General features: G+C 37.3%; 1 protein-coding gene across 2 annotated transcripts; it reads left to right on the top strand.

Moving 5' to 3' along the window:
• The first annotated feature begins 22,067 nt into the window (after positions 1-22,067).
• On the top strand, positions 22,068-55,400 carry LOC127098336 (protein CHROMATIN REMODELING 20). 2 transcript variants are annotated; one of them, XM_051036897.1, is made up of 25 exons: positions 22,068-22,212; positions 23,310-23,444; positions 23,592-23,654; positions 24,395-24,490; positions 24,571-24,663; positions 27,373-27,563; positions 27,637-27,877; positions 28,134-28,247; positions 31,115-31,198; positions 31,504-31,952; positions 32,429-32,519; positions 32,600-32,815; positions 33,345-33,464; positions 39,274-39,440; positions 45,508-45,649; positions 47,636-47,785; positions 47,869-47,924; positions 48,009-48,312; positions 49,385-49,520; positions 49,725-49,786; positions 50,414-50,640; positions 51,240-51,443; positions 52,433-52,511; positions 52,596-52,864; positions 54,788-55,400. In XM_051036897.1, exons 2-25 carry the CDS (start codon positions 23,322-23,324, stop codon positions 55,149-55,151), a joined length of 4,041 nt encoding a protein of 1,346 aa, XP_050892854.1. In that variant the 5' UTR covers positions 22,068-22,212; positions 23,310-23,321; the 3' UTR covers positions 55,152-55,400. The 2 variants fall into 2 exon arrangements, with proteins under 2 accessions (XP_050892854.1, XP_050892853.1); XM_051036896.1 differs by having other exon boundaries at positions 23,307-23,444.
• Positions 55,401-72,089: the final 16,689 nt, after the last annotated feature.

Raw genomic sequence — 72,089 nt, 5'->3', positions numbered from 1 at the left:
CATGGTAAAGGCATTCATTGGTACATGGTAAACACAACATGAACCAATTTAGGTCAAACATGCATCACATTATAAGTCTTCACAAAATAAACATTAAACTTGATTCAAAGTTCATGATAAGACCAAACTTAAGTGAAAACCCTAATCATGCATCAAGATGCTTTAAAAGATTCATCTAAACAAAACCCCAAGTTTCATCTGAATAATCAATCACTAATATTTTAAAACAAGGCCATCTAATCATGGTATAATGCTCAAAGTATGATCATGTTTAAGAAAACAAAATGCTACCAACATCAAACAAGACCTAAACAAATATACATTGGTCACACAAACATCTATGGTCACCTAGAACATGTAAACAATAAAAGAAAATCCATTAAAAGGCCTAGAAATAACATAAAATGCACTAGTTTTCTACCTAATAAAAATGGTCAAAATAAATATTATTTTTTGGGATTTTTTTATGGATTCATAAAATAGACATTCTTATGAACACATGGCAAAAAGATTGGGTCAAAAACTTCAAGGTATCATGAAGTTATGGATATTTGAAGTTATGGAGAAAAATGAATATTTAACAAGTGAGAAAAATAAGCATTACACTGGCCAAATTCGAACCCACGTCCTTAGGGTTCCATGCACTGTTTGGAAAAATTAAAAAAAAATTTGGGGCGATGGGGATTTGAACCCCAAAACTTTTGGTTGTAAGTGACTTAGGGCATGCCCTTATACCACTGGGGTGGCTATACATCCATTCATTATAACATAAGAAATTGTATATATTATAAAAACACGTATGATTTGACTTTTCTATGTCATGTCAACATCTTTTTCAACCTCTAACTTCTTATTTTCGTTTTTTTCTTTCATTATTTTTCAAATCTTCCATCAATCATATCTCTCTCATTTCTCAACCATTTTTCATGAATTAAAAATCAAAATTGCTTAGAGAAATGTAAGTAACACAATAGTACAATAAGTTTTAGCTAATACTCAAATATGAAGATGCACGAAGGCCAAAACTGTAACACCCCGATAAAATATGATAATTATTTAAATTAAGTTAATAGTATATTTATTAATTTAATTAAATAATTGGATTATTATTGGAATTATTATTATTGGAATAATATAAATTGGAATAATAAGTTGGAATATATATAAAGAGTTCCATTTGGTAAAAAGGGTTTTTCACGTGAAAACCAGAGAAGCGACAGAAAGTGAGAAAAGGGCAAAGAGGAAGAGCAGGAGAAGAAGGTTGAAGAAGGAAGAGCTTGAAGCTAAAGGATTGCCGGATTAACTCAGGTAAGGGGGGGGGGGGGGTTATCGTCGTTTGATGGGTATTATGGGTTAACATGTAATGGGTAGTGATAAACCATTGTTTTGACTCTGATTAGAATGATGTATGCTGAAATTTGTGAAATATTGGATGAACGAAATTTGGATTATAATTGAAGGAAATTCGTAGGAATTAGATGTAATAATGTTAGAATTTGTGAAATTGAATAGGGTATGATTTGTGTTAGATGATATGATCGAATACTGTGTAAAATTGGACTGTGGGAGGTTGGATCTGAAGAATCTCGTAGCAGAGAAAACCCATTGCAGATCTGAAATTTTGGTTCTGGTCATACGCGTATGGCACTAGGCAATACGCGTATGAGATGGCTTGGAAGGGAGAGGATTGGCGCTGATACGCGCCATACGCATGTTATTACGCGTATTCTGTGAGTGGTACGCGTATGGGGTGAGGCCATACGCGTATGGATGAGGAAGATGATGTTTTGAACGTGATTTGGTCTCTGTTGGTACGCGTATGGGGAAGTGGTACGCGTAGCATACGCGTATGAGACAGGTGATACACGTATGGGATTGGCTGAGAAATGGGCCATATGCGTATGGGACTAGGCAATACGCGTATGAGCAGAATTGTGATTTTCCTGAGCTGTTGTTGTGCAGTTTTGGTCGTTTCAGCTGAGTGATGTAATTTAGCTGATGTATGATATAGTAGGGATCATTTCCCGTTGTTTTGAGCAGTATAGGTATTAGTAGAGTGTGCTAATACGGTGATTTATTATTTAGCATGATATGATATGATTCTGTGATAAACATGCTGATGATGTATGATGGTATGCATAATGCTGTGAATGTATCTGTTATGTATGCAATTGTGAGTGGACTGTTTATGGCTTAGAGTGTGAGCATATGTCTATTTTGAATTGTTGTTGATGTTTGCATGCTAGGTAATTTAGCATGTATAGCATGGCCTTTATGGTGGTAGCTAATTCCCATGGTGAGGAATTAGTAAGTGAGTTGTTGTGGATTATTATTGATGTTTGCATGCTAGGTGATTTAGCGTGCATAGCATAGCCCTTGGGGTGGTAGCTAATTCCCATGGTGAGGAATTAGTGATGTGAGTCACTAGGTCTCAAATGAGTGGGACTAGTGAGCTTGGTAGCCGTATCTGGATTTGATCGGTGAGGTTGAACTATATGTTCACGAATAGTCGGTACCGCATGCATGGAGTCTCATTGCATAATGTATGTATGACGTATAATATGAATGGATGTATTCCAATATTATGCGTGCTATTTGTGATTGTGTTGAGTATGAGTTTGGAGTTGATATTGCCATTACTGATTATGTGATCTGATTAGGGTGATTGAATGTGTTAACTTACTTAACATTACATGATATTTTATAATGCTTATTATATCAATTGAGGAACTCACCCTTAAAACTATGTTTCAGGTAACGAGCAGTGATTGAGTAGAAGCTAGTCCTTGGAGTCTAGTGTAGTTCCGTAGTGGGTCATGCTCTGGTAGATGTAACATCGGGACGGAATGTTTTACTTGTTTTCATTGATGATTGTTCAACAAGTTTACATGTAATGTGTTACATGTTTTGCATTGTTGTTAGACTTTATCCGCTGCGAATTATGCAAATGTTTTATTTTAATTAAATAAATGAGCATGACAGGATATTTTGGAAAACGGTGTGAAGTGTCAAGTGTGACACCCTTAAATTGCATATCTACTCTGATTTATGTTTTGATGTTTAATTTAATTTTGGGGTATTTTAGAAGGGTGTTACATTAGTGATATCAGAGCATAGTCGGTCGAGTCGAGTCGTAATTATTCTGTTTCCCTGTACGTGATAGGTGTTGTGTAACCCTATCAGTACTTATTATTTTAGCTTGTTGGGTTTTCAGAATAAAGATGGCTGGAAGAGGTAGAGACGATGCTGCGATTGCTGAGGCTCTGGGTATGCTAGCTGGAGTACTTGGAGGGAATCCGAATGTTGTGGGACTAGGTGCTGCTCGTCAACTGAGTGAGTTCCAGAAGAACAATCCTCCAATGTTCAAGGGAGCATACGATCTAGATGGCGCTCAGAAGTGGTTGAAGGAAATCGAGAGGATCTTCCGAGTGACTGAGTGTGCCGATAACCAGAAGGTCAGGTTCGGTACGCATATGCTGTCAGAAGAAGCAGATGATTGGTGGGTTGCTACCCGCACTGAGTTGGAAGCTGCTGGGAGTGCTGAGATCACTTGGGCGGTGTTCAGAGAGAGATTCCTGAGGAAGTACTTTCCAGAGGATGTCAGAGGAAAGAAAGAGATAGAGTTCTTAGAATTGAAGCAGGGCAACCGGTCTGTTACTGAGTATGCTGCTAAGTTCACAGAGCTATAGAAGTATTACACTCCCTATAACGAGGCTACTGGGGAATTTTCAAAATGTGTGAAGTTTGAGAACGGGTTACGTCCCGAGATCAAGCAGGCTATTGGGTATCAGCGGATTAGAGTGTTTTCTGACCTGGTTGACTGTTGCAGGATCTTTGAACAGGATACCAAGGCCAGGGCGGAGAGCTATCAACAGAGGGTTGATAGGAAGGGCAAGAATCAGAATGATCGTGGGAAACCGTATGCAGCTGGCAAAGGTTTCCAGAGACAGAGTGGGATGAAGAGGCCTAGTGGGGGAGGCTCCAGTGCCCCTGCTAAGTGTTACAGATGTGGTCAGGCTGGACATCGTTTCCATGAGTGTACCAGTAATGAGAAGAAGTGTTTCAAATGTGGAAAAGGTGGTCACTTGGCTGCAGAGTGCCGGTTGAAAACTATGACTTGTTTCAACTGTGGAGAAGTGGGTCATATCAGTCCACAGTGTCCTAAGCCGAAGAAAGAGAACCAGTCGGGAGGCAAGGTTTTTGCTTTATCGGGTTCTGAGACTTCTGCAGATGATCGTTTGATCCGAGGTACGTGTTATATAAATGGCTTTCCTGTTGTAGCTATTATTGACACAGGTGCGACTCATTCCTTTATATCTTTGGATTGTGCTGTGAAACTTAGATTAGAGATATCTGAGATGCATGGAAGTATGGTGATTGATACTCCTGCGAAGGGTTCAGTGACTACTACTTCAGTTTGTTTAAATTGCCCTTTGAGTATTTTTGGTAGAGAATTTGGGATGGACCTTGTGTGTCTTCCACTAGTGCAGATTGATGTTATCCTGGGTATGAACTGGTTGGTGTTTAACCGAGTTTATATCAACTGTTTTGATAAGACTGTGATCTTTCCTGAAATTGAGGAAGGAAAGAGTTTGTTTCTATCAGCAAGGCAGGTGAATGAGGCAGTAGCAGATGGGGCAGAGTTGTTTATGCTGTTAGCGACTTTGGAGGCTAAAGATAAACTGGTGATTTGCGATCTAGCCGTGGTGTGTGATTTTCCTGATGTGTTTCCTGAAGAAGTGAATGAATTGCCGCCAGAGCGTGAAGTTGAGTTCTCGATTGATTTGGTACCTGGTACTAGGCCGATATCGATGGCTCCGTACCGTATGTCTGCTGTTGAGTTGACTGAATTGAAGAGTCAACTGGAAGATCTGTTGGATAAGAAATTTATTCGTCCGAGTGTGTCACCGTGGGGTGCACCAGTGTTATTGGTTAAGAAGAAAGAAGGTACTATGAGGTTGTGTGTGGACTACAGGCAACTGAATAAAGTGACGATCAAGAATCGGTATCCTTTGCCGAGGATTGATGATTTGCTGGATCAGTTGGTTGGTGCGAGTGTGTTCAGCAAAATAGATTTGAGATCGGGGTATCATCAGATACGTGTGAAAATTGAGGATATTCAGAAGACTGCTTTCAGAACAAGGTATGGACATTATGAGTATTTTGTAATGCCTTTTGGTGTGACTAATGCGCCTGGGGTATTTATGGAGTATATGAACAGGATTTTCCATCCGTACCTAGACGAGTTTGTTGTGGTGTTTATTGACGATATTTTGGTGTATTCAAAATCTGAAGAAGAGCATGCTGAACATTTGAGAGTGGTTTTAGGAGTTCTACGAGAAAAGGAGTTATTTGCTAAACTGTCCAAGTGTGAATTTTGGTTAGAAGAGGTTAGTTTTCTTGGTCATGTGGTTTCAAGAGGTGGCGTTGCTGTTGATCCTTCTAAGATAGAAGCGGTATCTAAGTGGGAAGCTCCGAAGTCAGTTTCTGAGATAAGGAGTTTTCTTGGACTTGCAGGTTATTATAGGAAGTTCATTGAGGGATTTTCTAAGTTGGCGTTACCGTTGACGATGTTGACTAGAAAGGGGCAAGCGTTTGTTTGGGACTCAAAATGTGAAGAAGGTTTCCAAGAGTTAAAGAGAAGGTTAACTACTGCTCCTATTCTGATATTACCAAGTCCGTCAGAACCATTTGAGGTTTACTGTGATGCTTCATTGTTGGGTTTGGGTGGTGTGTTAATGCAGAATAAGCAGGTTGTGGCTTATGGTTCGAGACAACTGAAGGTTCATGAGAGGAACTATCCGACACACGATTTAGAGTTGGCAGCTGTGGTATTTGTTCTGAAGTTATGGAGGCATTACTTGTACGGGTCAAGATTTGAGGTTTTCAGTGACCATAAAAGTTTAAAGTATTTGTTTGATCAGAAAGAGCTGAATATGAGACAGAGGAGATGGTTAGAGTTTCTGAAGGATTATGACTTTGGTTTGAATTACTATCCGGGTAAAGCAAACGTAGTGGCTGATGCATTGAGTCGGAAATCATTGCATATGTCTATGTTAATGGTTAAGGAATTGAATTTAATTGAGCAGTTTAGAGACTTGAGTTTGGTGTGTGAGAGTACTCACAATAGTGTTAAATTGGGAATGTTGAAGTTAACGAGTGGTATTCTGGACGAGATTAGAGAGGGCCAGAAATCCGATGTGTTTTTGGTTGATAAGTTGACTCTAGTGAATCAAGGTCAGGGTGGTGAATTCAGAGTTGATGAGAATGGTGTTTTGAAATTTGGTAATCGGGTGTGTATTCCGGATGTTACCGAACTTAAGAAGAGTATTCTTGAGGAAGGACATCGTAGTGGCCTGAGTATTCATCCTGGGGCTACGAAGATGTATCATGATTTGAAAAAGTTATTTTGGTGGCCGGGAATGAAAAGAGAAATTGCGAGTTTTGTCTATTCTTGTTTGACTTGTCAGAAGTCAAAGATTGAGCATCAGAAGCCGTCTGGGCTAATGCAACCGTTGGCTATTCCAGAGTGGAAGTGAGATAATATCAGTATAGATTTTGTTTCTGGTTTACCGAGGACAATTAAGAATTTTGAAGCTATTTGGGTGATTGTTGACAGATTGACAAAATTGGCTCATTTCATTCCGATCAGAATGGATTATCCGTTAGAGAGATTAGCTGAGTTGTATATTGAGAAAATTGTAAGTTTGCATGGTATTCTGTCGAGTATTGTTTCGGACAGAGATCCTAGATTTACATCGAAGTTCTGGGAAGGTTTGCAGAGGGCTTTGGGAACTAAGCTGAGATTGAGTTCTGCATATCATCCGCAGACTGATGGTCAGACTGAGAGGACGATACAGTCACTGGAGGATCTTTTGAGGGCTTGTGTTTTGGAAAAGGGAGGTGCTTGGGATTATTATTTACCTTTGATTGAGTTTACCTACAACAATAGTTTTCATTCGAGCATTGGTATGGCACCGTTTGAAGCTTTGTATGGTAGGAGATGTCGGACACCTTTATGTTGGTATGAGTCCGGTGAGAGTGCTGTGGTTGGACCGGAGATTGTTCAACAAACTACGGAAAAGATTAAGATGATTCAGGAGAAGATGAGGATTGCTCAGAGTCGTCAGAAGAGTTATCACGACAAGAGGAGGAAGTCACTTGAGTTTCAAGAGGGAGATCATGTGTTTCTTCGTGTTACTCCGATAACTGGGGTTGGTCGAGCTTTGAAGTCGAAGAAGCTGACACCTCGATTTATTGGTCCTTATCAGATTTTGGAGAGGATAGGGGAGGTAGCCTATCGTATCGCTTTACCGCCGTCACTTGCGAATTTGCATGAGGTTTTTCATGTGTCTCAGTTGAGGAGGTACATTCCTGATCCGTCGCATGTGGTCCAAGTAGATGATGTACAGGTGAGAGATAACCTGACTGTTGAAACATCACCTATGAGGATCGAGGATCGAGAGTTGAAGCAGCTGCGGGGTAAAGAGATTGTTTTGGTAAAGGTAGCTTGGGGAGGACCAGCAGGTGGCAACGTGACTTGGGAACTTGAGAGTCAGATGAAGGAGTCTTATCCTCAGTTATTCGCTTGAGGTATGATTTCGAGGACGAAAACTCTTTTAGTGGGGGAGAGTTGTAACACCCCGATAAAATATGATAATTATTTAAATTAAGTTAATAGTATATTTATTAATTTAATTAAATAATTGGATTATTATTGGAATTATTATTATTGGAATAATATAAATTGGAATAATAAGTTGGAATATATATAAAGAGTTCCATTTGGTAAAAAGGGTTTTTCACGTGAAAACCAGAGAAACGACAGAAAGTGAGAAAAGGGCAAAGAGGAAGAGCAGGAGAAAAAGGTTGAAGAAGGAAGAGCTTGAACCTAAAGGATTGCCGGATTAACTCAGGTAAGGGGGGGGGGGGGGGGGTTTATCGTCGTTTGATGGGTATTATGGGTTAACATGTAATGGGTAGTGATAAACCATTGTTTTGACTCTGATTAGAATGATGTATGCTGAAATTTGTGAAATATTGGATGAACGAAATTTGGATTATAATTGAAGGAAATTCGTAGGAATTAGATGTAATAATGTTAGAATTTGTGAAATTGAATAGGGTATGATTTGTGTTAGATGATATGATCGAATACTGTGTAAAATTGGACTGTGGGAGGTTGGATCTGAAGAATCTCGTAGCAGAGAAAACCCATTGCAGATCTGAAATTTTGGTTCTGGTCATACGTGTATGGCACTAGGCAATACGCGTATGAGATGGCTTGGAAGGGAGAGGATTGGCGCTGATACGCGCCATACGCATGTTATTACGCGTATTCTGTGAGTGGTACGCGTATGGGGTGAGGCCATGCGCGTATGGATGAGGAAGATGATGTTTTGAACGTGGTTTGGTCTCTGTTGGTACGCGTATGGGGAAGTGGTACGCGTAGCATACGCGTATGAGACAGGTGATACGCGTATGGGATTGGCTGAGAAATGGGCCATACGCGTATGGGACTAGGCAATACGCGTATGAGCAGAATTGTGATTTTCCTGAGCTGTTGTTGTGCAGTTTTGGTCGTTTCAGCTGAGTGATGTAATTTAGCTGATGTATGATATAGTAGGGATCATTTCCCGTTGTTTTGAGCAGTATAGGTATTAGTAGAGTGTGCTAATACGGTGATTTATTATTTAGCATGATATGATATGATTCTGTGATAAACATGCTGATGATGTATGATGGTATGCATAATGCTGTGAATGTATCTGTTATGTATGCAATTGTGAGTGGACTGTTTATGGCTTAGAGTGTGAGCATATGTCTATTTTGAATTGTTGTTGATGTTTGCATGCTAGGTAATTTAGCATGTATAACATGGCCTTTATGGTGGTAGCTAATTCCCATGGTGAGGAATTAGTGAGTGAGTTGTTGTGGATTATTGTTGATGTTTGCATGCTAGGTGATTTAGCGTGCATAGCATAGCCCTTGGGGTGGTAGCTAATTCCCATGGTGAGGAATTAGTGATGTGAGTCACTAGGTCTCAAATGAGTGGGACTAGTGAGCTTGGTAGCCGTATCTGGATTTGATCGGTGAGGTTGAACTATATGTTCACGAATAGTCGGTACCGCATGCATGGAGTCTCATTGCATAATGTATGTATGGCGTATAATATGAATGGATGTATTCCAATATTATGCGTGCTGTTTGTGATTGTGTTGAGTATGAGTTTGGAGTTGATATTGCCATTACTGATTATGTGATCTGATTAGGGTGATTGAATGTGTTAACTTACTTAACATTACATGATATTTTATAATGCTTATTATATCGATTGAGGAACTCACCCTTACAACTATGTTTCAGGTAACGAGCAGTGATTGAGTAGAAGCTAGTCCTTGGAGTCTAGTGTAGTTCCGTAGTGGGTCATGCTCTGGTAGATGTAACATCGGGACGGAATGTTTTACTTGTTTTCATTGATGATTGTTCAACAAGTTTACATGTAATGTGTTACATGTTTTGCATTGTTGTTAGACTTTATCCGCTGCGAATTATGCAAATGTTTTATTTTGATTAAATAAATGAGCATGACAGGATATTTTGGAAAACGGTGTGAAGTGTCAAGTGTGACACCCTTAAATTGCATATCTACTCTGATTTATGTTTTGATGTTTAATTTAATTTTGGGGTATTTTAGAAGGGTGTTACAAAAACCAGAACTGAAACTTTAGGTTTCATGCAACTTAAATTCATATAAACAACAAGATAAATGGCATGTGAGTTAATGATCAACCTTAACACAATAAATGCTACATACTTGCTTTAGAAATCAGATGAAAATGATGCATGTATAGTGAGTTTCGAAGTGCAAGAATATACCTATTGGAGCAAGGTCCAATGTCTCTTCAATACCATTTCCAACTACTGTTTGATGCTTCTCCTAATGCTTATGAACTCCCAGAAGGTGATTAGAACCCTTGGTTGGCAGAATGCACGAGCAAGATGAGAGAAATGGAGGTTAAGGTCAAAAGCTTGCAAAAATGAAGTTTTGCTTGGTGAGCTTGGTGTATGGATAACTGAGGCTTTATCCTCTATTTATAGTGATTCCTGAGGGTTCAAGAAGCTTCAGATATCATAAAATAATTGTGGCTTGTACTGGGTTGCTTGGTTGGTTGGTTCTTGTACAAAACACCAAGTGGGAATCATGGCAAAAGTATGGGGTGCATGAATTGTTTTGTTGAGATTTATCTGAAGAGTAGGAGTTGGCTTGAGGTTTAGAGTTGGTATGTCTTAGAACCAAAGCCATTTGGGAGCTCAACGGTATTGGGTTAAAGCCACTTTACCAAAATGGAAGTGTAACCTTTATGCCAAATTGGAATGATTTATTGTGTAATGGCTTGGTTGCTTGGATAATGGCTCAGAAGTGTGTGTGATCTTCTGATTAGAGTGAGATTTAGAAGTAAGATAGCCTGAAAAGTAAGATTATGTAGCTTTGGCTCAAGGTTGCATGATGAACTTGCCATGAAAATGACCCAAAATTCAGACTTGGAAAGCCAACTTCATCTCTTCGAAACTCCTAGCTCAAATATGATAATTTCATGCTCTTTGACTTTTTGGAAAGCTAAGACCATCCTATGCAACTTTCATGTTGGGAGTTTTCCTTGAATCAATATGGACCATGGTGAAAATGATGATCAAGTAAGTCACTTTTTGAAGGCAGATTTGGTTGAAATTTTTTTTAAGTGTTTCAATTTTATGGTACCAACTTCATGACTTCATGACTTCATAACTTGAAATCCTTGGATTTTTTGGGAATCAATCATCAAAGACAAAGTTGAAGTATGAAGTAAGACCTTTAATCTAATAATTGGATCAAAGAAAATGGTGGCTTGGATCACAATTTATGACCTTGGAAAGTTGGGTACTTGAACATGTATTCTTTTCATAACTTAGAAAAATTTACAAAACCAAATCTTGCCCTTTTTGCAAGTAACCTCCAATTTCTTGTTTTCTCTTTATCAAATGCATCCATAAACCATATTTTCATGATCCTTGAGTTGAGAAGTCCATGGTTGACCAAAAATGTCAAAAGTCAAACTCTGCCTTTGCCTTAGTTGACTTTGTATAAGATGAATCAAATTCTTACAATCTTTAATGAATGGGATCCCTTGGGAACATTGGATGATATGAATAAATCACTTATGGTGTATTTGAAGTCTTTGAACCATACTTTAAGCTTTGGGATCAAGCCTTGGCTAAAAAGTCAACCAGTTGACTTTGGGTCAAAACCCTAGTTGAGGGTATCAAATGAACTTTGGCCTTGATGAATTTGAGATGGAAGGATCTTGAACTTGATTCTTGTTGATGGAAGTAACTTGATCACTTCAGAAGGATGAGGAGTTTGAAATGTTGAAACTCCTGCCAAGTCTTGATTGATCAATCTTTGAAAGCTCTTGGTGCAAAACCCTAGCTTAAGACAAACAAAGTAGAAAATCTTTTTGTATTTTCAATAGGTTAGTAATGTGAAGATGCTAGATGTCATGAAAATGATACAAATGATGGTGGCATCTTAGGGTTTAAAATTAGGGTATGACACCTACGTTGGTAGGGCTTCAGTCATGTACAAATCAAGCCAAGATCTTAAGAAATGAGTGAGAATCAAAGAGTTGAAATTTGTTAAAATTCACCTTCGGGTAGCAGCTTTGAAGCTCGATCTTGATGCAATTCCACTTGGTTCTTCTTCCTCTTGCTTGCAAAAGATGATTGAGATAAAAAAGGTTGTGAAATCTTGGAGTTCTAGCTCATAAACAGAAGTTGAACTAGAAGCTCGATTTCAATGAGATCCTTAAGGCATTCTCTCAAGTGTGGCTATGGGATTGCTTGGCAGAGCTTGTGCAAGTTTTTTTTTCATTATGAGGCAATGCACTTCATTATATAGGCCATGGAATTGATTTTTGCACCATTTCAAATTTGAACCAAAAACAGTAAGTTCATGTACATGGGTGCATGGGCATGTGTTTAGGTCTAAATGATCATTGCAATCCAACCAAATTCATGCACAAATTCCATTTATGTCATAACATGGAGCCATGCAAAGTTGTTTAACAATTGGATTAAAAAGTTGCCAAATCAAGTCATGAGAAGAACCTATGCACAAGTCCCTCAAATCTTGTCCAAATGAAGTGATCTTGGTCTCTTTGGAAATCTACCATTATGAGGAACACCTTTTATGTTAGGACTTTTTCCATTTGATGTTTGGAACATGATAAATTCCGACGTTGAAGTTAGAAGAATCAAACATACTTGAAAATTTTCTAAGTTGAAAGTCAAATGACCCCTTTTTCCACCTTGAATAACTTTTTCTATGAGCTTCAAATGATTTTGGTTCCTTTTATAAAGTTGTAGCTCTTTAAATTATATTCAATTTGATTACAAATTTGATACCATTGGGAGCTTTCATGATGGAGTTATGGATTTTAGAAGTTGAGGAAAAATGATTGTTCAATGATGAGGACCAAAATGGACCTATAATGTTTCCTCATGGCACATGACCTTGCAAGTGTAATTTAACATTTATAAAAGAATAAAAGTTGAATAAGACATATTTAAATTGATCATGAAACTTGAATCATCTTCATATTGTAAAAATTGAGGAAGTTGTGGTTCTTGGAAGTTGACCTTCTATCTAGGGCACAGACAAAATGACTTATAGTCTTTCACCATACAAAATGTCTTTCCAAGCAAAATTTGCTCTTGAAGCCAACATGAAGGTTGTTTGTAATGTCACAAAGAGTATCGCTTATCTTAGAATCATTTTCATATGACAAAAATTGTAGGAGATAGGGTCTAGGAAACCCTAGATTTGACCAGTTGACTTTTATGGTCAACCTCCTTGAACCAACTTGCAAACTTGAAGTTCCTTTGATCTTTGGGGATCATGGAGGATAATATATGCTTATGATGGTGTACAATGAAGTATTCCATGATATCTTTGACCAAATGTTGAAAAAACCTGCTGAGGAAGGCACACAAGATACCCAGATGAATTAGGGCTTCCTTGACAAACAAGCTTCAAATTCTTGACGAATTCTTGATCAAAATGACAAATAAAGAACAAGTGGATCAATATATGATGCTTAAAACCAATGTGGACCTTTGCTTGTTTGATCCCCTACACTGAGGGTCTCAAACCCTAGTTGTGAGCGTGATGAGGCACAAGTGGATACACACACTACCTACAAAAGAAACAAAGCTATACTAGACATATTTTTGTATTTTTGGTTAGTAAACAAAGAAAATAAAGCATGATACAATCAAATATACTTGGTGTTCTCTTCCTATGCAAACCCAATGAATGAAAGGTGAGGAGGATACCAAGGTGTGATCCCAATACCAATGCAAAGCTATGAGATGTCATGAGGGACCTTAGGGGTCAAAATTGGGGTCTTATAGCTTCCCCTATTTAAGGTCATTCTATCCAGGGATGTGAAGGTTAAAATCTTTGTATCAACGTGGTAAAATGGACTTAAATAACAACAACAAGAAAGAAATTTTTGGTCCCTAAGTGACCTCATGATACATATGATATGAATGCTAAAATAATCTATGTGGGGGATATATGCCCCAAAGGAAAAGAATCCGGAGAAACTGAAAGTCCATAGGAGCACAATGCATTCCATAAGGAAAACTCACTGAGAGGACAAAGACTCTGGGGATAAAAAGTTATGCGTAGGCCAGACTACGACTTAAAAACTCCTGGAGATATAAGGGGATTTTCATGAAAATAAATCAATGGAAATACTCGAACTGGGGAAAAAGAATCTGCATGTATTGGAATAAAACCAACACAACAAGAACCATCCACTAGGGAAAGGCGTAAATCATAACGAAGCTGAAATACCCAAATGCTCAAAAGGAAATTCAATTTCACAAAGAAATATGAATCTATACTCAACTGAGGAAGAAAAACTTTAGCACATGAGTAAAAGAAATATATTATCTACCACCTGTTACTGGGTAGGAAGATAATACACTCGTGCAGAGGGACATCCGTTACCGGTTAAGGTAAGCATATCAAGGATGACTCCCCGAGGAAAATGAGAAATATCCATTACCGATTACTGGGTAAGAATAGCCTACTAGAAAAAATGAAGAAGTAGGATTTACAACTACCAATTACTGGGTAGAAGACCAAAGGAAGAATATCCGTTACGGGTTAAGGTAAACATATCAAGGATAGACTGTCGGGAAGAATCACCAACTACCTGTTACTGCGCAACTTAACAAAGGTGATCGACCGTAAAAACATAGGATTTATATCTACCAGTTACTGGGTAGAAGACCGAGGGAAAGAATATTCGTTACCGGTTAGGGTAAACATATCAAGGACAAACTACCAGAAAAGAATAGGATTTACAACTACCCGTTACTGGGCAGAAAACCAAAGGAAGAATATCCGTTACCGGTTAGGGTAAACATATAAAGGATAAACTACCAGAAGAGAAATAGGATTTACAACTACCGATTACTAGGAAGAAGACCAAAGGAAATAATATCTGTTACCGGTTAGGATAAACATATCAATGATAAACTACCAGAAAAGAATAGGATTTACAACTACCAGTTACTGGACAGAATACCGAAGGAAAAAATATCCGTTATCGGTTAGGGTAAACATATCAAGAATAAACTATAAAAAAATAGGATTTACAACTATCAGTTACTGGGTAGAATACCAAAGGAAGAATATATGTTACCAGTTAAGGTAAACATATTAAGGATAAACTACCAAAGAAGAAATATGATTTACAACTATCGCTTACTGGGTAGAAGACCAAACAAAGGAGAATATCTGTTACCGGTTAAGGTAAACATATCAAGGATAAACTTCAAAAAAAGAATAGGATTTACAACTACCGCTTACTGGGCAGAAGACCAAAGGAAAGTATATTGGTTACCAGTTAAGGTAAACATATCAAGGATAAATTACCAGAAAAGAATATGATTTACAACTACCGGATATTAGGTAGAAGACCAAAGGAAAGAATATTTGTTACCGGTTAAGGTAAACATATCAAGGATAAACTATCAGAAGAGAATAAGATTTATAACTACCGGTTACTAGGCAGAAGACCGAGGGAAAGAATATCTGTTATAGGTTAAGGTAAACATATAAAGGATAAACTCGCTGGGGAAACGAAAGTAAATTCGCCCGGGAAATCAAAGAAGTAAATTACCTTTTACCGGTTATTGGGTAAATTAACACAGATAAAATACTGAATATCAAGAAGAATATTACCAGTTACTGGGTAATAAACTCTCGGGGGACCAAAAGATCTATCTAGGTAAGAACTAGAAAGAAATTGTCAAACAAGACTCAACCCAATGAGGATATAACTCAAGAGGAGTGGTTCCATCCAGATAATGAACTAGGGAGGAAACAAAAATAACATCATCCACGAGAAAATAACTCAGTGGGGAAGAAGAAAGGATAGGTTCTTTCTACTTAAGGGGCTGACACTCAACATTGAAGGAGGACAAACACACTAAATCTGCATGGGTAAATGATATCACCAAAGCAGAGGATTAGAAAAAATTAGGTCAATGTGTAAAAAATGCACAATGAAATATATGATGCTATGCTTATGCATGCGTATGTATATGATCATGCTGACAAACGAGCACAGAGGATACAAACACTAAAGATCCAATCATCACAACTAAATACTCGACTAATCTCAATAAGAGGGGAACACCAATTGGAGAACCTGCTAGGGATGAAAATAAATCATCGAGGATATAAATCCTAACTTCATATATTCAATTCCTGGGAATAACACACAACCATGTACTCAAGGAAGACTAGGGATATAACAATCCAAATCAAATGCTTAACATTGGGTGGGAAAAGGCATGAAGGACATGCATCCGACCAAAAACTGCCAAAGACTCAGCGCTTAGAGGAAATGAAGAATATATGCATATCGGTAGCAATCATGGGGATCAAAATGTAGGAGAATGGCGATCCAAAATGCAGCGGAATTAAAAATTTCTCCTTTAATGATCCTTACGAATGGGCATGATCAATGATAGAATCGTTACCTCTTGTGACGATTGAAACCTTTGATGCAGATCTACGGAGCGATCACGAACGTTGAACAATGACAACGCCTCTACTCAGTCCACACGAACGGATTCCTTCAATCTCAGTGCTAGCTGCTACGAATGAAGGCTTTGAGTGAGAGAGAGAGAGAGAGAGAGAGAGAGAGAGAGAGAGAGAGAGAGAGAGAGAGAGAGAGAGAGAGAGAGAGAGAGAGAGAGAGAGAGAGAGAGAGAGAGAGAGAGAGAGAGAGAGAGAGAGAGAGAGAGAGAGAGAGAGAAACAAAATTTCAACTACAACAATGCTTCTACACAAGGGTTCTATTTATAGAACCACTTGTGTGGGCTGCAAGCTAAAAAGCCCACTCAAGTGTATATGGCCCATATCTTATAATATGCCAAAATCACTTAAGCGCGTGGTACCTTACCATATTTCGTATTCTACTTAAGTACATTGTACCTTACGATGTTCTATAATTCACTTAAGGGCACCGTACATTACAGTATTCCTTAATTACTCTATCTCTCATCAATCCGTCCTTTGTGTGTGACCCTATAGGTTCTCGCGACATTGACAATTATACTAAATCACGTATTTAACATAATAAATAGTGAGCGGTATCTAGCAACACATCACTGCTACCCAAGACACGAAAATGTCATGTGATCTGACAAATTCTTCTGTGATAATAATTATGTGTATAATTACCCTTTTTCCCTTATGTCTATATTGAACACAAGGCATAAACCGTGTCATCCTTGTCCAGTTCAATATTGGGCCCATAGACATTTATCCTGTTACGCAGGATGGGCAAATTCCATATAGGTCACTCATGTCCCTTAGCATGCTTCGTGGAGTACCCATCAACTATCTTTATGGTCATCCAATTACGGACAATGTTTGATCAACAATAAGGCACTTGAATCTACACCTAAGGTCCATAGTGATTTCAGGTCGAAGGGTGGTATACACCATTATCACCATGAGAATAACTTATGACACTTTGCATAACATTCTATATAGTATTCTCATAGCGGGTCAATCCAGTATAAATATTACTCTTAATATTCATACCTATGTTTAACACTTGATAACTCTTTATCCATGATCTATGAGATATGATCATCAGTCTATAAACATAATAGTCTTCATGCTTTAATGTTATCCCACTTCACAATAAAGCTTGACTACGGATACTTTAAGAATAGTGTCCTTATGTTTAATGTGATCTCATGATTAAGTCAAACCCGATACATTAAACGAACTAGCTATTCTAGGGACTTTATTAAACAAACATAATAAAGAAAAAGCTTTTTTTATTATTAATAAATAATTCGATACAAGTACCAAAAGTATTGGCCTCTAGGGCTTACACCAACACAAAATAGATCAAACTTCAAAACTCGACTCTCAGGAGAAGAGGAATAACTGCTAGGGCATAAGCAATGATTGACAAAGATCTTGCTTAAAGCTCAAACTCCTTGGGAGAGGAGAAAAATAAAGCTTGACAACTCCGCCGGGGAATGAAAGCACTGCTGAGGACATCAACCAACATGCTAAGGATAAGAGAGATTTATCGAGGATCCACATCTTCAAGCTGAGGGATAAATATATACTTCATTGCCACAAGTCAACACTGCGGGAAATATTAGGTCAACACCATATCAAATAGGAGATAACCCTACAGGGGACGACTACATCAAAATTGTTCAGAATCAGATAACGTCTGAATGGGGAGATCTTTCATCAGAAGATGAAACTCTGCGGGGAATCCACGTCACAACAAGAGGCAAAACTATGAGTGAGGAACCAAACAACTTATTGGGGATTCCATCAATTAATATCAATTATGTGGGGGATTCACTGGGGAATAAAATCCGTCAGGACAAATCATGCGCCACACAAGGATGCAAACAACAACATATTCCTCAAAAGGGAAAACAATAGTCACAAGACTCTTCTTGGAGATTGAGAAATAAACCAATTCCAAGGTACCAAAAATATTAACCGGACTGCAAAAACTCTCAACCGGAGAAACCATGCCATGGCTATGCAACAACCAAATAAAGGTGATGGGGATCCGAGAACCAAATAAAGGTTTCACTGGAGATCCAAGATTCAATCACAATACAATGCAAATCAAGGATGAAATTCATGAAGGCCCATAACTGGGGAAAGATGATGAACTACAAAGAGAACAACACATTAACTATGTTGGGGATGAAGAACGAACTATTTGGGGAGCAAACACCCCCAAACACTGCTTGGGGAAAACAACAATGCTTCACACGTCAAAACTTACCATTCCCATATTGCTGTTGACATTCCTTTTTGAATTCAACGTTTTTAAAGTAAATGTCTCATTATTTCAAAAAATTAGTTATTCATTGATTTATTTATTTCAAAAATCATCATCATAAAAATGTAATTTTATTAAACAAAAACAAATAAGAATATAATGGTAATCCGCAAATGACAAGACTCCATGGATCTTTACAAAGTTTGAAAAATGATAATTTACATGGAAAATGGCTACATTGAATACAATGACCACTACTCTCCCTACCAACTTTGAAATCCACTGTGTTTTTGTCATCGGTTGAGAATGATGAATCAGAACCAAATGACTGACAATGCTGCTTCAACGATCAGATCTAGCCGGATGCAATTACTTGCCATAATCCCTAATTTTTTCCTAGATTGCCATAAGGTGGGATACTTAATCTACCGAGATATTTTTCTGTTTTATGTCTCTAACTTTTGCCTGGACCGCCCTTTCGGGTTTTCAATCCACCGAGACGCTCATTTTTGCCTAAGTCGCACTTTCGAGTTTTCAACTTAGCGAGTTGTTCTTTTTTTTAGGCGAAGTATTTCTTGACTGCATCGACATTCACAGGACGAGTGAACTCTTCACCATCTATAGTTGTAAGAATCAATGCACCACCTGAGAAGACTTTCTTAACAACATATGAGTCTTCATAATTAGGAGTCCATTTTCCCTTAGAATCAGGTTTGAAATATAAGATCTTCTTGAGCACGAGGTCACCTTCTCGGAACATACTAGGCTTGACCTTCTTATCAAAAGCTTTCTTCATCCTCAGTTGATATATCTGACCATGACACATGTCAATCAATCTATTCTCTTGAATTAAATTGAGCTAATCAAATTTGGTCTGACACCATTCAACTTTGGTCAACTTAGCTTCCATCAACATACGCATTGATGGGATCTCAACCTCTATGGGGAGCACAACTTCCATGCCATAAACAAAAGGGAAAGGGGTTCCCCCTGTTGAAGTGCAGACTGATGTACGGTACCCATGCCAAGCAAATGTGAGCATCTCATGCCAATCTCTATACCTTAGGACCATCTTCTGGATAACCTTTTTGATGTTCTTATTCGCAACTTCAATAACCCCATTCATCTTAGGTCTGTAGGGAGAAGAATTATGATGTCCTATCTTGAAGTCTTTGTAGAGCTCTTCCACCATATTGTTATTCAAGTTCAACCATTATCAGTATTGATATTACTTGGCATATAATCGGATGCTTGATAAACCTTACAACGACTTGCTTGGTCATATTTATATACGATGTCGTTTCAACCCCCTTTGTGAAGTAATCAATTGCCACCAAAATGAAACGATGTCCGTTTGAAGCTTTGGGCTCAATCATGCCAATCATGTCAATTCCCCACATGGAGAAGGGTCATGGAGAGAAAATGGCATTCAAAAGTGTCAGAGGAAAATGAATCCTATCCGCATAGATTTGACACTTGTGACATTTCTCCACAAACTTGCAACAGTCAGATTCCATTGTCAGCCAATAGTAACCTCCTCTCAACATCTTCTTTGCCATAACATGTCCATTGGAATGAGTATCAAAGGAACCTTCACAGACTTCTGTCATCAATAAGTCTGCTTCGTGTCTATCCACGCATCTGAGCAAAATCATATAGAAGTTTCTCTTGTAAAGCACATCTCCATTCAGGTAGAAGTTGTTATCCAGTCTTCTAAAAGTCTTCTTATCTTTCAAAGATGCCCCAAGCGGGTAAATATGACCTTGGAGGAAACATTTAATATCATAGTACCATAGTTTATCATCATTGATTTCTTCAATAACAAATACATGAGTTGTCCTATCAAGGCGTATCACAGCCAAATTAGGAACTTCGTTCCAATACTTCATAATAATCATGGAAGCCAATGTTGCAAGAGCATCTGCCATCCGGTTTTCTTCTCGAGAGATATGATGAAACTCAACCTTTGTAAAGAAAGTTGATATTCTCCTCGCATAATCTCTATATGGCATCAAACCGGATTGATTCGTCTCTCATTCACCTTTGATCTGATTAACAACCAAAGCTGAATCTCCATAGACATCAAGATATTTGATTCCGAGATCAATTGCTTCTTCAAGTCCCATAATGCAAGCTTCATACTCAGCCATATTATTCGTATATTTGAAAGTCAATCTAGCTATAAACGGAAAATGAGTGCCTTGAGAAGTAATAATCACTGCCCCAATGCCATTACCATATGAATTAACAGCTCAATCAAATACCATGCCCCAACAGGAACCAAGTTCTGGCCCTTTTTCAAGCAATGGTTCATCACAATCTTTCATCTTCAAATACAAGATCTCTTTATCAGAAATCAAACTACACTGAATGATAACCATCAATATGTTGTTAAGCCAAATGGTCAACCAAGATACTACCTTTAATTGCTTTTTGAGCTCGGTATTCAATATCATACTCAGATAACAACATCTGCCAACGGGCAATCCTCCCAATTAAAACAGGCCTTTCAAAAATGTACTTGATTGGATCCATCTTGGATATTAACCAAGTAGTATGATTCAACATATATTGGCGCAAACGCTAAGCGGCCCAAGCCAAAACACAACACGTCTTCTCAAGCATATAATACCGAGACTCACAATCGGTGAACTTCTTACTGAGGTAGTAAATAACATATTCTTTCTTACCAGATTTATCCTGCTGACCAAGAACACATCTCATACTTTCTTCAAGCACATTCAAATACGTGATCAAAGGTTTTCCTTCAACAAGCGGAGATAGAATCAGAGGCTCAAACATATATTCTTTGATACTGTCAAAAGCTTTCTGGCAATCTTCGGTCCAATCACAAGATTGATCTTTCTGAAGGAGCTTGAATATAGGTGCACATGTGGCAGTCATATGCGATATAAATCTTGAAATGTAGTTAAAGCGACCGAGAATACCTTTGACTTGCTTCTCAGTTTTGGGCGTAGACATCTCTTGTATTGCTTTGACCTTGGCAAGATCAACTTCAATACCTTTCTCATTGACAATAAAACCCAATAACTTACCAGAGCGAACACCGAATGTACATTTATTGGGATTGAAGCGGAGTTTGTACTTTCTCAAATGTTGGAATAACTTTAATAAATGCTTAACATGGTCATCTTCGGTCCTTGATTTGATAATCATATATCAAGATAGACCTCAATCTTCTTATGCATTATATCATGAAAAAGAGTGGTCATGGTTCTTTGATACGATGCTCCATCATTCTTCAAACCGAAATGCTTTCTCCAAACATAAAAGAGTTCCTTGATAGTTAAGGAACATATATGCCTTTTGTCTCAAGATTAGTACAAATATGATATTTTTTTACATTTCTCAAAAGAAAAGGATAATAATTGTACAATTCTTTTTATTAACATATGTACCACAACTAATTCTCGTACTTTTTATTATATATATAATATATATATATATATTATATATATATATATATATATATATATTATATATATATATATATATATATATATATATAATATATATAAATAAATGATTCTATAAAAAATATACTTATTTATTATTATTATTTTTTAATGTTAAAAAAATTTAAAAAAACTTTAATATATACTTTTCTTACCTTAAAAAAAAAATTGAGAAATATAATAAACAAACACCAACACATTTTTACAACACAAATTTAAAACCCTAAGATAAAAAAACTCAACCTTGCTCATTTGCTCATGTAGCAGAATCAATTTGGTTGCACTGAGCTCACCCACCGGAAAACGCTTACAGACTTGATCGTCCTCCGCCAGAAACAGTGAGAAAATCATCCATTTTTTCTTCTATTCTTCTTTACATTTCTTCAGATTTTGGTTTCCATCTTCTGTAGCGCGCAAGGATGCGATTCCAGCGCAATTTTTTGCCCCTGGCCACTGCAAAATGCAACACATCGCATAATCGCATTTTAGCATTCACCATTCACTTGTTTCTTTGTTTTTGCTTGTTAGTATTGTTTTGAGTTCCAATCTATGGGCCTCTTATCATAATTTTATTCAATTTTACTCAACTAGTATCTTTTGCTTTGTATAATTATTCTTAGAATTCGAGCTTAGGGCAAGGGTATGTTTGGGTCGGCGGTATTAAGTGAAATAGTGTAGTTAGATTTTAAAAAAAGAATGTTAAGCAGTAAACTATTTATTATTATTATTATTCCACCCAAACATAGTCTAAATCTATCCCGTGAAATTGGTTTGTAAGGCGCGAACTGTCTAAGCTTTATAAGCACTACAAAGGTAATATCTCTAGGCGATGTGAGACTGAACCCGCGCGGAAACCCAGCACAAATGTATTGCAGCAATGAAAGTGCAATGTGGTTCGATAATAGACAGCAAGGGTGGCCCCTATTAAGTTGGGTTTCGCAACAACTGTTTCTGGCATGTCTTGATTGTCATTAAGTGTCATTTTATTACTAGTTGATACTTGATTGCTCTTTCGTTCTGAGTCCTAGATATTGGTTGTTTGTTTTGATGAGACTGCGTCGTGGAGATCAGGCTTCTTTGCACTGCGTTTTAAAAAATGTGCGTGGCTGTATAATCTAACTAATTCCTAATATAAGACCTTGTTTTTGCGCTGCTTGAATGTTTGTTGTACTCCGGGGTTTGGTTTCTTTTTCTGCCCAATTCACGAGTTTTTTGAATTTTAAAAATGGATGAATTGTTCACTTGACTATTAATCCTAAGATATGGTGTGCAGTTTGCATTATATTAATTTCTAAAATTTAAAATAGGGATTTCATGTTTGTCTATCTTCTACTTAGGAATTTTTTTTTTGACAAGTTCTACTTTGTAAATCATCTCTTGTCGGGCCATCCAATTTAACATGTAATCTTGTATGTTTGCTTGTCGTGGTCAGTAGCTTTTACAAGAAATGGAGGGAATAACTGAAGATGAAGTGATAGATGTTGAGAGTGCTTCTGATGGTTCTGTAAATGACGATTCAGACAATGAGGGATCTTTGCCTTCTGAAGTTGATGACGAACTGCATCTTGAGGTCAGTCACATATATGTTTCCTCTCGTTTTTCTCTAAACTTTTTGATGACAAAATTTGGTATGCTCATGTACAAACCTGGCTGTATGTGTTTACTTTCCTGCTGTAAATTTTAATATTTCTTATTTTCCATATTTTATATCATGCAGGAACCTCTAACTGAGGCGGAAATAGAAGACCTTATTTCTGAGCTGTTAGAAGTGGAGAGTAAGGTATTACAATTCATTACATCATAGGAACATGTGATGTTACTAGCTGGACACCTCACACAAATGCACACTTTTTAAGCCTTCCTCTATCTTTTTACAATTTATTACATCATAGGAACATGTGAGTTATTTTAAAATGCATAAAAAGTCTTGTGTGAATTTTAAAAGAACATGTAAGAACATAACAACCTAATACTTTTTCAAACTTTTATAATCATGATTTTGTAGTTTGGATTTATAACATATTAGTTTGTAGAATTGAAATGAGTTCATGGGGCCCTGTTTACTTTTAAGTGTTTTCTGTTTTAATTTTCATAAAATACACCTAAAAAATGACCTAAGATTTCAAAGACCCAATGGAATTTTAGCAAACATTGCAAAGGAATGCTAGCAACACACTTTTTTTTATTGGTTAAAACTTAAACAGATCCATGTATTAAAAACTATATCAGCCATCACTATCCTCTCGATAACATTCCTCCTTAAGGAAGCATGATGGAAATCAACAACTCATTTTCATTTTGAGGGTCATATACACCTTGAAGTGGAGCTAAAAATTAATGTTATTTAAAAATCTGACAATCCATTAGGAAACCTTTTCCCTCTTAAATATTGCAGAATATATATAAAATGCCTATAATAATAATAGAATAATTTGAATATTTAATCATGTATGTTTTTTTAATTTTTAATTTTGAATATTTATTAAGAGGTCAAACAAAGGTTCTCCAATGTTTTTTTAGGCTGCGGAGGCCCAAGAAACTCTTGAAGAAGAATCTCTTGCTAAAGTGGAGAGTGAAGTTAGACAAGAATTGAAGCAAACTCTAAAGGGGGATGATGTTGGTTTCTCTCTTTGTCCCTTGCTTTATCATCTTTCAGTTTTTTGCTTATGACTCACTTGTCCTTACTTGTCTTTAAGCTGGAAACTGCTGTTGCTGATGAGATGGCTACTTTTAAAGACGAGTGGGAAGCTGTTCTGGATGACCTTGAAACTGAAAGTTCCCACTTACTGGTTTGATTCTATATTCAACTTTAACTTAAGTGCTATGATTTATACAGTTTTCTTGAAAAGTCGAATGTTTCTTTCTGCTGTTGCACACTTTTTTTGTATTTTTTTTTTGAAACAAGCAATGTTAATATTGTGTTAGACTCTTGAGTTTTGTAACTGATAATAAATTGTTAGGAGAGTTAGTGGGTAATTATTATATTATTAATTAAGAGTGTTTAGGTTTAGAATAAATAGGGGAAGACATTGAGGGAGTTGATCATCTTGGAATTGGATAGGAAAATGGGCCATTTTGGCATTGGGAGGTGCAGACCCTCGAAGTTCTGCGGTACTATTGTGTAATTCAAAAGGATTTTCCCTATATTCTTTTATATATCAGTTGTTTCTATCAACTGGTATCAGAGCACTTCTGATCCGGGAGAGGAAAAAAAAACAGAGAATAAATGGAGTTGTCATCAAGAATAGAAGGAATGCTTGATCTTGTTGATGAAGTGTTGAAAGAGATTAGAGATTGGAGAAGAGAACTCAAATAGTTACGATTAGAAATACCAATCTTTGAAGGAAGGGATGTTGTTGGATGGATGATCAAGGTTGAGAAATATTTTGATGCAGGAGGTGTATGTAAAGAAGAAAATCAAATACTAAAAATTGCACAGTGGATGAGTGGTAATGTCCTCACATGGTACAAATTATGGATTTTGGTCAATCCAAGTTCCACTTGGGGAAATTTTAAAGATGCAATTCTCAAGAAATTTGGGGAGAATGAAGAACCAAATGAGAGGACACTATCGGAATGGTTAGACTTGGGTCAACAACCTCAATTGTCAAAACCACCCTACATCGGCACAGCAGTGTTTACTGATATTCCTAAGATAAAGTCTGGTAACGAGAAAGTTCCACTGCCGATATCGCCATCAGACCAACAATTGGTCACGAGAGGACTGCCATTAGCAAGCAAATTTGATCCTAAGGAAAGTTTTCCTATTTCATGTTCAACTCAATTTTTATGTTTCAAATTTTGGGATCCAGGAGGATACATTTTTCTACTGTGTATTTTTTTCACCTTGAGGACAAGGTGAATCTTTAGGGGCGGAGTATTGTTAGACTTTTCATATGTCTTAGCCATTATGTTTTTAAAAGGCAATTATTATATTATTAAGAGCGGTCAGTGGAGAGTTATGATACTATTAAGAGTGGTTAGTGCAGAGTTATTTTTGTGTTTATGTTTAGAATATATAAGGGAAGATAGGGAAGAGTTTATCATCAGGGAATTAGTGAGTGGTTATTGGGAGAGATCCAAGATTCTCGAATTCTTGGAAGGAACCAAACTGGTACCTGTCATTCTGTTTGTGTTATTTCTGTTTTGTACCAACGAAATATCAGAAATTGTCTCAATTTTAATTTGTAAGAGAACCAGTTTCTTTTTCTTGAAAAGTCGAATGTTTCTTTCTGCTGTTGCACACTTTTTTTGTTTTGTTTTGAAACAACCAATGTTAATATTGTTAGTATTATAGTGGGGATCAAATGCTCGAACTTCTTACCACTCTACTCCTTAACTTCCCTGCTCCAGCCACCACACCGATGCTATATTATATCCCCTTTTCTGCTTTGCACTTTGTTATCAGTCTTTAGAAATTGGCCTCATGTGCCATGAGCTGCTTCTCATGCTACTGATTTGGATTTTGTTATTCACTTCTTGTGGGCTATAATATTTAAATAATGAATTAGTCTTTGAAAGTAAGTTCGCACTGAACTTAGTTAAAGCATGCGACTAAATTAACTGAGTAACCAAAATCACCGGGAAAAGCTTTAGCAGCACTCTAGAAGTTTACACTTGCTTGTAATTTGAGCATCCACACCTTTGTAATTTTGCATATAAATGCCATGTTTAAAATAGATGTATCCATAAGTCTAAAAATTTGGAGGGTTCAGCTGTGTGCTACGATTTGGAAACTTAAGTTGCTTATAGTAATTAGTGAATTTGTGCTCACCCTGTTCTTTATGCTGGTGCTTTATGCCTTCTGTGCTTTGTGAGAAATAGAAATGTTCTCTACCATGCTCTACAAGCTTCAACTCTTCTAGCTTACCTAGCAAGCTTCAACTCTTTTAGCTTACCTAGCAAGCTCAGCATGGTCAGCTGTTAGTTTCTTTTCTGCCAGCCTTGCATCAGTTAGTTAAAAAGCTCTTCCAGCTGATACCGGCAGTCACAGACTCCCCTTAAGTTGGTTCAGTTAGTGTAGGATACTCTAATCTAAGTGACGGATAAGCCGTGTATAAATTCTGTAATCTGAGATTACAACTCTCTCTAATTTTCCCTTTTCTATTATGTGATGTTGAACGAGATTAAATGAAATGCTGCATGTTGAAATTCTTTCATCACCATAATATTTATTGTTATTTAGCTTTTTATCACAACAGAGTTTTGCTTCATTGTGGAACGTTAGTCCCACATACAGAAATAGTCCGTCCATTCGTGTGGTTAAGGCTGCATGCAGCACTTGACCATCCTCCAGATCACACAGTGGTCGCAATCTTGTGCAACTATCCTACCCTTTATATGTGTATTTTAAAATCACACTAGAGCCTAATGTGGCTAGGTGTTGGCATTTTTGTTTGATTGATCAGAATTGCAGTTTTCTTTAGATAATAAGTTCTGCCTTTGTTGAAACGTGATTAAATTATTCTTCTGCTATTTGATGATATGATTTTGAATAGGAACAACTTGATGGGGCTGGAATTGAGCTCCCAAGCCTTTATAAGTTGATTGAAAGAGACGCTCCAAATGTTTGTCGCACTGAAGCATGGAAAAAGCGGAATCATTGGGTTGGGTCTCAGGCAACTACTGAAATTGCTACATCAGTTTCTGACGCTGAGAAATATCTACAAATAAACAGACCTGTTAGAAGGTACGGTTCTTATTTGGCGTTTGATCTGTCAAAAATCAATATAAACTCATATAAAGTTGTGCTGTTTGTTCAGGCGACATGGAAAATTATTGGAAGAGGGTGCTAGCGGCTTTCTCCAAAAAAAAATTTCTCCGGAAACCCAGGAACCTGGAAAAAAAGAAACCGAGGGGGGCTGGGATGCGTTCAATAAAATAATTTCTGATGGGAGTGGTATTGATGCCTCATTTGGAAGTAAGACCTGGGCTTCTGTTTACTTGGCCAGTACTCCACAGCAAGCTGCCTTAATGGGACTCGAATTTCCTGGAGTTCATGAGGTATCAATTTATTTTTGACCGTTTACTGTTTTTCTATTGGATGTATATGTCAAAGAAATTAAAGGTAGCGAAAGAAGAAATAATTACTGGAGCTAGCTGATGTTATTGTTTGTTCTGTCAATACATTTTTAATTTCCAGTTTTGTTCATATTTTAATGCATTTTGGCAGCCATTTGTTATAGCATATTCTCTCAAGCCTCAAGTGTTAAATGATCACTATCTTAGTTACCTTTTTCTGGGAAACTTTTTTGTTTAGGTGGAGGAAATTGATGATGTTGATGGCAATTCTATGGATCCATTTGTTGCAGCAGCCGTTGCAAATGAAAGAGAATTAGAACTTTCTGAAGAGCAAAATCGACATTTTAAAAAGGTCTATTCTTATTGCATAATTGGTTATCTATTGAGAACTAAATTGAAATATTGGTCCTATGATGAAGTGTTCTTTAAGATATATTGTTTGGCAGCCTTGTTAGTGTTATTAAACTAATAGTTCTTCATGCATGCTGTCATTTTATTTTTTGAATGACAAATGAGTATTTTTTCTCCTTTGCCAGGAATTGAACACTGGACCTCCAACTCCTTTAACCCTTAGCTCAACTAGCTCAAACCAGTTGAGCTACCCTTTCCCCCATTCGCCTGCTGTCTGTCTTGCCTATATTAATAATGAGATGGGAACCAAAACTGGAATATCCCATATTCATTTTTTGCTGTTTCTGCAGTTATAGTGCTTATTAGGGACAGAAGGAGGAAAGTGAATACCCAGAATAATAAAATTATATTGATGAACTAATTAACTAGATTCCAATTCATAGTTAAACAACTGAATCTTAATCATACTTTAATTAACTTAAGCTGAAAATTGGACTGTACTATATGCCGCGAGTCTCACAATATACATACGTATCTTGTCCTTCTTTTACAAATTTGTTAATAGTATCTGTTAGGAACCGAAATATTGGAATGAAGGAAAGATAGAGTGAATCAAAAGAATATAAATGTATTATTGAAAAATTAACAGAAAATAGACAAAAGAATTCTCCCCAAGGGTTTCCCTCACATAAGATCTCTCATTTCATTCACAAGTCAAATACACACAATGTTCCTCCCCATCTCTTTTTCCCCTCCATCTCTCCACAGTCCACACCACACCATATTGAATTATATCCTTTTACTAACCAATTTCCATGACTAATTGCCCCTTCTTTCCAAGCCCTAATAACCTACTACTCTATTTGTCCCTACTCCGTACTTTCTATTTTCCTATCTATCATTTCTCAACAATACCCTAAGAATACCACCCCCGTAAATCAACCTTATCCTCATGGTGCGATCTAAAAGATGTTACATAGGGTACCCTTCTGTCCTCAACCATGTTTTTCCCATTTTAATCTAGATTGCTACATGAACACTAAGTTAATGGGTGCATATATTCATTGAATATTATTTGTCCGGGTTTGATCCGTTATTTCCTAAACAGTGCTTGGCTAGAAGAACTTTCCATTTACTCTTTCTTCATCATTCTCATTACCAAGACTTATTTGGGCCGGTCCATTAGGTCATACACTAGACCCGTGTAGAATGCCTATTCTTTTGGTCCCTCTTTCTCTTTCATTATATTGCCCATCAGGTCAACCACAAGATGTATGTTTCTGGTGGTGGCTTTGTTGGTTACAACCTTGTGGATTAGCGTCCTATGGTTTTGATGTTCAGTGCATTGTTCGATGCATAACTGGAATCTCCTTTGCTGTCGTTCGGAGTTCCCAATCTGGCCAGATGGAACCAACTTCACCCTGTAGGGAAATATTTTTCCCGTGATTGAAGATTACTTGTTTGAAATGAACTAATTAATTTGCTTACGTATTTGCATGGTTTAACTGTCCTTGTTCAATGCAAGTATTTATGGTACAAATTTTTGTGAGGTTTCCGAATTCTTCCGCCCTTTGTTTTTCTTCTTTATCAATAGTCTTCTATATAAAAGCTGCCATTCTGATAATTACTTCAGGTGCTCCTTATGTTCTCAGATCTGTCTTTATGGTGCAAGCACAATACTATAAATTTATCATAATTTGTTTCAGTTACCTTACCCTCTTAATTGTCAAGTTGGTTTTGATTTTTGACATTTGTAGCTTGTTTGTTTTATCGAGAGGTTTTGAAAGCCATGGATCTGAGAGATCTAACAAATGGGGGTCATGAATTTTTAAATAATAAATATTAGAGTAAAAAACTATCATAATCTATGATGCATAGGTACGGGTACGGTACCCGGTGCGGGTACCGGTTCTGGAACCGGTATGGAATACGACATTTTTGTAAAAATTAAGGTAGGTGTACGTTGATAAAAAGGTTTTTTATAAAACGATTGAGTAGAGAACTAAATTGTTCGATTCACAACAAAATATCACTATAAAAGCTTTTAGAAAATTAAAAATAGTGTTAAGATACAATAACAAAGAAATTAAATACATAAATATACTAGACTGATATATGCGAAAACCACAAATTTCACTCAAAATCGAATAATGAGAAAAAAGAAGTACCTTGAGTACGGTACGTGTACCCGGTACCGGTAATTCACCATTTTAGAAGTACGCATAGCATAATCTTTTTGACAAAAATTTAAAAATTTAACTAAATAATATACGATAGTGTGTATATATACATAATAGTTAAATAATGTACTAATTCATTTATAATACAATATTATAATTGCAACAGTATAATATATGGTCTGTGTGTACTAGTATCCCAATCTGGCCAGGCGGAACCCAATCTGAGTAGATGGAACCAACTTCACCCAGTATATGTTGATCGGGGTAGGTGGGATAGATCTAGCTTCCACGCATTCTATCCGTCCCCGCATTGTGGTCAAAATAAGAAAAACTTGTTTTGGTAATAAACAACTGTGTCGGGAAGCATACATGTTTCATTGCTTTTAATTTTTTTAAAACCGAACACGCTCTCGGCCTTTTGAATTATGAATTTGAACCAACAACAATAACAAACTAAGCCTATTTCCCCTAGGTAAACTCAGCTACATGGATTAAATCACGCATAGTGTTAACATATCTGCATAGTCAATAATCACACTCTGATATTAGAACTTGTACCCAACTGATGTATTATATTCATCATGGAAAATAGAGGCATTCCTTGTTAATTAATGTTTTACATATCTGTACATTTTCAAATTCATGCTTAGGAAGCTTATCATATTTTCTTCTGCTTTTTCTGTGACAGGTCAACGAAGAGGATGATGCAATTGTTGATAGGAAGCTTCAAATACGTTTGAAACATAGGAGGCATCAAAAGAAAAGTAAACTGGTGAGTTTTAGGATGATTCTCCTTTTCCATTTGCTTGATCCAGAAGCTGTAAGATAATACTCTATGTCCTTAGCGGAGGATGTTGTCATTTGTAGTTTTATTTATGTCTCATGCAAATGATTATTTGGATGTTAAAAACACAAATCAATAGTTTTATGTATAGAGCAGATAAAAGTGGTTCTTGATTTTCATAATTCGGTGTCAGCACCAAATTATAGGAATACATTTAGCTTCTTGTCTGAGTCAATTTGGTTTATTTCTTTATACATAAGCATATCCTGTAATTACGTTTAAATGTAATTCAGCGAGAAACAAGCACACCTATCCAGTCGATGGAGAGCAATGTACAGAAGCCTTCATCCGTCGATCAATTTAATCTTGATAGGAAGGAAGGATCTCGAGTTGAAGGGGAAGTTGTGTATGACAATAACAAGGTTGAACATTTGAATATGGAGGCTGATAAAATTAAAGGTTTTGATGCCAGTTTTCATGTTGACAATGAAACGCCTATGGGAGATGATAATTTGTCAGATCCTCCCAAATCTTCACTGGGTGATGTTATTGAACAGAGAGGAACCAAGCGTCCAAATGATGGTGAGCTTGATGCTGATAACAAGAAGTACCGGACTGATATCATCATCAGCGACGATGATATACCCGTTTCCAGTTCTGGCAGTAGTGATTCAGATAGTTCAGACGATTCAGATGATTCAGATTCAGATTCAGATTCAGAGATAGCACCGGTTTCAATAAGGTGAAGTAATTGTTATAGAAAATTTATTATTGCACCCAATGTTAATCTTTTGATTCAAATTCCTATAGCTTGGATAAAATTCCTTCAACATTTTTGCATAGTAATCATGATCTACATGACACTTTTCATATTAAGGTAGCTGATAATCTTTTGAACTGCATGTGATTTTCTCCAATGCCTAGTTCTACGATTTTTCTATTAAGTGCTTGAAAATTGTGATTCTTGACATTCTTATAGTTGATACGTAGCACTTCATGATACTGGCTGATTGACAGTGAGGCTTACATGTATACATTTAATTTCTTGGATCATCTGTAACTTTCTCATTTAAATGAAATCTTGCAAATAAGATCTTGAGGTTTACATGTTTTCTCGCTGTGCTAATTTAAACTTGTTTTTGCACAGACTTTAACTTAAATCACCAATAATCTCTGGTTGAGTTGTATTCTTTATCACATCTTGTCATTTTTTTCCAGCACTAAACGAAGACGCAAAAAAAAGATTAGGAGGATACTTGATGACACTGAATTAGGAGAAGAGACAAAAAAGAAAATAGCCATTGAAAAGGTAACTTTTTCAATGAGGTATTTGTTTTGTCAAAACTGGATTTACCAGTCCAAGTTATTCATTACTCTCTACTTTTGTAGGAACGTCAAGAACGCCTGAAATCTTTGAGAGTACAGTTTTCTGCTTCATCATTTGACAAAAGCTCGGCTGGCTGTAATGGAAGTTCATCTGAAGGTGCAAGCGTTGAAATTCTTGGTGATGCACTGGCAGGTTATATAGTCAATGTTGTGAGAGAAAAAGGTGAAGAAGCGGTTAGAATACCACCGAGCATTTCAGCTAAGCTGAAGACCCATCAGGTTATTTAACTTATGGACTGTTGCTTTTTCTTTTCCCCGTGATTTAAATATAACTTCCCTTTCTTTCTTGATATTTTCACTGTACGTAATGTTGTTAAATAGTGGCTATAGCGACACTATAGCGAAATTTAAACAAATCGCTATTGTTCCATGATACAGTATTTAGTACAAATTATTGTCAAATGGCGGCTATTCCTTTAATTAAAGAATGATATGATCAATGTTAGAGATACAGCTGTCATGCCTAACTAGATGTATCTCTGACAGTAAACAATAATGAGGGGGAATTAAAGATATAAACTGATGTTAATGATAATAGTAAATATTCTATCAGATATTTTCTACATGGAATAAATAGGAAGATACATGGGTTGAGGGAGCCTTCAGAATTTTATATATTCAGCGAATAGAGCAGTGACTCTATTCTCTTCTATTCTTGTTCTTCACTAAAATTTTGTTATTCTTTTCATTTGTTTCTATCAATATTTCCGATTCTTTTCCTGGGTTCTTAACAGTTTTATATCTGCAGATTACTGGAATAAGATTCATGTGGGAAAATATAATACAGTCAATCAGAAAAGTTAAGTCTGGAGATAAAGGTCTAGGGTGTATTCTAGCTCATACCATGGGCCTTGGTAAAACATTTCAGGTATTGCACTCATTCTCTGAGATTTTAATATGTGCATATAATTGAATTCTGAATTCTTGTTTTTAGAAAATATACGTTGCAGTCTACGTATCTTTTGTGAAATTGATGATAATGTACAGTTCTTGCTTGAGCATGCATTTTCTTGTTTATTTTTTCTTCTCATTTGTTATTTTATTTTATTTTAATTATCATGACAACCTTTTGTAACTCATGAATCATAATAATCTGTATTTTGTGGATTGAGCTTTAGATTAAGTTGAACAAATATTATCCGACAATGTCACTTCTGTTCAGAATGTTGTGGGCATGTGATAGGAATGAATCGGACCCCACAAGTGATGATGGGGATGTGTTAGTTAACAAAGATAATTTTGGGCCTAAACAGTGGAGGGTATATGTGAGAAAGAATAAGAAAGGCCCAGTTAATTAGTATTCTCCAAATAAATAGGAGTCTTAGTTAGTTTGTTAGTATTTCCAAATAAATAGGAGTTAGTTATTATTCCCCATATAAATAGGAGTGTATGGGGCAGTAGCTAGGCATGCAATTATTTTCTGTTTTTCATATTAGGGTTTGGGCAGTGAGATAATTGTTTTCTCTAACTGAGGAGCAGTAGCTCTGGAACTTCTTTGTTATTTTCATATTCATTAATAAAATAATTTCCTCCATTCTATTCTACCTTTCCTCTGTTCTATCAATTGGTCCGACCTGCTGTGTTCATGCAAACCAGAATGGCAGAGAGAATTACTGCAGTTGAGGAACGTTTGGGACGTGTCGAAACTAGTATTGAGGATTTGCGTACTTTCATTGCGGCGGAGATTCAACGGGCGATGGTGAACCGTGAATCACCTCAGTCAAGCGGTACAACGGTTACCTCACCGTTGGATGAGTTTCGTTTGTCCGCAAAGAAGGTGGAGTTGCCAGCATTTACCGGCGACGATCCGGTGGCGTGGATCACTCGTGCTGAGACATACTTTGAAGTACAAAGAATCTCTCAGGATGTTCGTATTCAGTTGACAAAGTTAAGTATGGAAGGCCCTACTATCCATTGGTTTAACCTATGGCGTGATTCAACAGAGGAATTGTCATGGGAGAACCTCTGTGAAGCAATGATGGCAAGATTTGGAGGAGGGCGTTTGGAGAACCCCTTCGAAGAACTCAAGGATTTGAAGCAATCGGAGACGGTGGAGGATTACATCGCCGAATTTGAATTGTGTTCATCTCAGTGTGGAAGGTTACCAGAACAACAATTTCTGGGCTATTTTATTGGTGGTTTACGTCACGACATCCGTTCTCGGGTAAGAACATTCAAGCCGCACAACCGGTATGTGGCGATGCAATTGGCACGTGATGTGGAACGTGAATTTGCTGAAAATTCAGGTCATGGATCTGGTTCACGTTACAAACCGGGTCATGGCTCTTGGACAAAATCTCAAAAATCTAATTGGGCTTTTCGCGAAGGGGAAGGAAAGGGATCTGCAATTCAGACCCAGACAAATAACTATTTGGGCAAAACGCGGACTGGTTCGGGTTCAGGATCTCAAACCGGGTCAACGCGCCCTACTAATTCTACAACATCTTCTCGCCCAAATTTAGGTGACAATTTGCGCCGTCATTCTCGTGGTGTCCGCCATCTACCAAGTGCAGAGGTTAATGAGCGTCGTGCGAAAGGACTCTGTTTTCGTTGCAACGAACGATGGGATCCTCTCCATCAAGGTGCAACAAAACAGTTACGATTGATTATCTTGGGGGATGGTGAAATTGTCAACGATGAAGGAGAGATTGTCGTGTTAGAGGCTGAGTCGGAAGAAGAGCTCACACAAGAGGAAGTAGAATGTAAAACTATGGGACTGTTTGGTGTATCCACTAATCTAAACCAGGTCCGGACGATGAAATTGGAGGGATGTTTACAAGGTGCATCTATTCTGGTTCTTATTGACAGTGGAGCCACACATAATTTCATATCCCCTAAAGTGGTGGAAACCCTCGGATTGCCTATGGTGCCTTCTAATCCCTTGGGTGTTAAGTTAGGAGATGGTCACCGTGTCCTAACTAAGGGTAGATGCAATGGAATTCAGCTGAACGTGGGAGCGGTGCAGATTTGTTTTGATGCTTATGTACTGGAGTTAGGAGGTGTGGATTTGATTTTGGGAGTTGTGTGGCTGGAAACTTTGGGGAAGGTGACCATGGATTGGAAAGAAATGTCTATGGTGTTCAACCATAAGGGCAGTAAGGTGAAATTACTTGGTCAAGCTGTAGATGATACGATGGCTACATTCCAAAGCATCATCACTCCTTCTCGAATGATAGCAGGCTGTGAATGGCCTACCTTGATGGAGGTGCTAGGATCACCGCTGTCACGTGTCTCTGATCATCAGACTAAGGAGTTGGGAGGACTGTTGGATCGTTTTGTTATTGTGTTTAAAGAAATTCAGGGTCTTCCTCCGGCAAGAAACACTAGCCATTCAATTGAACTTTTACATGGTGCTGGTCCGGTAAGTGTGCGGCCTTATAGATATCCTCATTTACACAAGGATGAAATTGAAAAACAAATTCAGAGCCTAATGCAACAAGGGGTGGTGAGAAACAGCACCAGCGCTTTCTCTAGTCCCGTCATTTTGGTCAAGAAGAAGGATCAATCTTGGCGGATGTGTGTAGATTATCGGGCACTCAACAAGGTAACAATTCAAGACAAGTACCCTATTCCTGTTGTAGATGAATTGTTAGATGAGTTACATGGTTGTAGTTATTTCTCTAAGCTCGATCTTAAATCTGGTTATCATCAAATCCGTATGAAGGAAGAGGATATTCATAAAACGGCTTTTCGGACTCATGAGGGTCACTATGAGTTTTTGGTAATGCCGTTTGGCCTCACCAATGCTCCCGCAACCTTTCAATCGGTGATGAATGCAATTTTCAAGCCCTTTCTAAGGAAGTTTGTCCTGGTTTTTTTTGATGATATCCTTGTATACAGTAGGAGTTGGGCTGATCATTTGCAACACTTGGAGGTGGTTCTTAATATTCTGAAGCAGCATCAGTTTGTGGCAAACCGGAAGAAATGTACCTTCGGTCAGCACCAAGTAGAATATTTGGGCCATGTCATTTCCAAAGCAGGGGTTGCTGTTGATCCTGCCAAGGTTAGCAGTGTGTTACAATGGCCGATTCCTAAGAATGTTAAAGGAGTGCGAGGGTTTTTGGGGTTAACTGGTTATTACGGAAAGTTTATAGCCAACTATGGAAAAATTGCTAAACCCTTGACAGAATTGACAAAGAAGGATGGTTTTAGCTGGAATGCGGCAGCGGCTGAAGCTTTTGAGAAATTAAAAGTAGCTGTTACAACTGCCCCAGTTTTAGCCCTGCCTAATTTCAAGGTTCCATTTGAAATTGAATGTGATGCCTCAGGAAAAGGAGTTGGTGCAGTGCTGTTGCAATCAAAACATCCCATTGCATATTTTAGCAAGGCTTTTGCATCATCGAGGTTATCCAAATCTGCCTATGATAAGGAGTTAATGGCTTTAGTGTTAGCTATTCAGCACTGGAGACATTATTTGTTAGGAAGGAGGTTTGTGGTTTATTCTGATCAAAAGAGCCTAAAACACTTGTTGCAACAACGAATTACTACGACAAATCAGCAAGAATGGATGGCTAAGTTGTTGGGTTTTGACTTCGAGGTGGTGTATAAGGTGGGAGTGGAAAATAAGGTGGTTGATGCTTTATCTAGACAACACGAGGACGCAGAGTTGCAAACTATTAAATCCTACCCTATTTGGCAGCAGAGCAGCCAACTGCAACAAGAAGTATCAAATGATCCTTTGCTTAAAAATATTGTGGAGGCTATTCAAAAGGATCCTAATGCTAAACCTGGTTTTGCTTTAAAAGGCGGCATATTATTCTATAAAAATAGGTTAGTAATACCTGCTAGCTCACCACTTATTGAGGAGTTACTCAAAGATTTTCATTCGTCTCTGAGTGGGGGTCACTCCGGCTACCTACGCACTTATAGGAGAATGGCAGGAACTTTATATTGGCAAGGGATGATGCGGAGGGTGCAAGATTTTGTGAAAGCTTGTGATACTTGTCAACGACAAAAATATGCGGCAACTACTCCTAATGGATTACTACAACCTCTTCCTATTCCGGTTTTGGTATGGAGTGAGATATCTATGGATTTCATTACTTGTTTGCCAAAAAGTAATGGATTTGAAGCTATATTGGTTGTTGTGGACCGTCTCTCCAAATACAGCCATTTCATTCCTCTTAAACATCCATTTACTGCTCGCTCAATAGCTGCTATTTTTGTGAAGGAAGTGGTTAGATTACATGGAATTCCGGAGTCTATTCTTAGTGATCGTGACCCCTTGTTTGTGAGTATCTTTTGGAAAGAGTTGTTCAAGTTAGTTGGCACGGTGCTTAAAATGTCCTCGGCATACCACCCACAAACGGATGGCCAAACAGAAGTGATTAATCGTTGCTTAGAGGCCTATCTACGTTGTTTTATTGCAGATCAACCTAAGACATGGGCTCACTGGATTCCGTGGGCAGAACTGTGGTACAATACCACATTTCATGTGTCTACAGGGTTCTCTCCTTTCGAGGTGGTGTATGGCAGAAAGCCTCCAGTGTTGGTGCATTTTTTAGAGGGCGAAACCAGCGTAGAAGCTGTAGCGCAGGAGTTAAGGGACAGAGATGAGGCGTTGCGTCAATTGAAAACTAATTTACTCAAAGCCCAGGAGCACATGAAATACCAAGCTGACAAGAGACGCAAGGATGTGCAATTTGAGGTTGGTGATTGGGTTTTCCTCAAATTACGTCCTCATCGACAAAACTCGGTTGTGCAAAGAATCCATCAAAAACTGGCCCTTAGATTTTTCGGACCTTATCAAATCATGAAGAAGATAGGACAAGTAGCTTATAAGTTAAAGTTACCACCAACATCTAAAATACATCCTACCTTTCACGTGTCGCAATTGAAGAAAGCGGAGGGAAACTATACTACTACGACTACTGCTCAGCTACCTATCAGTTTAGAGTCAGAAAAAGGGGACATTACTCCGGCCAAGGTTTTGTCATGGAGGGATAAGTTCGATGGTGGACAGCACAAGAGAGAATGGTTGATTCAATGGGAAGGGATGGATGTTGGAGATGCTACCTGGGAAGAGGAACTGTTATTGAAGAGTCAATTCCCTGATCTGCGCCTTGAGGACAAGGCTAATGTTGTAGGTGGGGGTGATGATAGGAATGAATCGGACCCCACAAGTGATGATGGGGATGTGTTAGTTAACAAAGATAATTTTGGGCCTAAACAGTGGAGGGTATATGTGAGAAAGAATAAGAAAGGCCCAGTTAATTAGTATTCTCCAAATAAATAGGAGTCTTAGTTAGTTTGTTAGTATTTCCAAATAAATAGGAGTTAGTTATTATTCCCCATATAAATAGGAGTGTATGGGGCAGTAGCTAGGCATGCAATTATTTTCTGTTTTTCATATTAGGGTTTGGGCAGTGAGAGAATTGTTTTCTCTAACTGAGGAGCAGTAGCTCTGGAACTTCTTTGTTATTTTCATATTCATTAATAAAATAATTTCCTCCATTCTATTCTACCTTTCCTCTGTTCTATCAGCATGAGTCATAGTCTTTGGCTGGATTGTTAGTCGTCACTTTCCAGACAAACCCACTTATAATTAAATAAACCCCGTTTTTTTTGTTCTAGTTCTGTGCATTTTTATTATTATTTAGGATACTTTTTCTTTCTGATTTTTCCTTTTTACTGTTTGACGATTTTGTTCTGATTACTGGTTGTGCTAAAACTTCTAGGTCATAGCTTTCTTGTATACGGCAATGAGAAGTGTTGATTTGGGTTTAAGAACTGCACTTATAGTCACACCTGTCAATGTGCTACACAATTGGCGGATGGAGTTCATCAAATGGGCACCATCAGAATTAAAGCGACTCAAGGTCTTCATGCTGGAAGATGTATCAAGGTTTGTTTGTTATTTTGTTTTGATATGGTTATGTCATCTTTAAGAGCTGTAACAATACACCAGCTATTAGTGTATATTCTAGAGTGCCATGTCATCATAACTAACTTGTAGTTAGTTAGTATGTGTGGTGTAGGTTAGTCCAGTAGTGGCACAGGTTAGGATACTTATATATATATCCTATTCACTGTAACAGAAATATAAAACAAATAGAATCAATATAATAACAGAATTCAGATCTACTCTCTCTCTTTTCTCTTCTTCCTTTCTTTCACTCTAATATGGTATCATAGAGCTTCGGTTCTATCCATGGCTAGTATTCCGGCAGCGTCTTCAACAACAGCTCCGACCACCGTGGCTACGACGGCATCCATGTCATTTCAGCTAAAAATTGCTGAAAAACTTGATGAAAAGAATTTCTTGCTATGGCGTCAGCAAGTAGACCCGTTCGTCAATGCGAACAACCTCCAAAACTATCTTTATCTTCGCGACATACCTAACCAATTTCTCACCGACGACGATCGCACAGCCAATCGCGAGAACCCTGCGTATCTCACCTGGATCACGCAAGATCAATGGCTTCTGACGTGGGTTCAATCCACACTATCGCCTTCGATTCTCTCACGCATTCTTGGATGTGTTCACTCGTACGAACTCTGGGAACGCATTCTTGCACACTTTCAAAAGCTAACACGTGCGAAAGCAAGGCAGCTACGAGCGGAACTCAGATCTACAACGTTGGAAGATAAATCCGTTGACGATTATCTGGTTCGAATCAAAGCTCTTGTTGATGCGCTTGTCTCAGTTGGAGATCCAGTTCCAGACCAACAACACATTGATGTCATTCTTGAAGGTCTTCCTCAAGATTTCGCATATGTTATTTCTGTGATTGAAAGTAAATTCGACTCTGTGCAACTTGAAGAAGTGGAAGCTCTTCTTCTAGCACATGAAATGAGGTCTAACAAATACAAGAAAGAATTGCAAATGGAGGTAGCTGCTTCAGTGAATCTCACTCAAGCCAATCCTCAAACTGAAACAGAGGTTTCCAATGCCAAGAATACTGAACAAGCTGTTAATTCAACCTTTTTCTCAAGAGGAGGTCGTGCCGTTGGTCGTAGTGGAGGACGCATCCGTGGAAGAGGCAGGCTCAGCAACATACAATGTCATGTTTGCTTCAAGTATGGACACCTTGCTGTCAACTGCTACCACAGGTTTAATCAGCAATTTCAACCTCATATACCTGCTGATTTTCAATCTATGAATCTGCAAAATTTCTACAATCCCTTTCAACCTATTGGTGGACCTCAATTTGCTCTGCAGGTGCCTAACACTTGGCCTCGTCCAAGCTATCAACCAAGACTTGCACCTTTACCCACTCCTCAATCACCATTCGCTCCTAATGCTATGATTGCTAACACTGGCTCAACTCCAAGCAGTTCTTGGTTTCCAGACTCAGGGGCTTCTTTCCATGTCACCAACGCTTCTCAAAACATACAGCAATCTACACCCTTTGAAGGTCCTGATCAGATCTTCATTGGTAACGGTCAAGGTTTGCACATTCACTCTTCAGGCTCATCATTCTTTCCATCTCAATCTCAACCTAATACATCTTTGGCTCTCCATAATTTACTGCATGTTCCTTCCATCACAAAGAATCTCATCAGTGTCAGTAAGTTCTGCCTTGATAACAATGTATTTTTTGAGTTTCATTTTGACATATGTTATGTCAAATCTCAGGCTTCCAATGAAATTCTGCTCCAAGGTCGTGTAGGAAAAGATGACCTATATCAATCTCCTCACCTTCAGCTCCTCAAGTCTCCTATAACAAACCAAACTGCTTGTCTTACCCTAACCTCAAGTGCTCCTGCTCCTGTTTCCAGCCCTAGTTCCAACACCAATGATAGGGTTTCCCCTTCTAATCAAAATGTATCTGAAAATAATTCATGTAATTCTCATTTTACTTGGCATTTACGCCTTGGTCATCCCAATTCTAATACTATGAAACTTGTTTTTGCTCAATGTAATATTCCTTACTCTAATAAAGCTAACTCCATGTTCTGTTCAACCTGCTGTATGGAGAAAACTCATAGATTGCATTCCCCTCAATCACAAACACAATATCACTCACCTCTTGAATTAATTTATAGTGACCTTTGGGGTCCAACTCCAGTCAAATCCTCACAAAAGTTTACCTATTACATCACCTTTGTTGATGCATATACAAGATTCACTTGGATCTATATGCTTAAAACCAAATCTGAGGCATTAACCACCTTCAAACAATTCAAAGCCATGGCTGAATTGCAATTTGGCTTTCCTATTAAATCTGTTCAAACTGATTAGGGTGGTGAATTTCGCCCATTCACAAAGTTTCTTAATGATCTTGGCATCATACATCGTCTGATTTGTCCCCATACTCATCACCAAAATGGTGTGGTTAAGCGAAAGCATAGGCACATTGTTGACCTTGGTCTCACACTTCTTAGTCATGCCTCTCTTCCTCTCAAATTTTGGGACCAGGCATTCTTAACTGCTGTTTATCTTATTAATCGCCTACCAACCATGTCTCTCAATCAATCAAAATATACCCTATGCTGTCCTGTTTAACCAAAATCCTGACTATAAATTTCTTAGGGTGTTTGGTTGTGCTTGTTTTCCCTTACTGCGCCCCTATAATTCTCAGAAATTTAATTTTAGATCACATGAGTGCCTCTTTTTAGGGTACTCCACAACTCACAAAGGTTACAAATGTCTCTCACTAAGTGGCAGAATGTTCATTTCTAAGGATGTCCTTTTTAATGAATCAAAATTCCCTTATCATGACTTATTTCTCTCCACTCCATCTTCCTCCTCAACCTCTATTCCGTCTTCCTCCTCATCCACAGTCACTCTCAACACCCCTGTTCTACCTACTGGTCCTCCTCCTACTGAGGTTTCCATGGCCTCCAGCTCTTCTTTTTCCTATTCCAGTCCTGGTAACAATTCTGTTGCCCCTGTGTCATCTCCCTCTGCACCTACTGGCCCTGTTTCCACTCCATCTCCTCCTTCCATGATTAATTCTCCATCCAATGCCTCTAGTTCACCATCTTCTTCTTCAATATCTACTCCTAGGGATCCTGCCCTTCACCCTCTACCTACTAATTCGCATCCCATGACAACCAGAACTAAGTTTGGTGTCCCTTTACCTCGCCTTAATCCTTCTATTTTCCTTCTTTATTCTGAGCCTAAGAGTGCTAAGGTAGCACTCCAAGATCCTAAGTGGTTTGCTGCTATGCAAGAGGAGTATGATGCCTTAGAAAGAAACAAAGCCCGGTCATTGGTACCACTGCCTCCTAACAGACAAGCTATAGGATGCAAGTGGGTTTTTCGTGTCAAGGAAAATGCTGATGGGTCGGTAAATAAATACAAGGCTAGGCTTGTTGCTAAGGGGTTTCATCATGTCCATGGGTTTAACTTTAATGAAACTTTTTCCCCTGTTATCAAACCTATAACCATTTGTATTATTCTCACATTGGCTCTCACTTACAAATGGCCTGTACAACAGCTGGACATCAATAATGCGTTTCTTAATGGTTTCCTTGACGAAGAGGTTTATATGATGCAACCTTCTGTATTTACATCAAACAACTCATCCTTGGTATGTCACCTACACAAGGCTCTTGTATGGCCTACAGCAGGCCCCAAGACAGTGGTTTGAGAGACTCAAAACAACCCTTTTGTCCATTGGTTTTCTGAACAACAAGTGTGACACTTCTCTGTTTATCTACAAACACCAAAGTGCTGTTGTCTATATGCTGGTTTATGTTGATGATATAATCATCACAGGTAACTCTACTGCTCTCATTCAGCAGGTCACTCAAAAGCTTCATCATGTGTTTGCTCTCAAGCAACTTGGGGACTTAGATTACTTTCTTGGCCTTGAGGTAACGAAGTTGCCTAATGGCAATATGCTTCTCACTCAATCCAAATATCTCAGAGATTTGCTTATCAAAACTGACATGTGTGACTCCAATCCTGTTGCTACTCCTATGGCTTCCACTACCAAACTCACCAAAACTGGTTCCGTTGCCTTCTCTGATCCCTCCCACTACAGGTCCATTGTAGGGGCCCTGCATTATGCCACCATTACTCGTCCTGAGATCTGCTATGCAGTTAATAAAGTGTGTCAGTTCATGGCACACTCCTTGGATTCTCATTGGCTTGCTGTTAAACGCATCCCGCATTATCTTAAAGGCACCGTTTCCTCTGGGTTGTTATTCACCCCTGCTTCCCCTGCTTAACCTTTCCCTCTTCAGGCCTATAGTGATGCGGACTGGGCTGCTGATCCCGATGATAGAAGATCCATTTTTGCGTCAGCAGTGTACTTAGGCCCTAATTTGATCTCTTGGTGGTCCAAAAAGCAAACTGTTGTTGCTCGTTCCAGTGCAGAGGCAGAATATCGCAGTTTAGCACAATCAACAGCAGAGGTTTTGTGGGTTCAGACACTACTAGCAGAGCTGAAGGTTCCATTTACAATTCCAACTATTTTCTGTGACAATCAGAGTACTATTGCTCTGGCACATAACCCTGTTCTTCATGCAAAAACCAAACACATGGAGATTGACCTCTTCTTTGTAAGAGAAAAGGTCCTCAACAAGTATCACTGTTTGCCATATTCCAGGTCTTGACCAAAAAGCTGACATCCTCACGAAACCTCTCTCAAGTTCAAGATTTCTGGAGCTCAGAAGCAAGCTCAACCTATCTGCCTCAAGCCTGACTTTGCAGCCACCTTGAGCTTGTGGGGGAGTATTAGTGTATATTCTAGAGTGCCATGTCATCATAACTAACGTGTAGTTAGTTAGTGTGTGTGGTGTAGGTTAAGTCCAGTAGTGGCACAGGTTAGGATACCTATATATATCATATTCACTGTAACAGAATCAATACATAACAGAATTCAGATCCTTCCTCCCTCCCTCCCTCCCTCCCCCCCCCCCCCCCCCCCACCCCCCTCTCTCACACACACACACACACTCACTCACTCACACTAGCCAAGCCAAGTTATAATATTTGGTTCATAACTAGATATTACGACACTTCGATTTATTGTAAATAATTATATAAAACTTACATTTTTAGCATGCATAAGGTCCGATTCATGTATTTTCTGCATTTTATTACCTTGATTTTTTCCATCAACTACTCTGTTTCAAATTTTGATAATTGTCGGAAAGATAGTTATAGTCATACTAGTTTTTATTAATTTCAGAGACTTAAATTTGTTGGACTGTTAGTTTGTTGGTCTATGAGGGGTCGGTTCTGTTATGACAATTTGATTAGTTATTGTTTTCTGATTCTGTTATAATCAACTGCAACAGTTTCCATCGATAATATGTGACTTATTAAGAGCTCATTACCGAGTTCATCACTTTTTGATTGTTTAGTTATGGCTCTGTCTGACTGTTTCCCACCTGTACCTTAATAACTGGGAGCAGTACATAGCTTGTCCCGAACTTGATCCCAAGACTCAAGACTGTTTTTGCTCTTGAGCAATCGGGTTCTCTGAAGTACTTAATTGGATTGAAATGGCGGTTTGCTGCACTCTCAGGGAAAGTATGTTGAGGATTAGCTGGCTGAGGTTGAAATAGGGGGAAACCTACGGTTTCTTATTTCTAATCCCTCAAGGTTGCAAACTCTTCAAGTGTATCATGGAGATTACATGTCAGATCAGTAGTTAGTAAATTTAGTGGCCCATTCAAAACAGTCCCATGTTGGGATTAAATCTCAGTGAAGGATTTTTTAATTGTGTTCGTCTCTTGAAATTTTCAGGACCTGTTACTAAACAAATTTTGTGAGACTGTTTTATTTGCACTCTAGTTCTGTATGAATAGACATAACACAGTGTGTTTATTTCCTTGAAAATTCTGGATGACTTCATGCCAGAGTGAGTTGATGGATATCTTTGTTAAAGCGAATTTCTGCCTCCATTATTTCATTATTTGAGATCTCTGAATTTGCCTCGTCCCCTTAGATGATTTTTTCAGCCAATAACTTATCCACCCTACATCTTGCTGATACAATTTCCTTTTCCCAGAGATAGGAGGGCACAATTGCTTGCAAAATGGAGAGCAAAAGGTGGTGTATTCTTAATTGGCTATACCGCTTTCCGGAATTTGTCTTTTGGAAAGAACGCGAAAGACCGGGAGACAGCCCGAGAAATTTGTCATGCTTTGCAGGTAAAATGATTGAAATAGTATATCTATTCGTGTAGTTAGATGATATTTCTTATCCTGTGATGCTGGTTTTTTCTATTTTGCAAAGGCACATCTTTGGGGATTGTTGTCACAACTCTATTGATAATGATATTTACGGGGCTTAAAAATATTGGGAACAAAGTGTGCTTTTGAGAGAAATTAATTTTGTAACTTATGCACAATCTCATTTGTCGCACAAGCATATCAAATATAAGAGCTAATCAATGTATGATTAGAGATCTGGTTTCTACAATATAACGACTGCCATAATTGTTGTAATCTATGAATATCCCTACATGTGTTGTGAGACATATGCTAGTGAATCTATTGTTGTAATCTATGAATATCCCTACATGTGTTGTGAGACATATGCTAGTGAATCTAGGACCTCTCATTTCTATAAAACTCCTGCTGTGGTAGAGGGTCAGACCTAGTATGGGTTTATGACTAATTAATCGAATGATGCGAGTTGACAACTTAAACTATTGCACCTAGGCAGCTCAAAAGAGTAAATTCTAAAACAATGGCTGTCGTCTTTTTCTTGGTTTATCAAAGTAAGCCCCTAGATAGTGTTAAATACAAACATTTCTTTTAACATTGCAACAAGAGCCTTTTCCCAATAGATGGGGTAGGTTACATAAATAAAATCAAATGACTCAAAACACCCTTATTAATGGTTAAACCTATGTTTTTCTTAATCTTCTCTTTCTCCAAATATTGAACCGATACTCCATTTGATCTATCCTCCTATTTGGAGTGTGTACATTGTACGAGTCTTCTCCAAGAGAGTTGTTAACCATCCGCTATATTGTAACTTGTTATTCTTAGAATTTGAATTGAGCCTAACTCATCTCCACTAAACTGGTTTATAAGGTGATGGCTGTCCAAGCTTTATAAACACTACACAAAACATATCTCTAAGCAATGTATGTATACCCAACAACAACAACAACCAAGCCTTCTCCCACTAAGTGGGGTTGACTACATGGATCAACTTCCGCCATAATGTTCTATCCAGAACCATAGTTTTACCTAAATTGTTAAGCTCAAGATTTTTGTTAATAATTTCTCTTATAGTTTTCCTAAGTCTTCCTCTACCTCTAACTATTTGACCCCTCTCCACCAGATTTACTCTCTTTACCACAAAATCTAAAGGTCTTCGCTCTACATGTTCAAAGTACCGAAGTCTATTCTCCACCATTTTTCCTACTATAGGTACTACCCCAACACTCTTTCTAATATTGTCATTTCTTATCTTATCATGTCTAGTCTTACCACACATCCAACGTAACTTCCTCATCTTTGCTACGCTTACTTTATTCTCGTGTTGATTCTTAAGCGCACAACATTCTGTTCCATACAACATCGCAAGTCTTACGGTTGGCCGATAAAATTTTTCCTTCAACTTGAGCGGTGCCTTTCTATCACATAAAATCCCTGAAGCCCTCCTTCATTTCAACCATCCAACTTGAATTTGATGGTTTACATCCTCGTCTATTTCTCCATCGTATATGGTCTCCAACTTTTACCTCTAAGTTAGAAACGCTTCTCCTTTTGCTAAACATACATTCCATATATTCCATCTTATTTCTATTTAGGCGAAAGCCATGCGTTTCTAAAGCTCGCCTCCAAGTCTTCAACCTCTATTTTAAATCCTCCTTCGACTCTTTCAATAGGACTGTATCGTCTGCCAAAAGCATGCACATCGGTGCTAACGCTTGGATGTGCTCCGTGAGACATGGAAAGGGCAAGTGCATACGGCCACCATGGTAGAGAGACAAGCATACTTAAAAAGTGAGATAGCCACTGAACAAACTCAGTATGGAAATAGAGCCTTTCTAACATTTTTTGTTGCTTATTTTGGAATTTCAGAAGTAGAATATTGACTTTATTAAAACTGCTAAAACTTTTATTCTACTCTGTCATTTGCAATTGCATTTTTTAAAGCTTGTTTACATGTTACTGCAGGACGGCCCAGACATTCTTGTGTGTGACGAAGCCCATATCATAAAAAATACTAAGGCTGAAGTTACTCATGCCTTAAAACAAGTAAAGTGCCAGAGAAGAATTGCGCTTACAGGATCACCTCTTCAAAATAATCTCATGGAATATTATTGTGTAAGTTTGCATAACAGTTAAATTCAGAGATCAATAAGTTATTGCATACAATCTTTGACTCATCATCATTATATCTGAAATAGATGGTTGATTTTGTACGAGAAGGTTTTCTTGGAAGCAGTCATGAATTTAGAAATCGGTGAGGCTTTGATTACTCTCTCTGTTCTGATTTTTACTTTGGTTTATATTATGTACTTTTGAAAATATTTCCCTGTGTGTGCAGCTTCCAAAATCCTATAGAGAATGGTCAACACACTAATTCCACTCTGACTGATGTAAAAATTATGAACCAAAGGTCTCACATCCTCTATGAAGAATTAAAAGGCTTTGTCCAAAGAATGGACATGAATGTTGTAAAGAAAGACCTACCACCCAAAACTGTTTTCGTGCTAACAGTCAAGCTTTCTCCCTTACAAAGAAAATTGTACAAGAGATTTCTTGATGTGCACGGGTTCACTGATGTCAGGGAAAATCATGAAAAGTTAAGAAAGAGGAGTTTTTTTGCTGGGTACCAGGCATTGGCTCGGGTAAGTACACCTTTGGAAAACATGCTAAACAATTTCATTGTCTGAGAAAATTCAGTAGATATAGTGATTTGATGAGAAAAAAGAGGTGATTCCAAGTAGGAGCAATTTGATAAGAGGGAAACTATAGGAGTTAAAGAAACTAGGGTAATAAATTAGGGGAAAATTGTGAACAGTTGATTTGGGTTAAGAATTGGTTAAATATAAATGTTTGCATAGGCTAGCATTAGATTTCCCAACACTCCCTCTCACATCAGCACTTTGGGCTTGATGTGGATAATTTGGTTGGTGGCCCCATGGATAATGCTCTCATACCATGTTAGAATTTTATATTTGGTCTAATCCATTCTTACAAAACCGGTTTGTAAGGTGATATACTTTTTCAATTCTTTTTTAACGCGGGACTTGGATTTTTCTCTGTAGATTTTAATGTGGAGTCAAAGCTGTATTAAATATCATTTAATTAGTGCAGATTTGGTTTAGCATTGTACCCATCTTAGCCAGATCTTTTATATCCTTGTATTTTAGAACCTTCGGCCTCTAACTATCTAAGCTACCTTCAGTTAGTTCCATTTAATTGGCTAATTATTGGGACTCTAAATATCTCTAGCTTGATCCAGCTGTATTTTAATCAGTTAGTCATTCAATTGTTAAATGCATTTCTGTTCACTCTCTTAGTTATCATATTTCTAACATTTGGTAAAATTGCCCAGTGATTTTTGTATTAATTTTAGTATGTATTAGGTTTCAATATTGGGCCTAACTCATCTTTACAAAACCGGCTTATAATGTGTGGGGTTCTCCTCTTTATGAACTCTTATTCAATGTATATCCCCTATTAGATGAAAGATGATCTAAACATATGTTTATAAGTGAGGGCAATCCTCACTTTACAAGTCGATTTTGTAAGGTTGAGTTAAACAAACCCAAATTCTAAGTCTGATTTTTTAAAAATGTTTTAGCTTTTGAACTCAATGAATGGCAAGTGATTATTGTGTTTTTGTTAAATTATTATGTCAGCCTCCTATCTGTCTTAATATATCATGATGATAAAGAAATTTATTGTTTGTAGTAGATATGGAACCACCCTGGGATCTTGCAATTGACAAAAGAAGACAAGGACTGTGTAAGACCTGAAGATGCTGTCGAGAATTTCCTTGTTGATGATATCTCAAGTGATGAAAATTCCGATTCTAATGTACTTGCTGGAGGTAGCTATATGTTCTGGTAGTTTTTAACAAATAAAACATCAAATCTTGGCTGTCTGTTCGATGAAAGTCGTCAGCTGGCTATGAAACATGTTACTTTTTCTCTTATTACATAATAATCCATTGATTATTATTTTGAGCTTTCATTATTTTTATGTTATCTGTTCTTCATATATCTATTATTTTTGACAATTCATTACATTACAGAGAAATTGAAGCAAACAAATGATTTGCTGCAAAAGAAGGATGGTGATGGCTTCTTCATAAAGGTACTCATAGAAACAGGTTGAGTTGGTAAATGTTCTGTAATTGATCCTGAACCAGTTAATTAGATTATTTGAGTTGGTTGAGAGAAATACTATCAGCTTTTGTTATTTATAACTAAGAATACATTCAAATCATTAATGAAATCCTTTGACTATAGGAAAGAATAAGCTAACTATCCTAAACGAATAGAGATTTTCTCAACAAAACATACCTTAAATCTATACATATCTTAACAAAACCTTTCAATTTGATGAAAGAAAGCGATGAGAAGGGATTACAAAAGAAACAGATGAGAGGTTGCTGTATAATTTCATAACCAACTGAATTTCAATATATAGTATTTATGTGAAGGAAGTAATGCCTAACTGCTTCAGGAGCTATTTACTAACAGTGCTAAAAGAAAGTCAGTGTACTAACCAAAACAGAAGCTTCTAGGCTAGTGTCACATATTCTAAAACGGGGTTTGATTTAGCATACACTTATGTTGCCCGCTCTGGTTGTTAACTTGTTATTTCTTGATATTCTGATATTTCTCTGCATGGATAATAAGCTTTATCACTTGGTAAGTGATGCTTTTATCATATCACTCCTAGATTTTTAGTGATTGGTCTTAACTGACGGTTTTTCAGGGCTGGTGGAAAGATATTCTTCATGGAAAAATTTATAAAGAGCTTGATCAAAGTGGCAAAATGGTTTTGCTAATTGATATACTTACGATGAGTTCTGATGTGGGTGATAAAGTGCTGGTTTTTAGTCAGAGCATACCAACCCTAGACCTCATAGAACTTTATCTCTCAAGACTACCACGACGTGGCAAACGAGGGAAGATGTGGAAGAAGGGAAAAGATTGGTATAGGTCAGTTCATATTTTTTCAATTAGTACAACCTTCTGCTACTCTTCTTAACTTTCTGTTTTGATTTTATTTCACTGATCATATTTGTATTTGTAAATTGTATATTGTTGCTGGGAATGCATGTTTTTTTCCTTGAATACTTCCATTCCATCTGTGTGCATTGTTATTTGATTTGTTTGATGATTAAAGGTCTCTTTTCCGCTGCGAGTTTTGCTTCTTAGATGTCTTCAAATTATTCAGATTAATGTTTTATCATTTTAACACCCTTATGTATTATTTATATATTGGCAGGCCCAAATTATTAATGTATGAAAATTTTCTCATTTTTTATTTTCTGGCACATAAGTTGTAGATGCCTTTCTGAGTGGTGGAAAGATTTTGTTAATATCCCAAAATGTGAAAATTTTCACTGTATAATTTGTTTGCATATATGTTATTGCCATCCTTCTAGTTCTAAACTTATAAAAAATAAGTAATAGGACATGCTGATGCATTTGGATTTTGCGATCCTTATAAAATTTTATTTATCTAATTAGGACTTCTCTAATTTGTATGTTTTTAATGATTTCATTTATTTGAAAATGCACATCTGGTTCTCCAGGCTGGATGGAAGAACAGAGAGCTCAGAAAGACAGAAGCTTGTTGAGAGATTTAATGAGCCTTTGAATAAAAGGGTAAAATGCACATTAATTTCAACCAGAGCAGGCTCTTTGGGTATTAATCTTCATGCAGCTAACCGCGTTGTTATAGTTGATGGTTCTTGGAATCCAACATATGATCTTCAGGCTATATATCGAGCTTGGAGGTATGATCCTGCTAATTTTTTCCCTTAACTAAAATGAGATTTCTTTTGAGGAAGCATCACATAGTAGGAATAAGTTTTTGGAGGAATATTGGTAAAGTTACAATTTCCTATTGGATACAGTATTAGAAATTTCTTTGGGTGAGCAATCTTTTTGTGAAAAGGTGTTTGACTTCTATTTGGTGCAAAGCTCATTGCCTTTTTGGAAGAGTTTCCGTTTGAAAATTATTGAAGGGACTGAATAGAATTGCTCAGTTAAATTTTTGTTCTCATTTGTGTGCATATTTCATGTTTTTTAGAAAGATATCATATCCAATCTTTTTGTTTTATCTTCTTTTTATCATGATAGGATTCTGCTTTTATCCTAAAAAAAAGAAAAAAAACAAGTAATTAAATAAATAAAAAGATTGTCAAGTACTTGTCTCAGTTAATGCTAAGTGTCATAAACCAACACGCTTCTATAAGTTTAAACTGTAAGAGGGAGCTACATGAACAATATTTTTATTATATTTCTAGATAGCACAACCCTCCTTCAAGATTTTTTAGACCTGAAACATAATGGACAATGCTTAATGTACAGATCCACCTGGCACCTGCCATATGTTTGAATTCTATTTTTATTTAGAAAATTGATGAGCGATGACAATGTACTCTAGACCATTATGTCTTAATTAAGAGACTCAAGTACTATTTCAAGAACCAACTCTCCTTAAAAGCTCAAGCTATAAAGGGATGCACATTTATGGTTTTTATTAACACTAAGCCATTGTGATGTTATCTGAGAGTCATGAACCTTCCACTTTGTATTATGATCACATATATTTTACAATTCTGGTAAAACGCATTTGCTCTTGGTTTGAAGTAGTTTAATTGGTTTCTCTCTGGAAAGATCTTTAAAAGTTAGAAGGATACACATTTTGTACGATTTACAGAGTAGATTTGTTTTCATAGGCAAATAATGTTGAAATCTAAATAACGTTTCACATTTGCAGGTATGGGCAGAAAAAGCCCGTGTTTGCTTATCGGTTGCTGGCTCATGGAACTATGGAAGAGAAAATATACAAGCGACAGGTAATACAATATGATCACTTCTATTCATCATGTTTTAACTACTTAATTTCTCTAATGTATGGAATTGGTTTCAAATTTCAATAGGTTACAAAAGAGGGGCTTGCTGCTAGAGTGGTAGATCGACAACAGGTGCATAGAACCATATCTAAAGAAGAAATGCTGCATCTCTTTGAGTTTGGTGATGACGAGAATCCTGAGACTTTGGCTGAACTAAGTAAATATGATGGGCTTACTTGTGAACAAAATAATCCGATTTTGGCTGGGGATTCTCTGAAACATACTGTACCACATTCAAATGGAAACGGCTATTCTGACAAGTTAATGGAAAGCTTACTGGGCAAGCATCATCCCCGGTATGTTATCTACTTTCAACTGTTATTTGAATCAAGTCTTCTTTCATGATGATGACGACGTCTTCTTCAGTTTGCCTTTTATGGTAGTATCATGCATGTTATGATCCCCATTTTTCTTCAGTTTGCCTTTTATGTAGTATCATGCATGTTATGATCCCCATTTTTCTTCAGTTTGCCTTTTATGGTATCATGCAAGTTATGATCCCCATTTTTTTTCTTCCACTTTTAACTCTAACTTGTTTCGTAGTGAATCAGTGTGTAAAAATCAAGTTATTAACAGAAAGGGAGTGATAAGTTGGCCCGGTGGTTTGAGGGAGGGACACGGGTTGGAATGATAAAGAGGTCATGTGTTCAACTCTGCCTACTAATAAAATGACAACTAATAATTAACATTTGTCATTCAAAATAAAACAGACAGAAAGGTATTGGATTTGATTCAATCTGTAGTCTTTCATTGTAGGTCATCTTTTGTGCATGCCTTGTCCTTGGAATAGGGAAACCTTCCCTCCCTGAAAAACGTTTTCTTGTCATAATATTTCCGTTAAGAATTATTGGCCTGACAAGAGTTTAACCTTCAACATTATCACATTATTCTGAGAGACTGAGACTAGTTATTCTAAGATTAAACTTTGCTTGCAAAATATTATATAGCTACTAATTATTAGGATCAGTTTCAATTTTTATGTATCATAAATGGAATAATTTTCTGAATTACATTCTTAATTGTGACAAGTAACTTCTACTGTTTTTTATGATTTGGCCGATCCATATCATTAGATTTTAAAATATGGCTTATATATGTTTTTCCTATGATTTTTCTCTCAAAATTGTCCTTGTAATGTTTTTGGAAAAAAGTTAACTCCCATTATTCATTGGAGATAAACCCCTGAAAACTTTATAAAAATTACCTTTCACCTCAAAATTGGTTTTGTAGGGTTGAGTTAGACCTAAATTGATTCGAGAGCCTATCCTAAATTGAATAGACCACCCACCAAGCCCAGTAGTGCTGGATGTGACCAAGCCCAGTAGTGCTGGATGTGAGATATAGAGAAAAATCTAATTTCCACCTTTACGAGAAGATTAAATCCGAGAAGGTTAAGAAAAAATGAGCACTCCTCACCACGCAAACCATTTTTGTGGAGTTGAGTTTGACCCGAAATCTAAGAATTGGTGTTACATTTTTGTGGAGAAGGTTATGAAAAAATGAGTACTCCTTATTATGCAAACCATTTTTGGGTCGTGCAGTTCTGAGCCTGTGGTTTGTACACAACGAATAGGCTGGGATGCATGACCTGGTTCTGAAATCGGAATAGGATGGAAATTGTTAAATAATTTCCTGCAAAGAGGCCCAAGTGAGATTATTGAAGAACACAGTCCTATGTATGGTCCCTACTCTTATGTTTAGATTGGATCCATTTGTTTTTTTGCCTCAATCCAACATCCCGTCTCCCTTTCCCAATGCTCTGTTTTTCTCCTGTTTTGCCTCCCTTGTCCTTTTTGATACAGTGCTCTTTCTTCCCACATGTCCACACTTCAAGATGTGTTATTTTGTAGCGGCGTTGCGGGTCAGACGAAGAAGAAAAATAAGATTGATGTTCCATGAAAACACTTAAAATGTTCCACCCCATTAAGCTTTTAATTAAGTGCAATTATTGTTCACATCCCCACATTACTTGTTAAGGGAAACTCTATCACAGTAGGGGATGACTAAAATAAAAACTTACAACTTCAACATGGTATACAAGTTTAGACCCTTCACATTTGTTCACGCGATTTGGAAGCTGGTCTGGTCGGTCTAGATCTAGAGCTAGTTGCAGTAGTATGGCATCAATAGAAGGTTTCTTAGTATAGTCTGTATTCTAACATATGAATGTTTTTTATTTAGTTTCTCTCAATATTAGCTGACGTAGTTTCTCTTAACAGGTGGATTGCCAATTATCATTTACATGAGTCCCTGTTACAAGAAAACGAAGAGGAAAAACTGTCGAAAGAAGAGCAAGATATGGCTTGGGAGGTGTATCGCAAATCGCTGGAGTGGGAAGAAGTTCAGAGAGTACCGCTCGGTGAGTCTGTGCCTGATCAAAAGGAAGAAGTGCCAAAGGAAGAACACAATGAATCAGAAGATTTCTGCATTTCAACTAAGCTGAGGAATCGTTTCACAACACGTCAATGCACCAATCTTGCGCACTTACTGACACTTAGAAGTCAGGGAATTAGATTTGGGAGCAGCACAGTCTGCGGCGAATGTGCCCAGGAGATAAGGTGGGATAACTTAAAGAAGAAATAGGAATGTAGTAACATGAGGGATGACATAATCTGAATGTTCATATAATACTTTTGTGTACTGTAAATTGATTAGGCCAATGTCTATAATATTTTGTTGATCAAATAGAAATGTTTCTTTTGTATTTGGGTCTATTGATGTTTTTCCCGAGGTATGAGGAAATTTTGATCAGGTATATGTTGCAGGACCACGACAAGTTTCAATCAACTGAATTTTGGTCACCTTACATAAATAATTATCAAATTTGGATCAGATTTGTTTCTCTATTTGTATATTACTGTGTATTACCAACGTGGTATTAAATATTTCCAATTACCGGTTCTTAAATTTTGGTTAAAATAACTATGTTATCTTTTTTTCCTTCATTATATAATTGATATTGGGAGTTTAAAACTATATGGACACTGACAATTGCAAGTAGTAAAAAATGCTTATGAGATGGTTGGTCAAATAATGCAAGTCTTAGGGCCGGTTTGTTTTGACTTTTTTTAAAAATGATTTTTATAGTGTTACATATTTTAGTGAAAAAATATGTATAAAGAAACTTTTCATAAAAGTTTCAAATGAAAATTTGGTTTAAATAATTATTCTTAAAATGTTACTTTAGGTATTTCATCATTTTATTGGATTTTTTTTTGGATATCAAATTTTTAAAAAATCATTTAATTTTGAAGCTATTTCAAATGGATTTTTATAAAAATCATTTTTAAGATACAACTTTTTGAAAAAATTGTGATTTTGATTATGTTTTGACCTTCAATAATGTATATTTATGTTATGGAATGAACAATTCAATCTTTTAATTTATAAAAAATAAATTTATAAAAACTTTTAATATTTTAAAAAATATTTTTGTAAAATCCATTTTCAAAAATACAAAGAAAAAATCCATTTTTTTAAAGTTAAAACAAACGGACCCTTAGTTCAACTGAAAAATGTTCATGAGAAAGTGTCCATTTGCATTGTTATGTGATCCTAATGGCCCCTTCGGTTTTGTTTAAATGCTATTAGTTTCCTTCCATTTACAATGCTTAGTGTTTTGAGTAAAGTTTTAAAAATTGGACCGAATCGGAAATCGGAGATGAATCCGGTTGGATTAACCTTTCAAAATCGTTAGTGGGTCAAAATCGGATTAAAATTGAAAAAATCGGATTGAACCATCCAAAACCATTCGAACCAAAGAATCGGAGCCGGTTTTGTGATATCGTCCGGTTCAAAAAAATTTAACAAATTGGTCATTTTTTAATTTTTTTTATAAATTTTAATATGTCAATATCAAAATTTAAAATACATTCCCGATCACAAAAAAAAATCCATAATTTTTTACAATCAAACAAACTTCTAAGTTTTATCACTCCATTATAATTTTTCTTTCAACCCTTTATCATCATCACGCCGTCTCTTTCAAACATAGTCATGATATCTAATTCAATATTGATTATCGTTCAAGTCAATATTGTTTGTTGTTGTCAATTAAGATTTATTTGTCGTAATTCAATTCAAATTTTTTTTTTTAATAAAGTATATTATATTATTTATTTTTTGTATTTTATCATATTTAATTTAGGTATTCTTAATTATTTAAACTTTATTTTAGTTATTATATTTTATTATTTTAATTTTGATTTAGTTTAACTTATTTTATTGTAATTCTTTAATTTGGTCAAATTGTTCTTAAATGAATGTTGAAAAGTGAAGTGTAAAACTATGTTATGTTATTATATGTATTATCGATATTGTTATATTAAATTTGTAATGAATTTTTAAAATATTTATTTTATTAAGTTGTGAACATATGATTATGTGTGACATATTTATGAAATTTAATTTTGTATTATTAATTTATTTAATAAACGGTTCGACCATAGATTGAACCGATTGAACCAATTGAACCTTAAACCGTAAGTTTTACCGTTTCGATCTCCGGTTTGATTTTTAAAACATTTGTTTTGAGACATGCTCTTTTCACCATTGATGGTGCCTCCCACATCCCTGAATATCCAAAATGGTCTTTCAAGCGACCGAAGATGAATCTTTGCACATATCAAAATCATAACTAAAATGTGTTATTATGAGATCCACCACAGTTTTGATCAAATTGTAGTATGGAGATGCATCTCCGTATGAGTATTTAGTGTATTCCAAGATGCATCTCTGAAATGTCCCCTGATTTTTTTTGAAAATATGATAAATATAAAGGGAGGATTTATTTTGGAGATGCAAAAATTCAATTTTTGTGTGACCAACTTATAATAACTTGTATTAACGTAAAATCAAAATAAAATTCAGTTATATTAAGGTTAGAGAGTGAAAATTCATACCTAAATAAGAAAAGTCAAGATAATTCATAAATAACATTTGTTCGAGAATACCTAAAAGTAATAATACATTCTAATATAAATTATCGGGTATGTCTAATTGTCTGCCTTATTGTCGTCTGTACTGCATGCCATTTCATAACTCGGAAACCATGCACTACGCTAGGGACAACTAGGGGGTGCCATACAAAAAGAGTTTTGACTCTATGGTTGCTCTACTCATCTCCGCAACATGCCGACATACCGCCATCACGCTCTCTGCCTGCTCATCCTGAACCTTAAGTAACTTTTGGTTAGCTGGCCTATGTAGTTCTCCAGGAGCGTCTGGTGTCATGATATGGTGTGACACCCTATATAACCATGTCATGTAGCCCTAAAAACAAGTAAAATGTATATGAGTTGGCTCTCAATGATACTCATCTGGTACCAGGTGACTCTCGAAATCATTCAGTATCATCTATAAATCTCTTTGGCACACATCAGGAGGAGCAGACTCATGGGAAGGTCTCAAAATAATATGCAAATAGCTAAAACTAGCGCATCACTCACTCGAAAAGATAAGGATACATAAGAGATGTCCCACATTCCAGCCAACCGGAGTATAAGAAAATAACGTCAACCTGACGTGTCTGGCAGTGACCCTCGTATGGGAAAAAGCAAACGTCATCTGGTACCATACGTTTAGGAGAGACTCTAAATAGCTCGACCACACCATTCCCCCTGTACGAAACAAAAGTGGCTGCACGAGGCCATTTTTGTGTAATTAGGCGTTGCTTCCCACCCGATGATGCAGGGGAAGTGGGAGATGATCCATCCCTGAAAATGTTGCGAATACAATATTAATAACAAGTGTAACAAATGAATTATAAAAATATTAGTAATAAGAAATTACCGTTAGAAGCGTGCAACACCTTGTCAACTGCTTTGTCTTTCAAAGAAAAATCTCGCCCAACTTCGAATAGAGGTAGACCAAACATGCGCCCCCAGTTGTACTCGTGAGTCGCAGTCAGGTGAGATTTACCACATCAACATATGTTTCACTTTTGTCCATAAACATAGATGTGTCAACCAAGAACACGAGGTAACATCTTATTGCGCAATATCAATGGTACTCAACCTTCACATCATCGTCCACAACATTCGTTTCCCCCTTCACATGACCATTATAAAGGGTTTCCAAAAAGACAAACTGTGCATGATAACCTCTATGCGAGTTGCCTCCTCTGACGCCTTACCAGGGTCAACCCCTAACAAGGTGACCATTAGATCAACCCCTTCCTCTCGTCCGATCCTCCCGTGGTCTAGTAATTTCCCCCTGATGGGAAGATGCAAGAGGCAAGAGATATCATCCAAAGTAATAGTCATAACACCTATAGGTAGGTAGAAAAATATTGTCTCTGAGTGCCACCTCTCTGCAAAAGCCACATGCATGTCGTGGTTTATGGTCACGTATGCAGATGAACATAAAATGGAAAAATCGGAATAACGGATAGATCATTGAACCAATGATTAGTGGGCGGTGGCAACACCGGTATCTTCCTGTTGTGGTTAACATTTTTAAAACAATCACGCTTCTGAAAAAATAAAACACAATCAATATGCATCTAATTAGTTGACAAAAAATGTATTGAAAAAGAAAAGAAATACACCTCTCTATTCCAGACATGCGTAGCAGCATGCTCTGCGTAATTATAAAGTAAGGAGGTGCCATATGACCCTCTTGGATAACTCTCTAATGGGGAATCCTGATCGACTTACTCCCGGGCTTCAGGGTTAACAGGGGCCTTAGAAACCTCAAGTTCTACTGCATCATATGCCCGAGATTTCTGAGAGAGTCGACTACGAGAACCAGACGATCAGGCTCCCAAAGTAGGTGCAACATCAAACACGTTATCAGTAACTCTTGGCCTCATGGTCATCAATGCGACCCTCTCATGTTGTACCGACGTGGTTTGGGACATACACCAAGCCCAATCTGACCAGTGTTGCTTTCAGCCATTGCACATGCGTTATAAACCAGAGACATATATCAACAACATGCTCGAAGAAATTCACAAAATGTCCCAATTTTTTGACTGAGTCAAATTCGGAGATGCATCTCCGAAAATAATGCAGAGTAAATCCGAAGATGCATCTCCGGAAAAACCTTCAATTGTCTCATGGACGATATGCCATTTCTACCCTAACAGTCCCAAGAAAACCTCATTGGATGTTGTTATAACCTACCAATTTCATTTACACTACTACCTAAAGTGCCTAAAACAACTAATGTATCCTAAAAAACTAACTACAAATCAAATCATAAAAAGAAGAAATCATTTGAAAAACTTAACAAATAAAATTGATTGATGAGAGGGAGAAGCTTAGATGTTATGAAATGCTGTTAAGAGCTCCAATGGTATAAGTTGGATTAAATGGATGCAGAGGTAAAATCGTTGCAGAGCTCAAATGACTTTTTTAAAATAAATTTTGAGAAAATGAAGAAGCAGGAAAATGGAAGGATCTGACGCAGGATATGAAAGAAAAACGTCCGAAGAGGCATCTCTAGACAACTCACTAACATTTGAATAAATGGTGTTTACGAAGATGCATATTCAGATGCATTTTTTTCACATACAGAGATGCATCTTCGGATTAAATTTCAACGTAAAAAGGATGTCTCTTCAATTTTGTATGAGAAATGGCTAAAATAGGTGCGTTCAAAGAGGCATCTCCGGACGCTAGGGACATTATGGACGTTTCGCGGTGGTGTGGGTGCATCCATAAAGATGGAAAGAGCATTTCCCTAGTGTTTTTGTATAAATGGTATTAGCTTCCATTCATTCACCTTGCTTAGTTTTTAGGGGATTGCTTGATGCACCCTAAGTATTGCTTATCCACCTTAATGAAAAATCCAAACTACTCATAAAATTTGAAAGTGCATCTCCGGACGTACTCCATTCACACTTGTTTTTTAGTAAGGCCCTAAGACTATGTCATTTTTTAGGGAAATGCATCGGCATGTAACTTAGCAAGATGCATCTCCAGATGTTATTTTAATCAAATACACGCAGGTGTCTCTTCTCTTTCCTCACCTGTAAAAATACTCTCAAACACTCAACTCTAAAAACCTCTCAACTCTTAAGATCTCACATCTAAAAAACTATCAAACTCATTCAACACACTTCCATGTTTCTATCATCAACATCCAATCGATCAAAGAGTTCAACATCAAATTCACATTTGGTATTTTTTTTATTTCTCTATACCTTTTTGATTTCAATATAAATTTGTAGAAATTGGGCATTAGGTTATGTTATAAGTAGTTTGGATATGCTATTTAATGAGTAATGTGTTTGATAAGTAGTTTAAATGATCAATGAATTTTTTGGGATGTAGGATTGAACTGCATTGCTGCCGTTTTCGTCATCTCTGAGCTGTTGAATATTACGGAGATGCATCTTTGGATTTTTTCAACGTTTTTCCCAAAAATCGAAGATGCATTTCCATATTTTTTGTATGCATTATTTTCCTCCATTTCATTGTGTTTCATATGTATAATGCTTGTATGGTTTAATTATAGGCATTATGGGTGATAACCAAGATAAATTGAGGGATGATAGAGTTGTGCAACATGCATCAGTTTGTAGGGAAAAAACTCGATCATCGCAGGCACCTATCAGTTTTAGTTTGGTTGATGCAAAGGTTCAACTTCTATGGCTCATGCATCTCCTACTTCATCTTCCTGTAGGAGGCATGTGTCAACTCCTGATTCTCCGGAAGCCCCACCGGTACATGTTGAGGCACCCGAGGGGTTTGGAGGAGGCACATTTAACTTATCGCTGATGCCTCTATATCCGAACCATGCTGTCAGGCATGTGTGGGATGGAGAGGTAAAATTCAATTGTATTCATTATTGAAACACATTTGTGTTGGTCTTGTAAATTCCCACACAAGAGACAAGGTGAATTGTGTGGTCCATAAAAACATGGTTTTAAAAAACTTTGCGGATTAAAATCAGTTTAAAATCAATTTGTAAATGGTTTACAAGTATTAAGCAGCGGAAAGTTAATTGCAGAATATAAATTACAAAAGTTAAAGATGTTGTTTCTTTTGGATTGGTTGTATTAGGTAAAACAACACATATACAAGATTTATTTTGTGCAGAGGAAACATGTGGAACAAGATGTTCCAACATGTGTTCCAGCATCTGGCCTCAGTGTGCAGATCAAGACTTGTGAGTGAATCTGTGCGCATTGATGTTTGATTCCTAGAAGATTTATTGTTGTATCTTTTAACAAATATTATTTAGTAAGATTTTCTAAATAGATTTTATTAATCCTTAAGTTTGAAGAAGATTTAATTAAATATGGATTAATTAAAAAGGCCCGGAGTTGGACGATTTGATTGGATTTACATTGAAGAAAATATTTAATTGGATATGCATTGAAAATAGATTTGGTTTAGTTTTAGCAAGAGATTTATTCTGAATCCTTTACTTGAGAAGTTGAAATTGTGATTTATATCAAGTAAAGATTTTATGTCTTCAAGATCTTGTGATGCTAAAGGGACACATGTGGGAAAGACATCCCAACATATGTGCAACATCTGACACTTAACAACAAGCCAAGTTTGTTGCGTTTGGAGTAGATTTTCTGATTTGATTTCAATCAGATTTGTTGCTATCTTTTAGCAATGAGTTATAGAGATTTGTTCATATCCTTTGTTGGAGGCTTTTGTGGAACAACTCAAAACATAATCTCTTATATTTTCTGGACAAAATCAGAGTCGCTAATGCCCATTCGAAATGCCCAGAATCGAATTTCTATTTAAGGAGACTCAAACTTCTCTTGAGAGGTGCAAGTTTTGAAGATTCCTTGTGTTAGGATTTATCTTTTGAGTATTTGTTTTTGTTGTTGTTTGTGCACCACTCTAGCAATTTCATTCATATCTTAAAGCATAAAGTTTGATTTATTTAGTTGAGTTGTAACTTCAATATTAATATTTTGTTTATTGAGTTGATCACTTGGTATTAGTGATTGAGAGAAATTGTTTATTGAGTTTGTTACTTTAGATTAGTGATTGAAAGAAAGTGAAACGGATTATCATATTTAAGGGGATACCTAAATAGAAAGTCACTAGGATTAGGAATATGCCTTGATCGGCATGTGGTTGTTGTTCTTATAAGACTAATTGTACTAATTCAAAATGGTGACTTCTTTTCTTGGCTTGGAATCCCTCAAACATAGGCGAGGTTGCACCGAATCAGGTAAATATTTTTGTGTTCTTTATTGCTTTAATTATTATTTTCTATCTATCTTACAAACTGAATTTATTCTAGTACACAATGTCCCATACATCGTGGCTAAAATCTGTCCCGAAAATCTGTCACCTATCATAAACTAGTTGTACATGTTATCCCAAGCATCTGGTCCATCATCTGTCTCTTGAGAACAAAATTTCAAAAGAGTTGAGGAAAAGAGAGGAACACCAAAAATGATACAGGTTCAGTCAAGAAACGATTTAGTTTGTCCCCAAGAATTGATCTTGAGAGTATCCAATAAACTTTGAGAGCTTTTCGTTAGAACATGATTTGGTTCTGCATCTATACCTTGAGTTTTGATGATAACAATATTATATTTGTGTGAGAAAAACTTTGGTACCCTAATGGTTTGCTATTGTGTAGATTTAACAACCAGTTATGATGCTGGCTAAACATGCATGTGATACCATTAATGAACACTCAAGTTCATTTCGCCCCCATCACCACCATAAGACCCGAGAACACCAAATCGTTACCATCACCATAGGTAACGCTTCACCAGCTCCCACTTGGAACCGAAAACTCGCTTCTGATCCCCACCATAGGACTAGAGCACACCAAAGTTCGTTACCATCAGCATAGGCAAGGCTTCACTAATTTCTTATTCAAATTAGCGACTCGATTCCGATCCATCCCATCAGACCAGAGTACACCAAAAATGAACCGAAGTTCGTACACCATGAATACATGACTCAACAACATGCACTTAAACACATGCACATATGTCCTGACCGTACATAACACCAATAATACCAACAACATAATCATGATAGACAATATATCAACATACAACAATATTTAATAACAACAAATATCACCATAATATTCACCGTTTGCACCATACAACATGATTCATCATTTAAATCATGTTAAAATTAATTAAGCCTTACTAATAATTAAGAATAGACGCCAAATAGTACTCAACACCACCTCTATTCATCATACAACAACAAAAACTAGAAACAAGATTCAACTCCACGCACCAGAGCTCATTACGCTCATTTTGGGTGCATGGCGAACACCATCAACTCTAATCCCATGGAGACTTGGTCGCCACGATGATGGCGCTCACCATCGCTCTACAACCTGCAAAATTTGTTTTTCTGCATGGAGTTCAATTCAGAACTTTGATTTTCCATTTCTAATACCTAAATTCGATCCCAAAAAAAGTACCAAAACATCACATACACCTTCATGTCATAATATTGCATCAAATTAACATCCTTACTCATTTAATTTTATATTTTCACAACATCCTTCAAACCTTCAAAGACATCAACAATGGCATAAACATGAAAACCCTCAGACTATTTAGCACATATATAACCTCAATACAACACAATTATACATATTTCATATACAACACATACAATCTTATTGGAGGTTAAGGATTCCTCAACTCTACCCCTCATGCTTAACACCTATTAAAGAAGAAATATCCCACTTATCTTGTTTTCCTAGCAGCAATGGAATCTCACACTTAGGTTCTTCTTCTTCTACCTCTAGCCTTTTTGATCTCACTCTTGCCTCCTTGCCTCTTTAACAAAGTTTCTATGTATCTGATTTAGAACTAGGTTATCTCTAACCTTATATTAGACTTAACCTAACTTTCCCACTTCTAATATTTATGTTTTTCTCCCCACACTTATTCCTCTCTTACTCCTTCATCCCATTATTCTACTAATTTCAAATTCAGCCCCATCTCTTACTATTCTCTATTTTGTTATTATTTTCTTAATTTGTATTAATTAATAAATTATTAATATTTTAGATTCAATCTAATTTTTTTCACTACCCTCCACAATATTAACCATACACCCTCAATCACTTATTTATTTAATTGAACGCATAGTAATTAAATAAAATATACATAATATAAATAAATTACTTAAAAAATCATAAATAATTTAATTAAAATAATTTAATCGAAATTGGAATGTTACACTCGTTATAGAACTTAGAGTGCCTCCAATACTCACGAGTCTAATGCGACAAGCATGTTGTCTCTGAGTTTGAGGCATGCTCTTAAAACTTTCAATTTAATTAAGGATGCGTTATTTCCTTTGAAGTTTAAAGTATCTATTCTCTGTATGTCTTGTCATATTATAATAGTCACAATAAAATTTGTCACGCCCAGACTTCGATTACAATGATGTTGATCCCTATTTTTTTCTGCCAAAGCTAACACTTAAGGAGGATTTCCATCAAGCATATTTCGATGGTTCTCTTCACTATGAGCAGTGTAAAGTACTAGTAATTCATTAGTAGTGGAGAGTTTTTGTTTATCCAAATTATGTACCCGACTTGGATCAAACTCAACATTCTGTCTTGTCAAAAAAATTAAATGTCATATCCCTCTCTCAATGGCAATATTCAAAAGTGAATTTTTGATGCACTTCATCTTCGTATTTTGGTCTCTTTAAAAAAAAGAGCATTGAGGTGAAAAAGTCCATTGACAATTGCTCTCTTTAAGTCATAATAAGTACAAATGTCTTGTTTCATGGAGTGAGTATGACGACTGTGTTCCCATATTTTTCGGGCGGCGGTCGGAAGAAACCTACCATTCCTACTAAGTTCAAGAAATATGGAGTTCTATGGCTATATGCTAATATCCTAGTCATCTTTTTCTTTTCAACCACACATAATTTGTTCTGAAAATACAAAAAATAATACAACCAAACATAACCTACTCAATATGTCTAACCTCCTGGCTTCTCCGCCTGTACTACAAGGCATTTCGTGCCTAGAAAATAATGCCTTCTACGTAGACCAAATGAGATTGCCTTCCTCAGAAATTCTTGTCTCTATGCCCGATCTTGCCATATCTATACGACACCGACAGACGCTACTTACGTCTTGGATGTAGTCATCCATAACCTGAAGTACCTCCTGATTAGATGGTCTATATGGTCTTATAAGAGCGTCTGGTGTCATGGTAAGGTGTGACGCCCTATAAAACCATGTCATGTAGCCGTCTGCGTAATCCCAATGTATAGGAGTCGGCACCCTGCGATACTTTTCTTGTACCAAATGACTCTTGAAGTCCTCAAGAGTGTCACATAAAGATATCTACGGAGGACGGTGGGAGGAGCGGACTATGAGGTGTGTCTTGGAATAATCTAAAAAAACTCAAATCGACGCATCACTCGCTCAGACAGATACAAATACATCAGACCTGACCCACATGCATGCCATCCAGAGTATAACGCAATGAGGTCCAGCTGACACGTCTGGTGTAACACCCCGATTAAAATAAGAGAATTATTTAATTGAGTTAATAGTATTTTATTAATTTAATTAAATAAAGTTGAATTATTGGATTATTATTATTATTATTATTATTATTATAGATATTATTTATTTTAATAATAATTAAATAAATAATATAATTGGAATATGAAGAGTGGAAGGGTAAAAGTGGAATTGGGTAAAAGAGGCCAAAGGAGATAACTGAAGGTTTTCATTTTCACGTATTTTGCCTCAGAGTCAGAAAAGGGAGAAGCGCTGAAGAGAAAGAGAAGGAAGAGGAAAAGACCAAAGATTGCTCAGAGCTTCCTTCAATCCAAAGAGGTAAGGGGTCTGAACCTTATTAAACGATAATATGCGAGCAATTACATGATATAGGATTGGGTTGTTGATAAATTTGGGGAATTTAGGGAGATTGGGAAAGTTGTGGTTTTTGAGGGAAATTGTCCGATCTGTGAGTATGGTGGCGTTATATACATTGTAATCGAAGTATGTTGTGTATGTATGATTGTTAAATGTTGATATTGGGTTGTAGGCTTAGAAGCCGCGCGTCCACTGTTTCTGCGCTTAAAATCTTGTTTATGCACATAACAGCCAAATGACGTTCGCCATTATGCCTTTGGCGCTCGCCATTTGGGCCTTTTTCCAGAATAAGAGCGTTTAACGCTAAATGGCGTTCACCATTAGCCTAATGGCGTTCGCCATATCAGTTTGACGGACAGTTTTTCCAGAATAAGAGCGTTTAACGCTAATGGCGTTCGCCATTAGCCTAATGGCGTTCGCCATATCAGTTTGACAGACAGTTTTCAGAATAAGAGCGTTTAACGCTAATGGCGTTCACCATTAGCCTAACGGCGTTCGCCATATCAGTTTGACGGACAGTTTTTCCAGAATAAGAGCGTTTAACGCTAATGGCGTTCGCCATTAGCCTAATGGCGTTCGCCATATCAGTTTGACGGACAGCTTTCGCGTTTTAAACTCCCAGATGTGATATCGTTGTAATGTTGTTGTTGTTTTGTTGAGTTGTATGTCATGCTATTAATGATGATGATAACATGACTATATGATGTTGTTGTTGCTATGTTGATTATGATGCATGTTTGATGTGCATGCATTCATGAAAGGCCGATGCCTAGTGATGAACGGACTGAGTTCCAATGATGTTGTTGACTCCGGGCTTGTTGAGAGGCTTGGTTCCTTATGGGGAACTCGGATTCTATGGTGGTGAATCTGGGAGTAGTGATCCTGTAGTGGTCACAAAATGGGTATACCGAGTCGTGTTGAGTCATGCATGGGTGTGTGCATTGCAATTGATGTGTTGTTTTGTTGATATTCATGAGTTTGTTGATTATAATGATGATTGTGATGATCCGTGTTGACATATGTGCAAATTATTCATATTATATTCTGTCGTTATATTATTGTTTAATAATGTAATTCTCACCCCTTCTGCATGTGTTTATGTTCATCTATGATGAGCAATGTGCAGATAATGAGGAGTAGCTTTTGTTGAGGTGAAGAATAAGTGTAGAGTTATTCTACAGAGTCGAGTCAATGCTCTGGTCATGTGACACCGGGGTTATGGGATTCAATAGAGATTATATTATTATTTAAGTTGTGTATGAAGACTAAATTATTGATATGTTTTGTTGAAACATTTTTATAAATCGTTAATTGTGTTGTTGTCCGCTGCGAAGTTTTATTAAAATAAATAAAATATTTTTATGTTGTAAAGTGATGAGTGTTAAGTTGAATGAAATGTAAACTCTTCTACATGTTGTACTCTGATAAATTCTTTAAATATGTCGTTTGGGTAGAAGGGTGTTACATTAGTGGTATCAGAGCCTGGTTAGTCCAGTCGAGTCATAATGTGATGTTTTCCCTGTTGGTCGATTAGTGTAAATGACACTGTCGATATTTAACGGTGGTGGTTGTGTTGTACAGAGTATGGCTGGAGAAAACGACCGTGCGATTGCTGAGGCTTTGGCTGCTATGGCGCAGGCTATGCAGGCGCAGCAGAATCCGCCGGTCGACGAGTTTAAGAATTTGGGAAGGTTTCTGAAGAATAACCCTCCTACATTCAAAGGGCGCTATGATCCAGATGGTGCTCAGATTTGGCTGAGGGAAATTGAGAAGATTTTCCGGTGATGACGTGTACTGAAGCACAGAAGGTGCAGTTTGGTACGCACATGTTATCTGAAGAGGCTGAAAACTGGTGGAATAACACTCGCCAGAGAATTGAAGTACCAGGTGCTGAGATGACTTGGGAAAGGTTCAAGACGGTCTTTCTGGAGAAATATTTTCCTGCTGATGTGCGATGTAAGAAGGAGATGGAATTTCTAGAACTGAAGCAGGGTAACATGTCTGTTGCTGATTACGCTTCGAAGTTTGAGGAGCTGGTGCAGTATTGTCCTCATTATAATGATGTTGATGCTGAGGAATCCAAGTGTGTCAAGTTTGAGAACGGGTTGCGTCCCGAGATCAAACAAGGCATTGGTTACCAGGAGATTCGTGGGTTTCCTACACTGGTTAATAAGTGCAGGATATTTGATGAAGATAGCAAGGCTAGGACTGCTCATTACAAGAGTCTTAGTGAGAAGAAGAATAAGGATCGTGGTAGTCCTTATGCATCTCCGAATGGTAAAGGTAAGCAGAAAGTAGTAGATGAGAAGAAGCCAAGTGGGGGAGGATCTCCCATAGCTGGTAAATGTTTCAAGTGTGGCGAGCCAGGCCACCGTGCTGATAGCTGTACCAAGAAAGTGGTGAGTGTAGATTTGCCTGTTGTCTGTGAATTTCAGGATGTGTTTCCGGAGGATGTAAGTGATTTACCTCCAGAACGTGAAGTCGAATTTGCCATTGACTTAGTACCAGGTACGAGTCCAGTGTCGATGTCTCCTTATAGAATGTCGGCAACTGAATTAGTTGAACTGAAGAAGCAACTTGAAGAATTGCTTGAGAAGAAGTTTGTGCGTCCAAGTGTTTCTCCTTGGGGTGCACCAGTATTGTTAGTGGAGAAGAAAGAAGGTACGATGAGGTTGTGTGTCGATTATCGGCAGTTGAATAAGGTGACTATCAAGAATCGGTATCCATTGCCGAGGATTGATGATTTGATGGACCAGTTGGTTGGAGCTCATGTTTTCAGTAAGATTGATTTGCGATCGGGTTATCATCAGATCCGAGTGAAGTCAGATGATATTGCGAAGACTGCTTTCCGTACGAGGTATGGTCATTATGAATACACTGTGATGCCGTTCGGTGTATCTAATGCTCCAGGTGTGTTTATGGAATATATGAATCGTATATTCCATCCGTACCTTGATGATTTTGTTGTGGTGTTCATAGATGATATATTGATATATTCTAAGACGGAAGAAGAGCATGCAGGACATCTGAGAATTGTTTTGCAGGTGTTAAGAGAAAAGAAATTATATGCAAAGTTATCTAAATGTGAGTTCTGGTTGAAGGAAGTGAGTTTCCTTGGCCATGTGATTTCGAGTGGTGGGATTTCTGTTGATCCTGCTAAAGTTGATGCTGTATTACAGTGGGAGACTCCGAAGTCTGCTACTGAGATACGCAGTTTTCTGGGGTTAGCTGGTTATTATCGCAGATTTATTAAGGGCTTCTCTAAGTTGGCATTGCCGTTGACGCAGTTGACTAAGAAGGGTCAAGTGTATGTGTGGGATGCAGCTTGTGAAGCGAGTTTTGTTGAGTTGAAGAGGCGGTTGACCAGTGCTCCAGTGTTGATCTTGCCTAATCCTGGTGAGTCCTTCGTTGTTTATTGTGATGCTTCTTTGATGGGTCTTGGTGGTGTTTTGATGCAGAATGGTAAAGTTGTAGCTTATGCTTCTAGACAGTTGAGAGTTCATGAGAGGAATTATCCTACGCATGATCTAGAGCTTGCAGCTGTTGTATTTGTGTTGAAAATGTGGAGGCATTATCTGTATGGTTCCAGATTCGAAGTGTTCAGTGATCACAAGAGTCTGAAGTATCTGTTTGATCAGAAAGAGTTAAATATGAGGCAGAGAAGGTGGTTAGAATTACTGAAGGATTTTGACTTCGAATTGAGTTATCATCCCGGTAAGGCTAATGTAGTTGCAGATGCGCTGAGTAGAAAGTCTCTACATATGTCTATGATGATGGTTCGGGAGCTTGAGTTAATTGAACAGTTCCGTGATATGAGTTTGGGTTGTGAAGTTTCCGCTGATAGTGTAAAGTTGGGTATGCTGAAGTTGACTAGTGGAATTCTGGAAGATATTCGGAATGGTCAGCAAGTTGATGTCGCTCTAGTTGATCATGTTACTATGGTTAACCAGGGTAATGGTGGTAATTTTGAGATTGATGGGAATGGCATCCTGCGATTTAAAGGTAGAGTTTGTGTTCCTGAGGTGTCTGAATTGAAAAAGAGTATTCTTGAAGAGGGCCATAGGAGTGGATTGAGTATCCATCCAGGTGCAACTAAAATGTATCAAGATTTGAAGAAGTTGTTTTGGTGGGCGGGTATGAAAAGAGATGTTGCTAAGTTTGTGTATGCCTGTTTGACTTGTCAGAAGTCAAAGATTGAACATCAGAAACCGACAGGTATGATGCAACCTTTGAAGATTCCTGAATGGAAGTGGGATAGCATTTCCATGGATTTTGTGACGGGACTGCCGAGGACGGTGAAAGGTAATGATTCTATTTGGGTGATTGTGGATCGATTGACTAAGTCGGCGCATTTCTTGCCGATGAAGATTAATCACTCTTTAGAGAAGTTGGCAGAGTTGTATATTGAGGAGATAGTGAGGCTGCATGGTATTCCATCCAGTATTGTGTCTGATAGAGATCCCAGATTTACTTCTAGATTTTGGGAAAGTTTGCAGAAAGCGTTGGGGACTAAGTTGAGGTTGAGTTCAGCTTATCATCCTCAGACTGACGGTCAGACTGAAAGAACTATCCAATCCTTGGAGGATTTGTTGAGAGCTTGTGTGTTGGAGCAGAGTGGTTCTTGGGATAGTTATTTGCCGTTGGTGGAGTTTACTTATAATAATAGTTTTCATGCTAGTATCGGTATGGCTCCATATGAAGCATTGTATGGTAGGAGGTGTAGAACTCCATTGTGTTGGTATGAGTCAGGTGAGAGTGTTGTACTCGGACCTGAGATTGTGCAGCAGACGACTGAAAAGGTTAAGATGATTCAGGAGAAGATGAAGATTTCTCAGAGTCGTCAGAAGAGTTATCATGATAAGAGGAGAAAAGCACTTGAGTTCCAAGAGGGAGATCATGTGTTCTTGAGAGTTACTCCGACGACAGGTGTGGGTAGAGCTTTAAAGTCTAAAAAGCTTACTCCGAGGTTTGTGGGTCCGTATCAGATTTTGAAGAGGGTTGGGGAAGTGGCGTATCGGATAGCTTTACCGCCGTCGCTTTCTAATCTGCATGACGTGTTTCATGTATCTCAGTTAAGAAAGTATATTGCGGATCCGTCGCATGTTGTTCAGTTGGATGATATCCAGGTGAGGGATAATTTGACCGTTGAGGTGTTGCCAATTCGGATAGATGACCGAGAAGAGAAGACCCTGAGAGGTAAGAAATTGCTCTAGTGAAAGTTGTTTGGGGAGGTCCAGCTGGTGAGAGCTTGACTTGGGAGCGTGAAGATCAGATGAAGGAGTCGTATCCGGCTCTATTTGCTTGAGGTATGTTTTCGAGGACGAAAACTTCTAAAGTGGGGGAGAGTTGTAACACCCCGATTAAAATAAGAGAATTATTTAATTGAGTTAATAGTATTTTATTAATTTAATTAAATAAAGTTGAATTATTGGATTATTATTATTATTATTATTATTATTATAGATATTATTTATTTTAATAATAATTAAATAAATAATATAATTGGAATATGAAGAGTGGAAGGGTAAAAGTGGAATTGGGTAAAAGAGGCCAAAGGAGATAACTGAAGGTTTTCATTTTCACGTATTTTGCCTCAGAGTCAGAAAAGGGAGAAGCGCTGAAGAGAAAGAGAAGGAAGAGGAAAGACCAAAGATTGCTCAGAGCTTCCTTCAATCCAAAGAGGTAAGGGGTCTGAACCTTATTAAACGATAA

The sequence above is a fragment of the Lathyrus oleraceus genome, chromosome 6 (genome assembly GCF_024323335.1).
Source record: "Lathyrus oleraceus cultivar Zhongwan6 chromosome 6, CAAS_Psat_ZW6_1.0, whole genome shotgun sequence".
NCBI lineage: Eukaryota > Viridiplantae > Streptophyta > Magnoliopsida > Fabales > Fabaceae > Lathyrus > Lathyrus oleraceus.
The sequence above is the reverse complement of the archived record's forward strand: the minus strand, read 5'-3'. Positions and strand labels throughout refer to the sequence as shown.

Coding starts and splice junctions, on each gene's coding strand:
- LOC127098336 (XM_051036897.1), top strand. CDS start 23,322: ATGGAGGGAATAACTGAAGATGAAGTGATAGATGTTGAGAGTGCTTCT. Junction 28,248..31,114: donor AAAATCGACATTTTAAAAAG/GTCTATTCTTAT, acceptor TTTCTGTGACAG/GTCAACGAAGAGGATGATGC. Junction 49,787..50,413: donor GTGATGGCTTCTTCATAAAG/GTACTCATAGAA, acceptor ACGGTTTTTCAG/GGCTGGTGGAAAGATATTCT.